General features: G+C 35.9%; 2 protein-coding genes across 2 annotated transcripts; both read right to left on the bottom strand.

Annotated features, from left to right (window-relative positions):
* Positions 1 to 18,944: 18,944 nt before the first annotated feature.
* On the bottom strand, positions 18,945 to 36,109 carry LOC107795122 (putative phospholipid hydroperoxide glutathione peroxidase). The gene is made up of 6 exons (XM_075253413.1): positions 35,735 to 36,109; positions 34,621 to 34,694; positions 33,647 to 33,720; positions 26,650 to 26,759; positions 19,956 to 20,231; positions 18,945 to 19,145 (listed from the first exon to the last, which is right to left on the bottom strand). The coding sequence occupies exons 1-6, from the start codon at positions 36,041 to 36,043 to the stop codon at positions 19,119 to 19,121; spliced, it is 870 nt and encodes a 289-aa protein (XP_075109514.1). The 5' UTR covers positions 36,044 to 36,109; the 3' UTR covers positions 18,945 to 19,118.
* A 6,837-nt stretch (positions 36,110 to 42,946) lies between these two features.
* On the bottom strand, positions 42,947 to 54,009 carry LOC107795121 (putative phospholipid hydroperoxide glutathione peroxidase). Its single transcript, XM_016617706.2, has 6 exons — positions 53,697 to 54,009; positions 50,864 to 50,940; positions 50,705 to 50,766; positions 49,397 to 49,515; positions 49,147 to 49,314; positions 42,947 to 43,134 (listed from the first exon to the last, which is right to left on the bottom strand). The coding sequence occupies exons 1-6, from the start codon at positions 53,943 to 53,945 to the stop codon at positions 43,105 to 43,107; spliced, it is 705 nt and encodes a 234-aa protein (XP_016473192.1). The 5' UTR covers positions 53,946 to 54,009; the 3' UTR covers positions 42,947 to 43,104.
* Positions 54,010 to 72,089: the final 18,080 nt, after the last annotated feature.

Consider the following 72,089-nt stretch of genomic DNA (forward strand, 5'->3'; position numbering starts at 1 on the left):
TTTTGATATAATTTCTATTGCATATTTTCTCTGATTGATTAATATGTCTCTGTTGGACTCCATTCCAAGGAAGAATTTCAATTTCCCTAAGCCTTTAATTTTGAATGCTTGATGTAAGGTTGCTTTAGTAAAATCAATGAGTTGCAAATTATTTCCTATTACCAACATGTCATCCACATATATAAGTATCACTACAATGTCAGTGCCATATTGTTGATGAATAATGAATGGTCTAGGTTGCTTTGTTGAAAGTGAGACTGCAACAAAGCTTCTTTCAGCTTTAAGTTCCATTACCTGCTTGCCTGCTTGAGACCATAAAATAATTTTACATGTCTGCATACCACACCAAACCCCCTGGCTTGTAAAATCCTGAGACAACTCCATGTAGACCTGATCATGCAAATCTCTTTTGATAAATGCATTATGAATCCAATTGATATTATGGACTACCCAACTATGTACTGCAGCAAGAGAAAAAATAGTTATGACTGTAGAAATCTTAACCACTGGAGAGAAAGTCTTTCTCTCATGGTAATCAAGACCTCTTTGGTTATAACCCATAGCAACAAGTCAGTGCCTCAAACCTTTCTACTTCACCATCAGCTTTAACTTTACCTTGTATACCTTGTCATATTTCCTTTTTTACTATCCCGGAAGGGAGTATAAGGGAGTTTTTTCCAATTTAAGTGACAATCAAAACGAGATTATTTATTTAAAATTCAAAGTCGCCACTTGTGATAATTTATAGTGTCCCAAGTCACCGGTTTAAATCCCGAATCGAGGAAAGATTGACTCTGTTTTACAGTCCGCGAATACAGAAATCCGGATAAGAAATTCTGTTAACCCGGGAGAAGGTGTTAGGCACTCTCGAGTTCTGTGGTTCTAGCACGGTCGCTCAACTATTATTATTGGCCTATTATCTGATTTTAACACATGTTTAGAACCTATTGTGCCCTTTTTAACCTTTTAGCCACTTTTATTTATTTAAAGAATTAATTCAAGGTTATCTAAAACATATCACAAGCCACGCTACATGAAATGCACCCGTGATTCACGACACGTTCTATTTAACCTTATTGGAAATTAGGACCGGGTCATATGAAATGCACACCCGAATTGAGAATTAGATATCGTAACTATGTCACAGGAACCGTACCCATGGCCACGATGATTTATTAATCGCGTCTAAAGCAAACTAGGTGTTCATAAGTTGTATCTACTGCTCTAAATCCACATGACAATATTACCTCAAGTACTTTACCTCACTTTTATTGCATTAATTGAACTTTCATATGATTGTATCAAGTATGAATTTTTACTTCAATTATGCAATCTAGAAATATGAAAATGTGAACCCTAAGATGCCACATATCCGAATATGGAAATTCCTTGTTCAAGCCAATACACATGCCAAAGGTCGTTGAAACCATGCTAACAACAAAATGCAGATGGACATATAATGGCTGAAAATTTAATATTGGAGAATCCAGCCAAAAAAAAAACAATGAATCAACAAAACCAATGCGTAAAATGATCAAATCAAAAAGAACAGCGATCTTAAGGGTGCATATAGAAAGATATACAAATAATAGATACTTAAATCAACTGACACGTCAACAAATTGTCCAAACTAGCAATTACCATTTTTGCTTTTCCAAAGTTTATACTAAGCATAATATAAACACAGACACATTTTGATCTCAACTCCAAATAACACGGTTACAGCTACAGCGCTCAAATGAAAACGAGTGAAGAAATATTAATAATATTAGCAATATGGCACAAAAAAACACTAAAGATTCATGATACAATTTATATTAAAACAGAGATTACACCGGATCTAGGAAGAAAACGTACCTTAACTGCAAATAAGGACCAAAACAAGTTCTGAAGTTAGAAATTAGGCCAACTGATTCAGATATTAACTTCCAAATTCAAGGGAAAAAACAGCAGTAAAGTCGATCAAGAATCGCAAGCAAAATCAAAACCTCGAACCGAAAACCTCGTCAAATTCGGAACAAAATACCTTCAACCAAGCTTAATATTGAATTCGAAACTCGCACACTTGGACTGCTTTGAAACTCCTAGCAACAAGATTAGCAAAACCTCTAATCGACAACATTGGTAGCCCAAAATATTCTCAGTAATGAAGAAAAAATCAAAAGGTACAGCAACTTCGACTCCAAAATTCGACTGAAATAGTCTTTCAATTGATGAGTACTCCCAACAATTACAAGGATTTCAGCTCTGAAATACAATTGAATGAACAATAGGAAACTTGTTCCCCAAAAAAACGAAACGCCAAACAACAACAACACTCGAACAGTGCCGCAAACATCAAACTCAACTCGAACCTAACTGTACTCCATATTTGGGACCGAAGATCGGAATCTAAGAAAGAGGCAGATGTGTATTTCGGGGGCTGGGTTGTTTCTAATTGGAAGAAGCAGAAGCACGATGGCTATAGTGCTCGCCGGTTCTCTGTCCAGCAGCGACTGTGTGTGTTTATCAACGAGCTCGTCGCTGGCTTGGTGGGCCGGCGAGTCCCGGTGGTAATGGCTGGAAACAAGCTGGGTGTTCTGTGTGCTGTCTTGATTTTAGGGGTGTGGTGAAGAAGATAAGTTCAGTGGGGTGGGGTTACTCGGAGAAGACGACGCGCAGGGGGGGTTTCTGTATTGTTCTGCGGCGCTCAGAGCTTTTTCAGTGTATATGTTTTTAGGCGTTACTCCTATATCTCCCTGCAGCTCTGTATATGTACGTCCTAGAGTCTAAGTTTATATTTTGTGTATTTGCTCTTAGGTTTTTAGGGTCTTTTTATTTATTTTTTGTTCTAAAGAAGAGTCTAGAAGGGTCCTTATCAGCTTAATGGGTATTGGGTATTGGGCTTAAGGAATGAGCTAGAAACTTGGGCATAAGGAATGAGCTAGAAACTTGGGCCTTTATGACTAGCTATGCTTAAAATTAGCTTAATTAACTAAAAATCTATCCATATAGAAATATTATCAAAAATATTAATTAGCCCTATTTAAGTAAAAATAATTATTAAAATAAGACTGACTGTTAAAACAAAACTATTTTTTGGTATTTTTCAAGAATAAAAATAACTACAAAACATTAATGAAACTAATTTTTTTGTAATTTTCGTTTTCTTGTAATAAAATAAAAGTAAAAGAGTAAAAATGAATTGAAATAGCTATATTAGGCCTAAATTAAATATTTACATGTTAAAATATATAAAATCTTGGAGAGGGTCAAAATCACATGTCTACATACCTATTTACGTTCCCAAGGTCTTATTATCTTACAGTGCTTGAATTTCTTCTTGCATGGCTTCAACACATCTCCTATCCTTAGAGGCTTCCTGAAAAGACTTAGGTTCCACTATAGAAGAGAACACGCTCAGATAAGCTTGATAGCAAATTGACAATCTAGCACAAGAAACATAGTCACCAATAGAATATAAGACATGGTTCCCAGAAGTTTTGTTAGTGACATAATTTGTCATCCAAGTTGGTTCTTTAGATTCCCTTTGTGACCTCCTTAGAGGAATGGTTGTAGTGTCTGTTGCAAAAGGAAGAGTAGTATCCTCAACAGCTTTATCAGGATTTGAAATTGTCGGTGGAGTATGTTCCGTAGTAGGAGTAGGAGTAGAATGAGAGACACACCAACATTAGTTGAGTGAATAACTTCTGCAGGATCAGAAGTTGGCGTGATGACATGAATAGAAGTTGTATCATTAGGCATATCTTTTATCATACTATCAGTAGTAGGAAATTCATCTAGAAAGGATCCCAAGGATGGGTGTATTGAAGGATACATGTTAAGTTGTAATGGAAATACAGTCTCTGTGAAAATCACATCGTCTCTATTGACCAAAAATTTGTGCCTTTCCAAATCATACGTCACATAACCTTTGGTGATACTAGAATATCCCATGAAAACAGCGTTTACTGCCCTGCTTGCAAACTTGTCAGTTCTTAGCATAACAAAGGCATCTAATTGTCCTTAAATAAGTGGCAGATGGTTTCTTCCCAAATAGCAACTCATAAGGTGACTTTCCAGCAAGTGTTTGTGATGGCAATCTGTTGATCATATATGTTGTAGCTAAAACACAATGTCCTCAGAAATGTAGTAGAATATGGCCTTGAAAACTAATTGCCCTTGCAACCTCTAGAAGGTGTATGTGCTTTCTCTCAGCTACACCATTTTGCTGAGGTGTATAAGCATATATTCTTTGATGAACTATACCTTATGACGTAAACAAATCTTATATTGATAAGATGACAAACTCAGCATAATTTTTAGATTTAATAGTCTGTACTAATCCATTAAATTGAGTTTGTATCAACTTGAAGAAAGATTTAAGACTAGTTATCACATCATCTTTTAGTTTTAAAAAGAATATCCAGGTCACACGAGAAAAGTCATCCACAATTGTAAGAAAAAATTTATTTCCATCAAATATTGGTGTGTTATAAGGTCTCCATACATCTAGGTGTAACAACTGAAAGGCTATAATAGACTTTCTACTGCTCATAGAAAATATTACATGTCTAGCTAGTGGACAAACATTATAATTTTATATAATGAATTTACAATCCTCTAACTTGTACCCAAGTAATTTTTTCATAGACCCTTCAGATGCATGTGCCAAGCTTTTATCCTGAAGTAGTAGATCCTCCTTGGTTGCTTGCACACTGAGTCCTTGTGCAGCTAGTTGCTCATTATGTCCAGAACTAGTAGAAGCTTTAGGAACTAGTAGGTAAAGGCCATCCTTTTCTCTACAAATCCCCTTCACTGTCCCAGGACATCTCCTGTAACAGGCAAAAATCATGGTAGAAAGAAACAAAACAGTGGAGATCCCTGGTTACCTTAGAAACAGATAACAAGTTATACTCAAAATCAGGGACATATAATACATCTTGCACTTCCTCCGCTTCTGTGAGTTTGCAGCTACCAATATGTATCACAATTGTGACATCTCCACTAGGTAGATGTGCTTTTCTACCTTTCATTGAACTAACTATCTTAATGTTAGTTAACATGTCTAAGCTGGCTACCATATGATTGGTTGCTCATGTGTCAATTATCCACTTTTCCTTTTCTATCCTAGTCATGAAAGAGTGAGATGTACATGCCATGTTGGCCATAGTCTCCTTAGGTAGATCTTTGTTGAGCATCTTCATGATGTGATCATATTGATCAGCAGTAACTTAAGGTTCCCTTGGCAGATCCCCTGCAGTCATCTTATTTGGAATCTCATTCCTGTCAGTACCACCAGCTGGTATGTTTGGGTTACAATTCTCAACATGAACATTATAGGCTGTATTGGCATTCCCTTTCTTCTTGTGTTTAAAATGTGCAGGATAACTAATTAGTTTGTAGCAACCTTTCATTGTGTGGCCTTTCATCTTGCAGTAATCACATTGCAAATTCCAATTTCTTTTAGGCTTCTAGTAATTCCCTCCTCTTCCAGCCAATAAGGCTGTTAAATCAGTTCTTTCTCCAATCATTAAAGCATTAGCTACTAATCTCTGGCTCTCCCTCTCAACGAGCGTAGAGTAAGCTTTGTTTTGGTGTTGGCCTAGTTATGAGAATCTCGCTTTGCGCTTGTTCATAACTCTCATTATGTACCATTAGAAACTGTGAAATGAATTCAACAAATGTCTTAGATCTAGAACAACCACATGGTGGAGGAACCATACTATCAAATTCATCCCACAGATTTCTATGTTTCGGAAAATAGACTGACACACTGTTAGTTCCTTGGGTAATAGTTGCAATTGCCATGTATAATTGATACACACGCGAAGTATTAACTATATCAAGTCGTTCCCTCAAATCTTCCCAGATTGTTCTTGCATCTTTCGCATAAAAAATCCCCGTGATTAACTCCATTTACACAAAGCTCATTATCCACGCTAGGACTATAGCATTGCACTGATCCCGCTGATGGCCTACCTCTTTGTCAAAATTCTCATTTTTAGAGTTCCGTCAACTAGCCCTAGCTAGTTCCGCCCTAGAAGCTGGATTTGCATTGGTCAACTCCAGGTAGAGTAATTTTTGAGTTTATTCACTGAATTGATATGATCAGAGCTTCGGTCATGTCTGATGGGTGAAGAAATATGGCGCGATTATGATCTAGGTCAGTTTTTGTCACCATTGTAGAATCATTTACATCAACAGATTATCAACCTCTGAAATGTAGTGAATTCAACACAAATCGACTTCGATCGATGAATCGGACTCGCAATTGCAGTCAAAGCTCTGATACCATGATGATTTCTACAGATTAGAGGCAATGCCAAGCCCTAACTCTATCGTGTAGCTCATGCAAAGAAGTAGATAACATAAATGTAGAGAGAGAATCTTTGTATTGAGAATGAATTATAGGTTACACTATAAAATGAGAACACAACTATATAAAGAAAGATATGATACACTTCTAACCGCCTAACTAACTATAGAAGTGTGGTTTAGCTTGCTCGAGGACGAGCAAAGGTTTAAGTGTAGGGTGTTGATAATAGGTGAATTTAACTATATTCAGGCCCTAAATAACCGCCTTCTTGCATAGTTTTGATAATAAAAGTGATAACAAAATGCTCTTATTAGTGCTTTTCATGACTTGCAGGTTATATATGACTAGGAAAGGCTAGGGAGTACTTTTGGAGTCAAAAATTGAAGAAAGAGAGGCCATCCGTGAAATATCCCAAGTGAACCATGCAAAAACAGGCTGAAGAATCAGAGAAATGATTCTGCCGCGGTTCCACCGCGACCGCGGCAGAACCGTGGTGAAGACTGCTCGCGGACAGAAGGAGATTCAAAGGAGCTGTTTGGCCGCGGTTCCACCGCGACCGCGGCAGAACCGCGGCAGGCGCGAGAAAGTACAGGGACTAAAGTGCAAAAGACGGAATTTTTAGCCCAAAACCCTATTTTAAACATTAGACTTCGCCAAAAGGAGGCATGTATTGATTTTTAGAGTTTCTTAGGAAGGAAAACCATTGTGAGAGATCACCCAAAACATCTTTCTTCTTTTCTTTGATTTTTATTGCTAGTTTATGATGAATCTTATCTTAGTTTGTTTACCCATAGTTATGAGTAGCTAAATCCTTTGTCTAAGGTTTTGATGGAACCTATTGGGGGATGAACTTCTTGTTTATGTGAATACAAATTGCTAGTTTCAATCTTTATTTGTTCAACTATGTTCTTGTTGTAGTTAATTGACAGGATCCTCAATTAGCTGTGCCTATTTAGTGTGCATAACTCGGGAGAGAGTGCATATTTAGGTTATTGTTGAACAACACTACTCCCAAAGTATAAGAGGGATCTATAACTGCGGGTTTAAAGGCAGGATTAGGGATAACGAAGCCTTGAGTGCAATCTGAAGTGAACTGTGTTAATTAAAGTTAGCTAGTGTATCTCGGGAGAGTGCATTGAGTATATTACTGTGATTACTCGGGAGAGATTTGCGGTAAGATGAGCGTTCATGATTGATAGAGGTGTGTTGGTAAATTTATATGAAGCATAAACAGAAGGGATTCCATTATTAGGGGAAGTCATTACTTTAGCGTTTTCTCATTATTGTTTACAACCTTAGCATCCTTAAATTGCAGTTGTTTATTTACTTGCAATTTTGGTTATTAAAGACACCATCAACTGTGATTCAACGTTTGAGAAATTGGTTCTCAAGAGTTTAGTGGGTTTAAAGATAGTGATTGATAGGTTAACTCTCTGTGGATTCGACCCTGGGCGTAATACTCGGGTTATATTTGCAACGTCCGCAGAGTCTTTTTTAGAGGGCATAGTTGGACGTGATCAAATTTTCGCGCCGTTGCTGGGGACTTAACAGAATTATCAATTACCATCGATAGAAATACAAAAATTCTTAGGGAAGTCAGTTTACTTTACACCAAATTTTTGATTGAAATTTTTGACGGTTGTTGACGGGGTTGCTCAGGTGTATGCCGAGAAACTCTACGAGGACTGGAGAACTACTTGAAGGACTCTCAGACTCCGAGAAAACATTCCGGATATTGAACCGTACCAATAAAAGACTTCAACAACCTCATCAAACACACAAACTCGAAATTGACATGGGTGACGCAGACAACGCCAACGGAAACGTCATAGATATGGCACCTCCTGTGCCTGAGGCTGCACTATATGACTGGGCACAACCCACAACTAACAATCTGGCCACTGCCATTATTGTGCCCGCGATACAAGCTTAATCTTTCCAGATCACGAACAACATGCTGCACTTGTTGCAAAACAAGGGACTATTTTCTGGGACACCAGCCGAAGATCCTCAGCAGCACTTGAAGAACTTCCTGTCGATTTGCAAAACTCAAAGGTAACCCAACGTAACTCCGGAAGCAATCAGGTTGCTATTATTTCCATTCTCGGTGACAGGAGCTGCTCAAGTCTGGCTAAACTCACTCCCCATAAACTTTATAGAAACTTGGGATGAGTTAGTCAAGCAATTTCACATCAAGTTCCACCCGTCCAACAAAACAGCTCAACAAATTGATGAGATCGTGAGTTTTAAACAGAAACCAATGGAGACACTGCATGAGACATGGAGCCAATTTAAAGGAATGTTGGTTATATGTCCACACCATGGTATTCCAGATCAGATGTTGGGACAACGGTTTTACATGGGACTGTCAGATAGCATGAAGAATATTGTAGATGCCTCAGCTGGTGGGGAATTTTTGAGCAAAACTTGGAGAGAAGGTCAGAGTCTGCTTGACAAAATGGCTCAAAATTCGGGGTGGATGACGAGGAATGCACCCATCACTCCAGTAGTGCACTCAGTGCCTTTTGACCCATCAAATTCTATGGCTGAAAATGTGGCGACGCTCTTGACACAGATGAGCATACTCACCAAAAAGGTGGAGGAATCAGGGCAGAAACAGCAAGTGCACATTGTAGATACTACCAATGGGGGCTTGTGCACATCTTGCATCAGTCAGCCAATGGGTAATCCTTGGAATGCAGAACATGATCATCATCAGCAGCACCCTGAAGACATGAACTATGTGTCAAACTATGGAGGCCATAGACAGGGCAATCAGAACTGGGGTCAGCAAACTCAGCAGCCATACAGACCACCTCAGCCACAGTACAATGCTGGAAACATGGGAGGTATGAAACCCCCCAACAATATGGCACCTTATCCAAGGTTACAGGGGTACAACAATCAACAGTAAGGGTACCCCCCACCTCAGCAACAGCAGGGTGGAAGGCAAGAAGAAGGGTTCACTAGACTTGAAGCAATGATGCAGCAGGTTATTGGATCCAATGCAAAAGTAAATGAAAGAGCATATGCACATGACGCATCGATTAAAAATATTGAAGTGCAATTGGGCCAAATTTCAATGTCTCTGAACATTCATCCTCAGGGGACGCTACCTGCAGATACCCAAATTAATCCTAAAGATTAGGGCCTGAAGCAGCTGATGGCGGTGAGTCTCCATAATGGCAGGGATCTTGATGTAGAGCAGGAGAGAGCTCGTGACAATATACAGGCTGAGACACTCATTCAGGTACTCATTGAGCTAGATGATTCCACAAGGCTGACAGATGTGACAATCCATCCTGCTCAGGAAGAAAATAATACTCAGCAGGAGACCGAGAAAGTTGCTGAAGCAGTTGAAGAGCCGGTAGTAGAGATAGTAGCTAAAAAAGAAAAGTCCCAAGTGATTGGGAAGAAAAGACCTCCTGCTCCATTTCCATAGAGGTTGGCCAAGCATCAAAAGGAGAAGCAGTACAAAAAGTTCTTTGAGATGCTCAAGCAAATTCAGGTTAATATTCCATTGATTGAAGCTTTAAAGGAGATGCCTGGATACGCAAAAATGATGAAAGACTTAATGTCCCGGAAATTTGACTTCCAAGACTTGGCCACAGGGAGAGCTCTTATTGATTGTGAGACCGGGGAACTTAAGATGAGGCTCAATGATGAAGAGATTATATTCAATATGCAGAAATCTATGAGGCGATCAAGTGAGTTCGCCAATTACTCTCTCATTGATGTCGTGGATGTAATCGTACAGTCTGATGATGAAGTGTTGACGGTTGAGGATCCCCTCGTTGCATGTTTGACGAATTTAGAGGAAGTGAATGGTGAGGACTTGGCGGAATGGGTGTTGGCACTGGAAGGTAGAGGGTCTTGGGAAAGAAATCTAGAGTTTGAGCCCCTACACTTGGAAAAGAGGGAGACTCCTCCAGCTAAGCCATCCATTGAAGAACCACCGAAGTTGGAACTAAAGCCATTGCCAGCCCACCTCAGGTATGAATTTCTGGGACCTGACTCCACTCTACCTGTTATTATCTCATCTGGTTTGTTAGATGTGCAGGTCCAACAGCTTCTACAGGTATTGAAGGAGTGCAAAACTGTCATTGGGTGGACCATGGCAGACATCAAGGGGATCAGCCCCGCTTACTGCATGCATAAGATTTTGCTGGAAGAGGGGCACAAACCTTCCAGGGAACATCAGAGGAGGCTGAACCCAAATATGAAGGAAGTGGTGAAGAAGGAGGTGATAAAGTGGTTACATGCGGGAATTATTTTCCCAATCTCTGACAGCAGTTGGGTTAGCCCAGTTCAATGTGTGCCTAAGAAGGGTGGCATGACGGTTGTGAAGAATGACAACAATGAACTAATCTCAACGAGAACCGTCATAGGCTGGAGAATTTGCATGGATTATCGAAAGTTGAATCTAGCCACCCGGAAAGACCACTTCCCACTTCCCTTCATCGATCAAATGCTAGATAGATTGGCAGGGAGGTCACACTTTTGTTTTCTGGATGGGTACTCAGGGTACAATCAGATTTCCATTGCACCTGAGGACCGAGAGAAGACCTCCTTCACATAACCTTATGGCATTTATGCCTTTAGGAGGATGCCCTTTGGCCTATGCAATGCACCCGCCACATTCCAACGGTGCATGATGGCCATATTCACTGACATGGTTTAGGATATAATGGAGGTGTTCATGGATGACTTCTCAGTGGTGGGAAGTTCATTTGATGAGTGCCTGGTGAATCTGACGCATGTGCTGAAACGGTGCATCGAGACTAATCTAGTGCTGAACTGGGAGAAGTGCCATTTCATGGTACAAGAAGGCATAGTCTTGGGGCACCGGGTGTCAAGCAAGGGATAAAAGTAGATCGAGCAAAGGTTGATGTAATAGCAAAGCTGCCTCCACCAACTTCAGTCAAAACAATCAGAAATTTTCTTGGACATACCAGTTTCTACCGGCGGTTCATAAAAGACTTCTCCAAAATCACCAAACCTCTCTGTAAGTTATTAGAGAAAGATCACCCGTTTGTATTTTTTGATGATTGCAGGGTAGTGTTTGAGGAGTTGAAGCAGAGGCTGGTCACAACACCCATCATTGTTGCCCCCAACTGGGAGCAACCATTCGAACTAATGTGTGACGCTAGTGACTACGCAGTGGGGGCAGTACTAAACCAGCGGAAGGACAAATTGATGCACCCAATCTACTGTGCTAGCAGAATACTGAGTTGAGCCCAGTTGAACTATACGGTGTCTGAAAAGGAGATGCTAGCTGTGGTGTTCACATTCGTCAAGTTCCGATCCTACCTGATAAGATCAAAGGTAATCGTCTACACTGACCATGCTGCTCTCAGGTACTTAATAGAAAAGAAAGACTCTAAGCCACGCCTGATTCGTTGGGTGTTGCTGCTGCAAGAGTTCGATCTTGAAATACATGACTGCAAAGGCACTGAGAATCAAGTCGTTAATCACCTATCACGACTTGAGGGAGCTGAAAATGCAATTGAATTTAAGGAAATTCTGGAAACTTTTCCGGACGAGCAACTGCTCACCACCACTCATCAGGAAGCGCCATGGTATGCAGACTTGGCCAATTACCTGGCCAGTGGTATAGTTCATCACGACCTTTCATCGGTCCAGAGGAAACGATTTTTTCGTGAAAGCCGCTTGTACTATTTGGATGAGCCCTATCTCTTTCGAATATGCCTGGATAACATGATCCGGAGATGCGTCTCCGAGATAGAACAATCTTCTATTTTGCAGGCTTGTCATGCATCGACTTATGGTGGACACTTTGGAGGGATCAGGACAGCATCAAAGGTGCTAGAAGCCGGATTTTTCTGGCCGATTGTGTTTAAAGATGCTCACTCATGGGTGAAGGGTTGTAATGAACGTCAACGTACCGGGAACATTTCCCGGCGCCACAAGATGCCCATGAACCCAATTCAGGAGATAGAAGTGTTCGACGTCTGGGGGATTGATTTCATGGGTCCCTTCGTCAGCTCCTATGGCAATAAGTACATCCTTGTTGCTGTAGACTATGTGTCCAAGTAGGTGGAACCTGTAGCGTTGCCCACCAATGATGCGAAAGTGGTGGTGGGGTTTCTAAAGAAGAACATATTCACCCGCTTTGGGACACCACGTGCGATTATCAGTGACGGAGGCACTCACTTCTGCAATAGAGCCTTCGAGAAGTTGCTTATAAAATACGATGTGCGCCACAAGGTGGCTACTCCATACCACCCGCAGACTAGTGGACAGGTTGAGGTATCCAACAGGGAAATCAAGAGTGTGTTAACGAAAACTGTGAACGCCACAAGAACTGATTGGGTAAGGAAGCTAGATGATGCACTCTGGGCCTACAGAACAGCTTTCAAGACACCAATTGGTATGTCACCATACAAGTTAGTGTTTGGGAAGGCCTGTCACCTACCTGTAGAACTTGAGCATAAAGCATGGTGGGCACTGAAATAACTAAACTTAGACATGGAAGCTGCGGGCACGTCAAGAGTCACAGAATCTCATGAGCTCGAGGAGTTCAGGTATCTTGCTTTTGAGAGCACAAGGTTGTACAAAGAGAGAATGAAGAGGCTACACGATCAGAACATTGTTGAGCGAAATTTCAAACCTGGGGACATGGTATTGCTATACAACTCAAGACTGAGGTTGTTCCCGGGTAAGCTGAAGTCACGATGGTCTGGACCATTTCAAGTAGTTGAAGTTTTCCAGTCAGGAGCGGTTGACGTTGCCACTGAGAATGACTCTCGTACATTTAGAGTCAATGGTCAGAGATTGAACTTGTATGTGGGTATGAGCGAGCCCAAGGAAGGGTCTGAACTGTAGTTGACTGAACCACGGAGGTCGAGCGAGCCTTAACTGCACTCATCTGGGTCGTGCCGCGACGTTAAATCAGGCGCTGCATGGGAGGCAACCCATGAAATTGTTGTAAGTGTAACTCTTCTTAAAAAAAAAGGGCGTCAGAATCAGAGATGGGCTCAGACCGCGGTTCCACCGCGGTCAAACCGCGGTCCTGACCTTTATCTGAACCCAGGCCATCGCGGTTGCACCGCGACCGCGGTAAAACCGCGGTCAAGAGGGCCATCTGAACTTGGTCTACCGCGGTCCTACCGCGACCGCGGCAAAACCGCGGCAGACGCAGACGGGGTCCAGGTAAGTTTGTTTTAATTTTTTTTTCCTTTTCCCCTTTACCCAAAATACCCCCCACCTACCATTAAACCCTCCCCCACCTGCCCAAAACCACCAAAACCCCCCACTCCTTTCTCTCTAATTTCTCTCTAACCTCTCTCTATCTTCTCTCTTCTCCTCTCATCTTTATAAAACTTCATTATCATCCTTCCCTACTTTCCACCTTCACCACCCACTTTCCCTCAACCAAACAAGTAAGTTTCTCTTTCTCTCTCTCTATTTCATCTTCTAACTTAGTGTAAATTTGGTCTAAACTTATTTAGTTAAACCCTAGGTAGGAATAGTATAGATTTCCTTTCAATTTTTGCTTCTTCTCTTTTTTTTATTGTTGTATTTGCTTCTTGTGGATTTATTTGGTGCTAAAATGGTTGGGTCTTTCTTCTACTTCGATTGTGGGGGTTGTTTAGATGCTTTGGAGGCCTAGAAATAATTTTTGCGGTGTAGTTTGGTGGTGGGACCTTTTTGGCCGGAAATTTGGGGCTTGTGGTGCTATTTTGAAGCATTTTGTGCCTACCCTAGGTTGTGGTGGTATTGTATTTGGTGAATGGTGGTGTTATTTTTAACATGACCCACTTGAAGGAGTAAGTGTGGGGTGTTGTATGCTTGTGGGGCCATTGTGGAGATTGTAACTTTGAACACATCACGAGTTGAGGGTTTGGCATAGTGTCTAAATGGAATAAATGGGAGATATTATTTGGTGCCATCGGGTAGTGAAGTCTGAGTAACCATTCGGCTGGCACATGTAGGATATATTTGATGGTTCTTCTGTATTCTTTGCAGGTCATATGGCTCGTAAGAAGCAAAAAAGATCGGCAGGCACGTCCCAACAACCTACTTATGATGCCTCTAGGTTCGAATCCGTAGTGGCAGAGGACGACTTTCATGCCAAGGCCTCAAAGAGCTTCATCCCTGAAATACCGATTGACAGGGCAGCCCTCCGTGTAGAAAAGGAGGAGATGTATGAGGAAATCCGGCGGAGGGAAATGGAGTTCTTATTTGATGAACCTGAAACGGTGAACAAGATTCTTGTACGGGAGTTCTACGCGAACTACCCAGCTCATATGCAGCGGGAGGTGACTGTGTGAGGCACATGGGTAGATGCCTCAGTTGAAACTATTCGACAGGTATTGCGGCTGCCCCGGTTTACTGGTGATGTCGACTATTACCAGGACGCCCCAGGTGTCACTTGGGATACTATGACTGATGTACTCTGCGCAGGGGGCAACCAATATGGATACGTGACCACATCACCCTGAACTCCAATTCGTTCACCCATTTGGCTAAGTATTGGCTCACTGTCATTTGCAGCCGGTTCTTGCCCTCAGGCAATACGACTGATGTGAACTTCCAAAGAGCCCTTTTGCCGCTGTGCTTCGTCACAAAGAAAGATTTTGATGTGGCAAGGCTTATTGGTGACGAAATGATCATACGGTCCCCGCTGAGGTCAAAAGGATTCTACTTTCCCTCCCTGGTGACTACATTGTGCCTACGGAAGAATGTCCCCGCAAATCCTACTGATGGAGAGTTGCTCCCTAAAGCAACATTCAATGTTTCGAGCATTAGAGTGGGCAGGGGTGCACGCACCACTATTGAGATCGATGATGATGATGATGACCCGGTTCCCATGGCACCATCCAGGAGATCCTATGACTGTGCCGGACACTCTCGGCACCCCCATGCTGGGGCTGGCTTATCCAGATCACAGTCCACCCATCCTATGTTGCGTTCTATGGAGGAAGAGGTCGCCGATCTTCGCACCTCGGTGGAGGGCCTACACACGCGTATGGATGCCATGTCTCAGCGTCAGGCCAGGTCTGAGAGCCGATTCATGTCCTGGTTCCGTGCTTTGGGGAGAGCTTGCCATGTGGACCCCAGCACAGTCTCCGACTCTGATTGAGTCTCAGGGAAGTCTTCTTACCCTTCTGCTCTACACCCTCTTGATATGACATGGGGACATGCCATAACTTTAAGTGTGGGGTGGGAGACTTGCTTTAGTGATATGTGTACTGTACATAGACATTGTGTGTGTTGTAGCATGAAATTGATGTTGTTGTATACAATTGACTGTACTTATATGAGGAGTCTGACTTGGCCCAACGACGGACACTTGTCGACGGGTCTCTTGAGGGTCCAAATTGGATATATAAAAAAACAAAGGTAGAGGACTCTTCCTGAGGACGGACCACTTGGACAAGTACTTTTGAGGGAAGTAGTCCATGAAGATTTTTTTTCTTTTTATTTATTTATTTTTTCCTTTTTAGGTAGTGTAGTAAGTCCCCCTTGATTTTTCTTTTGGCCACGGTTCTTTTCCAAGGGTTTTTCTTGAACCGGGTTAGGTAGATTTTCCTTTTGTAGTTAGGACTAAGATGGGTAAAGGCTAGAATGCTACCCTGGATGTACATACCTGCAAACAACTAAAATGAACTTGAGAGTGTGACGTCTAGGCTCAGTTGTGGACTTGTAAATCTATGCCTTAATTTTACACAACTTGCTTTGCTTGAACGCTCATATGAGTGTGTTGATAAACTGATTCAGAACGAGTTACATGCTAAGTGTGTGTGAGATTTTACTTGCATTCTGTGCTTGCATGCGATACCTAGAACTTGCCCTGTGTGTTTGCAAAGCGAAATAAAAGTTGTTTGGTTTTAGAGATGATTGAGGCATTTCTTTGTGTAAGCCTATATATAATGGTGAATCCACCTGTCTATATTGTCATAGTTAACCCTTTTGATCCTGAAACCTGTTCTTTGATAACCCTATAATGACCTATATCCCTGTGTTTGAATAGCTGATTGTTTGAACCTATACCTCCGAGAAGCACTTGAATCACTAAGGAACATACAAAAGTCAAAGTGTGGGGTGGTAGGGAGTTAGCGAAAAAAGGGGAATCGGGAATGAATCATTTGAATAGTGCACTGGCATTTAAAAAAAAAACAAGAAGCCAGTTGCACCTAAAGAAAAGTAGGGGTCACCTGTGAAACAAAAATGTGGAGGAATGATTAGGCTGAGCAGGGAAATTGAGATAAAATGAAGTGTGTATTAAAAGTGCTTAAGGAGGTTAGTCACTACATCCAAATGTATCCTACCCGGCTCTTAGCCTACATTACAACCAAATAAAGACCTCTTGATCTTTGACTAAAACAGCTCGATTAGTAGAGTACTACACTATGGGCAAGCTTATGGTGTGTCTGTGTGGCATGTGAATGTTCTTTGCTGAAAGTGAGGGAATTCTTTCTATCTTCGGTTCCTTGTGTTTGAATTTTATGCATGTGAAACTTCTCTCAGACTTTTGATGTGAGGGAATGTGACTCAGGAAGGAAAAGTAAATCTTCACCTCTGTTAGAGTAACTAGAGTGAGCGCAAGTGTGTCATGACAGTAGAGTCTGCATCTGGGGTATGACCGGCACATTGCTTAGGTTGTTCCGTCAAAATGGCGGGTGTGACATACTTGGGGTAATGCATCAAACGGTTAGGCTTAGAAGTGTGGTTTAGCTTGCTCGAGGACGAGCAAAGGTTTAAGTGTGGGGTGTTGATAATAGGTGAATTTAACTATATTCAGGCCCTAAATAACCGCCTTCTTGCATAGTTTTGATAATAAAAGTGATAACAAAATGCTCTTATTAGTGCTTTTCATGACTTGCAGGTTATATATGACTAGGGAAGGCTAGGGAGTACTTTTGGAGTCAAAAATTGAAGAAAGAGAGGCCATCCGTGAAATATCCCAAGTGAACCACGCAAAAATAGGCTGAAGAAGCAGAGAAATGATTCTGCCGCGGTTCCACCGCGACCGCGGCAGAACCGCGGTGAAGACTGCTCGCGGACATAAGGAGATTCAGAGGAGCTGTTTGGCCGTGGTCCCACCGCGACCGCGGCAGAACCGCGGCAGGCGCGAGAAAGTACATGGACTAAAGTGCAAAACACGGGATTTTTAGCTCAAAACTCTATTTTAAACATTAGACTTCGCCAAAAGGAGGCATGTATTGATTTTTAGAGTTTCTTAGGAAGGAAAACCATTGTGAGAGATCACCCAAAACATCTTTCTTCTTTTCTTTGATTTTTATTGCTAGTTTATGATGAATCTTATCTTAGTTTGTTTACCCATAGTTATGAGTAGCTAAATCCTTTGTCTAAGGTTTTGATGGAACCCATTGGAGGATGAACTTCTTGTTTATGTGAACACAAATTGCTAGTTTCAATCTTTATTTGTTCAACTATGTTCTTGTTGTAGTTAATTTACAGGATCCTCAATTAGCTGTGCCTATTTAGTGTGTATAACTCGGGAGAGAGTGCATATTTAGGTTATTGTTGAACAACACTACTCCCAAAGTATAAGAGGGATCTATAACTGCGGATTTAAAGGCGGGATTAGGGATAACGAAGCCTTGAGTGCAATCTGAAGTGAACTGTGTTAATTAAAGCTAGCTAGTGTATCTCGGGAGAGTGCATTGAGTATATTACTGTGATTACTCAGGAGAGATTTGCAGTAAGATGAGCGTTCATGATTGATAGAAGTGTGTTGGTAAATTTGTATGAAGCATAAACAGAAGGGATTCCATCATTAGGGGAAGTCATTACCTTAGCGTTTTCTCATTATTGTTTACAACCTTAGCATCCTTAAATTGCAGTTGTTTATTTACTTGCAATTTTGGTTATTAAAGACACCATCAACTGTGATTCAACGTTGGGAAATTGGTTCTCAAGAGTTTAGTGGGTTTAAAGATAGTGATTGATAGGTTAACTCTCTGTGGATTCGACCCTGGGCGTAATACTCGGGTTATATTTGCAACGTCCGCAGAGTCCTTTTTAGAGGGCATAGTTGGGCGTGATCATGTATGCATTTCAAGTTATTCCGATTTCATTAGATTAAGGGCTGCACCCCAAAGGGTATAGTGTAGACAGTCTACCCTAATACAAATATTAGTTGCGGTTTCCATGACTCGACCCCTGACCTATAAATATATTCTAAGAGTTGCATACTAAGCACTTGAATTAGTCGAAAGTTGCTTCAAAGATAAGTATTATCAAAAAAGAAAAAAGGAACATGCCCACTTATACGAGTGGATTTATCATCTAGCGTAGTGATTTTGGATAATTCACATAATTAACAGTTTAACACTAATAACTAATTTGGAATCGAGGTAGTGATCACTGGCCGACCGATAATCAGTTTAATTAGTATGAATAAGTCAATAAAGACTAAGATCTTAAATTGGAGTGTCATTGTGCTGCTTCACTTTTACAGATGCAATTCATATGTATTTAAAATTCAATTATAAACTTTAAATAATTACATCTTTAAAATAATATGATTAGCCCCAGAGGGGAGTTAGGTGATTAGAGAATGCGGAGTTTTTGAATAAAGTAATTACAATAAAAATTAAAGGTTTTCGCCCCATTTTTGTAGTTTAGAAGCTAAGATAAAACTATGGAAGAAAAATACATAAAGAGTCACCAACATTAATTATTCATAATTTGTATCTCAATTACATTTACACAATATGAGCAATACATCATTAACTTTGATGCAAATTGTTTAATTAAACACATATTTTCCTACCAATAAAGGTAATGGTATATCAACCTTGCTGATATATAGCCGTTCCATGTACTCTCAGCGAACTAATCTAGCAATGGCATGCTGGAAATAGGTGAAAAAATAAGAGTAAACTTCAAGATATAAAAATAAATGAAATTTAACAAGGAAAATTAAGACTAAGGTGAAAGCAATCAAAGAAAAAAAATGATATAAACTTAAGGGTGTGTTTTGGCAGGACGAAAGTCATTTTTCAGGAAAATGATTTATTATCCAGATGTATTTTTGTTGAATAATAAAAATATTTTCTGAAAAAAAACTATGTACTTATTAAATATTGGTAAAAATATTAGCAAACCCGATAGTGTTTGATAAAATTTTGATATTTAATTTTACGTGATTCTAACCTAGATAATCTCTGTTACTGTATTTTTTATATTTTTCTTTTTGGTTCTTGACAATTAGTATCAATTTATCATAATTAGCATGAGAAGGGGACACCCAATTTCCTAATGAAATTCAAATAAAGTAATCAATTAATATATATATATATATATATATATATATATATATAGCTTATATACTATATACTGAAGACCTCAGAAGCCCTATGTATCCAGACCCAAGCAGGTACGAGATACTGGGTGAGAAGCTAAAAAACAGTAATGATTTTAGTGTCCGAATTGAGATTACAAATTAAATAAATTTTGTATATTCTAATGAATTTTAATTATAAAAAATGGAATAAAATTTATTATACTAGTACTATTTATGCAATTTTTAATTATCTAAATTTCATGTTAAAATGTTTAAGAAATTAATGTCTGTATTCACGAGATAAAAAGTTTAAAAAAAATTAACTTTCTTATTCTGAACTCATATATTTTTTTTGAAACAGACTAAATAAGTACGTACCTCAAGAACAAAGCGGGGATCGTCTCGTTGTCCTGCTGTAGTACCCGGGTTCTCGCCCGATTTCCCAGTTTCGGATTTTTTAGTTTCATCATCTAATATTGGGAAGGGATCATAGCGTTGTTTGGCAGGAACTCCGGTCCAATCTACTAAAATTTTAACGAATTCCTCTGTAATATCTCCTCCTTTTGTTTCTTCTTTGAGAAAATAATAAAGATCTGCATCTCTTTCCTTTTCGTTAATGCCATAAATATGTTTATGTTTATCATTCAATTTAACCTGTTAATTCAAGTAGAACATCACATTAGTGTTCAGACAAAAAACAATCCACTTTTAGTCCCAGTAATATCGATAAAGTATCATTTTTGGTCCTTGTGATGTCTAGTAAATTAAGCATATCTAACATTTAATTAATTGAATTGTGCACTGTTGATCCGTATGCTTGTGAATCTTCACAAACTTAACGAATTATTAACTTTGAAATCAATTCATTATAAATGTGTTATGTTAAATTTATATTGCTAATTCATATTTAATAATTGGAGGGTAATATAGTCCTAAAAGTAATCTAAATATAACAATTTTTTTTTAATGTAAAACGGACTAAAAGCACACATTTTAACTAATCAAAGATTAAATGTGTTAAATCATATATCAAATGACCAAAACGAAATTACAACTAAGGGGGCAAAAGTGCTATTATCCATATATTATACTTCACGGATGGCAAGAGATCCAAACTTACAAATTAGAGATAATAACACTTTTGGTCCCTTGGTTATTCGTAAATTTTGATTTTGGTCGGGTCACATATGAGTCAACATATTTAACTTTTAATTAGTTAAAATATATATTTGTTAACCTTTATATAGGAAATATGTTATATGTAAATTATTTTTAAAATTGTATTACCCTCAAGTATGAAGTAATGTATGATTACACGAGTTCCAGACTTACAAATTAATCAAAACCAAGACATATTCAAGCTAATCCTGTCATTGTTAATTTTTGTAATGGAGGCAATATAAGATTTTGATATGGTGTCCATCTCATTCAAATGATTTGGTAGCCAATTTTGTTGACTTGGTTTGTTTTGATAGCCAACCTTGTTGAATTAGTATAATTTGGTAGCCAATTTTATTGACTTGGTTTAGTTTGGTAACGTAGCCAACCTTGTTGAAATTGTGAAAAGGATGTGCAAATTGTCAAATATTGTAGGCTTTAGAGAGTGAGGTTTTGGCTATAAAAGGAGAGTTTTAACTCTCATTTCTACACACCAAAATCTCAGACAATACATTTGAGTGAGAGAGAGAGCAAGGTATTCCACAGACTATAAGAAAATAGTCTGTGAAGAAAAATAGAGTGTGAGAGATATTGTAGTGAGGTGGAAAAAACAAAAGAGTGTTCTTTCTTTTGAGGGTGTAGTGGTCTTAGGAGTATTTGTACTCGTTACTACACAGTGTAAAATTTCTCGCTATAGTGATATCAATTGCTCTTCTTGGTCGTGGGTTTTTCCCTTATTCAGAAGAGTTTTCACGTAAAATCTTGGTGTCATTATTGCTGCATTTCTATTCTTGTTGATTTAACTATAACTTAGTGTTCTGTGTTTATCACTAATACCGTGAATATTATTTTTACGAGGTTTATTCCCAACAAGTGGTATAAGAGCCAAGGTTCTGTCTGAGTATGCTCTGTGGTTGCAGCACAGTCTGAACTTCCACATCAGAAAAGAATTACTTTGGTCTCATAATAAATTGTATTTGTATTTGTGATAAACGATGGAAGCCAACACTAGTAGAATAGTTACTTTGAATGACACAAACTATGCCATTTTGGAAGGGCAAAATGGAAGATTTGCTCTATGTCAAAAAATTTCATCAACTTGTCTTCGCCACTATAAAGCTTGATAATAAATCAGATGAAGGGTGAAAGCTTGATAATAATCTCATATTGTTTTGAACCATATTTTTGGGGAGACACATGCTCGGACCCTATGGGAGCACCTTGAAAGTTTGTATGCTCGGAAAACTGAAAACAACAAGATGTTTCTAATAAAACAGATGTTGGGTTTAAAATACCATGATGGTTCTGCGATAACAGATCATCTGAATAATTTATAGGGGATCATGAACCAGTTATCTGCTATGAGCATTAAATTTGATGAAGAAATTCAAGGCTTGTTTCTACTTGGTTCCCTACCAGATTCTTGGGAAATTCTTAGAACTTCATTATCAAATTCTTCTCCGGATGGTGTGATCTCTATGGATCTTGCCAAGAGCAGCCTTTTAAATGAAGAGATGAGAAGAAAATCTCAAGGTTCCTCCTCATCAGATGTCTTGGTGATTGATTCTAGGGGGAGAAGTAAGAATCAGGGTTCTCAAAATAGAGAACATAATAGAAGCAAATCCAGAAGCAGACTCAAAGATATTGAATGCTATCATTGCGGGAAGAAAGAGCACACAAAGAAGTTCTACCGGATTTTGAAAAAGGATAATAAAGACAAGGAAGAACAGAAAGAAGATGACAATCGTGTGGCCACCGTCACTATAGAAGATCTTGTTACCGTCCTTGATATGGATCTGATAAATATTGCTTGTGATGAGTCAAGCTGGGTTGTAGACAGTGGTGCCGCATCTCATGTAACATCAAGGAAGGAATTTTTTCCATCCTATACTCAGGGTGACTTTGGAACTTTGAGTATGGATAATGAGACTGTATCTAGGGTGGCTGGTGTTGGAACGATTTGTTTAGAAACTAGTATTGGAACTAAACTAGTTTTAAACAATGTAAAGCATGCACCTGATGTTTGTTTGCACTTAATCTCTGTTGGTATTTTGGATGATGAGGGATATGTCAGTACCAATGGTGCTGGAAAGTGGAAGCTCATTAAAGGTTCCATGATTGTGGCTCGTGGGGAAAAGCGTCATGGTCTATACTGGACTACGGTCTCTACCTATGTTGATATGGTGAATGTCGTTGAGAGCAATAACTCTTCAAAGTTATGGCATAAGAGGCTTAACCACATTAGCGAGAAATGACTAAATGTTCTGGCCGAGAAGAAATTGTTGTCAAATTTTGAAAGTGCAAAATTAGAAAAATGTGAGCACTGCTTGGCTGGAAAACAAAAGAGAGTTTCTTTTTAGTCTCATCCTCCTTCAAGAAAGACAGAGCTGCTTGAGTTGGTGCATTCAGATTTATGTGGTCCAATGAAGACAAAGACTTTAGATGGTGCACTTTATTTTGCTACCTTTATTGATAATTGCTCAAGGAAACTTTGGGTCTACATCTTGAAGACTAAAGACCAAGTGTTGGGTGTCTTTAAGCATTTTCAGGCTTTAGTTGAAAGAGAAACTGGAAAGAAGCTGAAGTGTATTCGTACTGATAACGGTGGTAAATATTGTGGACCGTTTGATGAATACTGCAAGCAACAGGGTATCAGACACCAGAAGACTCCTCCTAAGACTCCTCAGCTTAATGGTTTAGCAGAAATGATGAACAGGACCTTGATGGAAAAAGTCAGATGTTTGCTTTCTGAAGCAAAGTTGCCTAATTCCTTTTGGGGTGAGGCTTTGTTGACCGCTGCACATGTTATTAATCTATCCTCTGCAGTTGCTTTGTAAAGCGATGTTCCAAATAGAGTTTGGTATGGCAAGGATTTTTCTTATGACCACTTGAAAGTGTTTGGTTGCAAAGCTGTTGTACATGTGCCTAAAGATGAGAGGTCAAAATTAACTGCTAAGATAAGGCAGTGCATCTTCATTGGTTATGGCCTTGATGAGTTCGGTTACAAGCTATATGATCCAATTGAGAAGAAGGTCGTGAGAAGTCGTGATGTTATTTTTGTGGAGGATCAAACCATTGAAGATATTAACAAAGTGGAGAAGCTAAAATCTCCAAGTTCTGAAGGTTTAGGCAATCTTGATCAACTTCCTCATACAAATGCGGATGACGTTGGTGGGCTCAATGATGATGGTGATGCCCAGAACCATAATCCAGATCAGCATATTGATGGTGATGGTGATAACAATGCTAATGTTGATGAGGTAAATGTTCCTACTCACGAAGTTGTGGACGAGCTAGATATTCCACTCAGGAGGTCCTCTAGACCTCGTACTCCTTCCTCCCGTTATTTATCTAGTGAGTATGTATTACTCACTGATGGGGGAGAACCTGAATGTTATGCAGAGGCTATAGAAGATGAGCACAAGGATCAATAAATTGAAGCCATGCAAGATGAGATGAAATCTCTGCATGAGAACCATACTTATGAGTTGGTGAAATTGCCTAAGGGCATGAGGGCTTTGAAGAACAAGTGGGTGTTCAAAGTTAAAGCTGAAGAACATAGTTTGAAGCCCAGATACAAAGATAGATTGGTTGTCAAGGGATTTGGTCAAAGGAAACCTATTGACTTTGACGAAATATTTTCTCCTATCGTGAAAATGTCCTCCATTCGGACAGTTCTTGGTTTGACTGCCAGTTTTGATTTGGAGATTGAGCGGATTCTTCACGGTGACTTAGAAAAGGAGATTTATATGGAACAACCTGAAGGCTTCAAGGCAAAAGGTAAAGAAAATCTTGTATGCAAACTTAAGAAGAGTCTATATGGATTGAAGTAAGCTCCCAGACAGTGGTACAAGATGTTTGAGTCTGTTATGGGGGAGCCAGGCTACAAGAAGACTTCTTCAGATCATTGTGTGTCTGTACAAAGATTTTCTGATGATGATTTTATCATCCTCTTGCTATATGTGGATGATATGTTGATTGTGGGCAGGAATGCTTCCAAGATTGACGAGTTGAAGAAACAGTTGAATAAGTCTTTTGTAATGAAAGACTTGGGTCATACTAAGCAGATTTTGGGCATGAGAATTACTCATTCGAGAAAAGAAAGAAAGCTTTACTTGTCACATGAGAAGTACATAGAACGTGTACTGGAGCGCTTCAATATGAAAAGTGCTAAGTTGGTTCGCACACCCCTTCCTGATCACCTGAAGTTGAGCAAGAAGATGTGTCCTACAACAATGGAGGAAAAAGAGAGAATGGCCAAGATTCCTTATTCCTCTGCCGTCGGAAGTTTGATGTATGCAATGGTATGCACTCGACCAGATATTGCTCATGCAGTTGGTGTTGTTAGCAGATTCCTTGAAAATCTTAGAAAGGAACATTGGGAAGCATTCAAGTGGATACTCAGGTACCTAAGAGGTACTGTAGGAGATTGCTTGTGTTTTGGAGGATCTGATTCAATCTTGAAGGGCTACACGGATGCTGATATGGCAGGTGATCTTAATAATCGTAAATCTACTATGGGATACATGTTCACATTTTTAGGGGGAGCTATCTCATGGCAGTCGAAGTTGCAGAAGTGTGTCGTACTGTCTACAACTAAAGCGGAGTATATTGCGGCTACTGAAGCAGGCAAAGAGATGCTATGGCTCAAGAGATTTCTTCAAGAACTTGGATTGCAACAGATGAAGTATGTTGTCTATTGCGGTAGTCATAGTGCAATAGACCTAAGGAAAAACTCCATGTACCATGCGAGAACAAAACACATCGACGTCAAATATCATTGGATTCGTGAGCAAGTGGAGAACGAATCACTTCAGGTCAAAAATATTCACGCAAGTGAAAATCCTACTGATATGTTGACCAAGGTGGTACCAAGAGACAAGTTCGAGCTATGCAAAGAACTTGTCGGCATGCACTCAGACTAGAAGACAGTGCTACCTCCTCTAGATGAATGAGACTGGAGGGGGAGATTGATATGGTGTCCATCTCATTCAAATGATTTGGTAGCCAATTTTGTTGACTTGGTTTGGTTTGGTAGCCAACCTTGTTGAATTAGTATAATTTGGTAGCCAATTTTATTAACTTGGTTTGGTTTGGTAGCCAACCTTGTTGAAATTGTAAAAAGGGTGTGCAAATTGTCAAATATTGTAGGCATTAGAAAGCGAAGTTTTGGCTATAAAAGGAGAGTTTTAACTCTCATTTCTACACACGAAAATCTCAGACAATACATCTGAGTGAGAGAGAGCAAGATATTCCATAGACTATAAGAAAATAGTCTGTGAAGAAAAACAGAGTGTGAGAGATATTGTAGTGAGGTGGAAAAAGCAAAAGAGTGTTCTTTCTTTTGAGGGTGTAGTGGTCTTAGGAGTATTTGTACTCGTTACTACACAGTGTAAAATTTCTCGCTATAGTGATATCAGTTGCTCTTCTTGGCCGTGGTTTTTTCCTTTATTCAGAAGAGTTTCCATGTAAAATCTTGGTGTCATTATTGCTGCATTTCTATTCTTGCTGATTTAACTATAATTTAGTGTTCCGCGTTTATCACTAATACCGTGAATATTATTTTTACGGGATTTATTCCCAACAGATTTTTCATTATTCAAACTACATGAAACACGTAGTAGTTTGTGTTAAGTTATATACATAGTCAGTGTAACCAAAGGATATTTACAAGTAAACTTCTTTGAAGTGTAAAATTTATAATCTTGAAAATAAGATAGATTACTTGTTATAACATGTAAATATAACCCGATAATGTAATTTTCTTTACACTAACATTGTGTATAACCTAAACTCAATTAATTTTAAATAGACCTTTGTATTTAACGTCATTTAAACCTTCAACAAAAGTCAAGAAATTAACAAAAGCGTCCTTCGAATTAAATAACTTCATGAATATGAAAGTAGAGTTTACCTTGTCGAAAAGTGGAAATTCAGCAGTATTAAGAATTTCTTGTTTTCCCCCTCCATATCCTGATTTGCCTGTTTCTTTCTTATCATAAAGAAACCCTAGAACCGCAAAACCTACAAAAAGGATGACAAACATATTTCAGACCACAATAGAAATAGAAAATTATTAGGAAAAATTTTCAAAAAGGTATTTCTTGCAGTAGAATATAGTTGTGTTTTGTATTGAAAGTTAGTTTAGCTTTTTGGAGCTTTTTAAGAAAAGGATAGGTTTTTCATTGGAAAAAATTTTCTTACATGGTATGGTCGTCATTGAAAAATCAAAATCAAAATCAAAATAAATTTAAGCAAATAATAATTATAATTACGTCTCAATCTCAAACTAGCCCGTGAAAACATCCTCTTGCAGAAATGCAGGGTAAGACTACGTACGGTAGACCTTTGTGGTCCGGTCCTTCCCCGGACCCCACGCATAACGGGAGCTTAGTGCACCCGGCTGCCCTTTTCATTCCAATACTTAATAACTTGTTATTCTTTGATATTAAAGGTTCCTTTCTAAAATAAAACTTCTAAGAATACTAAAAAGATTCTTCATAAATAATGAACTTAATATAAGTGTCCGCTGTGATCAAATCTTAATCCTAATTAGTTGGTATCATTAAATAATTTTCTGCACCCAAATTACACCAAATAATATGAATTTATCATTGTTTAAGTGGTCTAATAGGCTGAGAATATGTACTAATTAATTATGACTAAGTTTTAAAAGTATATGTGCAATCACATATCATGAATCTATTGATTTGATGTAAACATTGAACACAAGCAAAAATTTTACCAGACGACCTACATAAAAATTTTGCTTTCATCAACTGTGTTAAAGACAACTTTACTTCGTTCCTTTTAAAAAATTCAATCATCAAGATTCTGTTATGTTGAGGAAGAGGAAACCCCGAAAATAAAGAAGATAAAGAACATCAAATTTTAACGTGGAAACCCTTCAAATCGAAGATAAAAATCACGGGATCACAAAGATCCAAAAAGCTCCACTATAACAATAACAGGGTTACAAAAGTTCTATGAATTGGCTAAACAACAAGTGCCAAACACGGAGCAACAATAGCAACAATTAATCAATTGAAGAAAGAGGAGAATCCACAAAAATGAAGTTGTTGTTCGAGGCTTGAAATTAGATGCTACGGGCCTCATATCCAATCTTCACCGTTCAAATCAAAGACAAAGATGTTACGAATACCCAGTCAAAATATAAACTTGATCCAACGACTAACGAATTAGAAAAAGTAATTTGAAGTTGGCTGGTCGGAATAAAAATCTTCAGCAAAACAAGCACTTTTCTTCTGTCCTCTCTTGATGAAAGTTCTCTCAAAAACCACTCTTATGTGCTTAAATATTTCAGAGACTTGTACCGATGAGCATGAAATGATTCTCCAAGGTTGTCCTATTCATAGATCATGAGTGGTGCTTTCTCTTAAAGCCAAAACCCACTCAAAATAGGAATAAACATTGGATCCAATTCCGAATAGGCATGGAAACCAAAAGAGAACATGATTAGGCCATTGGGTGTCTGGACAATACGGGCATGTGCCCAATAAACTCCCCCTTCTGCCAAGAGGCCAAATATGTCTTCAAGTAGAGGAACTATTGACATGCTCCATGCCTGCCAATTTTCTGAAAAATTCATGTTTATCTGCAAGCTTAACGACGAAGTCCTCAGGCTGCTCCATATAAATCTCCTCATCTAAATTACCATGAAGAAAAGCAGTCTTGACATCCATCTACTCAACCTCTAAATCTAGACTTGCGACTACGTCTAGAACCATAAGAATAGAAAATATCTCCACAACAAGGGAGAAAATTTCATCAAAGTTAACTCATTTCTTCTGGCCAAAACCTTTAACAACTAACCTCGCCTTGTATCTAGGTGCAGAGGTATGGTTATTTTGCTTTATTCTGAATATCCATTTGTTAAATAAAGCTCTCTTACTTTTCGGCAATTTCACTAACTCATATGTGTTATTCTCATGGAGTGACTTCATCTCATCTTTCATGGCTTCGATCTACTGATATTTGTGAGTATCTTGCATGGCTTCATCATAGCTCTCAGGTTCTCTCATGTCAGTCAAAAGTAGATACTCATCAGGAGGATAACACATGGATTTTTGTTTCTCCCTTGTATATCTTCTAAGAGAGGATTCAGGAGCATTTGAAGTAGTTACCTGAGCAGGAATTGGTTGTTGATCAACCACAACTTCATCAACTGGAGCATCTATAATATCTACACCATGATGATCATTTTGATCTCGATCACTATCTTCATTATTGTCTTGGGTTTCTTCATGTGCAATAGGCGCCTTAGCAATAGAAACTAGATCAATATCAACTAAGCTCTCATTACTCTGAGAATCTATCTTCTCAGCTTTGTCAATATCTTTAATAGTCTGGTTTTCAAAGAATATTGCATCACGATTTCTAATACGTTTATTGTCAACTAGATCGTGAAAACGATATCCAAACTCATCTTGACCATAACCGATAAAGATGCACTGCTTAGTTTGACATCCAGTTTTGATCTCTCATCTTTAGGAACATGCACACAAGCTTTATACCCAAAAACTTTCAGGTGATCATAAGAAACATCTTTGGCAAACCAAACTCTGTCTGGGATATCATCATCCAAAGAAACAACAGGAGATAAATTGATAACATAGGCAACGTTTTGACTTTACTTTAAAAGGACCACACAAATCAGAGTGTACTAGCTTTAATAAATCAAACTTTCTTGAGGGAGATGGCTATGAAAGAAAACCCTTTTCTATATGCCAGCTAAACAATGGATACACCTTTTCAGCTTTGCTTGTTTCAATCCAGAAAGCAAACTTTTCTTAGCCAAACACATAATTCCCCTCTCGTTCATATGACTCAATCTTCTGTGCCACACTTCTGATAAAGTTTCACTTTCCACCAGATTTATGGAGTCATTAAGAATAGAGCCCTGTGTCACATATAAATGACCAGACTTGACTCCTCGAGCCACTACTAACGAGCCCTTGGTGAGCTTCCATTGGCCATTAAAGAGGGCATTATGGTAACCTTCATCGTCTAATCTTCCTGTCGAGATCAAATTGAAAGGAAAGTCTGGAGCATGCTTGGCATCTTGAAGAACTAACATTGAACCATTATTAGTTTTCAAACAAATTGTGCTAACATCAAACACCTTAACTTCACTGGCATTGCCCATCTTTAACACTCCAGAATCAACAGAAGTATAAGATGAGAAAAAGTCTTTTCTTGGTGTGACACGTGAGGTAGATGCATAATCTACTATCCAGCTTGTCTCATAGGATACCAAATTGATGATGTTTTATCATAAGCAAAAAGAAGATCATCTCGAACAATAGCAGCAACATTGTTCTCGCTATTTTCAACTTTATTTCCTTCTCCAATATCTTGCAACCACTTGTGGCAAAACCTTTTGATGTGTCTTTTCTTGACACAATGGTTGCATGTAATATTATGGTATTTGGACCTTGACTTACTTCTACTATTAAATCTATTCTTCGAGCCTCTTGTTCTATTTCTCCCCCGGTCGTTTGTAACCATGATATCTGCTTGTGAGGACGAACCCTGAGATTTTCTCTTTACTTCCTCGTTCAACACACCAGTTTTGGCATATTCCATGGTCACCTTACCTCCAGGAGATGAATTTTTCAAAGAAACAGGAAGAGTTTCCCAAGAGTCTGGCAGAGTATTAAGAAGCCAAAGTCCTTGTATCTCATCATCAAAATTAACTTCCATTCTAGAAAGTTGATCAAGGACGCCCTGAAAATCATTTATGTGATCAAGGATTGGGTTGCCTTCCTTGTATTTAAAGGTCATCAATTGCTTTAGAAGGAACAACTTGTTGTTCCCAGTTTTTGAAGCATAAAGAGTCTCTAGCTTTTCCCACAATGATCTCGCATATGTCTCGTTCACAATATGGTTGCGAACATTATCTTCAACCCATTGTCATATATATCCACATACTTGTTAGTGCTCGAACTCCCAATCTTCATCAGATATACTCTCGGGTTTATGAGTTGCAAAAATGGGAGATGCATCTTCTTCACGAATAACAAATCTTTCATCTTGATTCTCCAAACATTATAATTTATCACATTTAAACATTCCATCTTGCTCATAATCACCTCCATTCCGTAACAACCCAGATAAATAACCAAGGTTGTGATACCACTGTTATGTCGAGGAAGAGGAAAATCCGAAAATAAATAAGATAAAGAATACCAAATTTTAACGTGGAAATCCCTTCAACCACGGGATCACAAAGATCCAAAAAGATCCACTATAGCAATAAGAGGGTTACAAAAGTTTTTCAAATTGGCTATACAACAAGTGTCAAACGCAGAGCAATAATAGCAATAAGAGCAACAACTAATCAATTGAAGAAAGAGGAGAATTCACAAAAATGAAGCTTCTGTTCGAGGCTCGAAATCAGATGCTACAAACACCCAAATCTGATCTCCACCATTCAAATCAAAGAACAAGATGTTACAAATATTTATTCAAAATATCAGCCCGATCCAACGGCTAACAAATTAGAAAATGTGATTTAAAGTTGGTTGGTCGGAATAAAAATCTGCAACAAAACAAACACTTTTCTTATCTCTTCTCTCTTGATGAAAACTCTCTCAAAAACCACTCTTATGTGCTTAAGTCTTTCAGAGACTTGTACCAATGAGCATGGAATAATTCTCCAAGGTTGTCTTATTTATAGATCATGAGTGGTGTTTTCTCTTAAAGCCAAAACTCACTCAAAATAGGAATAAATACCGAATCCAATTCCGAATAGGAATGAAAACCAAAAGAGAATAGGATTAGGCCATTGGGCCTTTTGCTGGACAACATGGGCATGTGCCCCACAGATTCTACATGCAGGGGTGGGTCTACAGTGTAAATTGGGGTTCACGTGAACCCATGGTCTTCCCAGCAAATCAGTTTTTCCATGTATATAATTTAAAGAAAGGGTCTAATATTAACTTTGGGAACCCATGCTCTATAAAGCTAAGTGGTTCACTGGTTGTCCGGTTGTTTTACTTTCCCAACAACAAGGGATCGAATCCCTCTTGGGATTTTCTCATCCTGCTGTTCTCTATTTGTTTTTTTGTTTGTTTTTTTCATTTGTTTCCCCCCCCCCTAAAATCTATTAGTCTTCCTACTCCCAGTTTATGCTAACCTCGATCTTAATTGTAATCTCTCAATTAATTTTCTCTTTACCCTTTTTGCTTTTTACTGAATATTAAATTACACAATAACTTGTTTGAATATTTTTGTTTCAATAAAATTATTGGACTTTTGTCTATAATATTTTATTACAACATATAGTTTATTTTGTAAGTAGTTCACATATATAGAATTAGTCATATGTTAAGATTTTTTTGTGTTTCTTTTTGCACTTAAATTTGCACAAGTTTTAAATTTTACGGTATTAAATTGTTATTAGCATTTTGTTTTGAATTTTTATAGTAAGAACTGAATGGTTTAAGAAGTGTATAAGTTATCTTTTTAAATAATATTTTAAATTGACAATAAGTCATAAAACACTAAATGTTCCGATATCAATTGACATTGTTGACCAAAAAGAAAAAGGAAAAAAAAATTAACACTATTTACAAGTATCAAATTTGGTTAATGCCGGTAGTGCACCCACGAACTTAAAAATCTGGATCCCCTCTGTCCACATGTCTATGTTTTGTGATTCCATCTATTCTCAGAAACGATTTTACTCTTCTTTGGCGAGCTCAATTTGCATGCATATATTCTGTCTTACTTTTACTTATACTAAAACTTTTTATTTTCTAGAGTGTTTTCATATAATTTATGTTTTTGGATGACACCTTCACTAGTTTCATTAATCGACACCATATCATCTCAAATAAGCATATATACACCACGAGACCTCATTACACATATACTATTGATTAACACATTCATAACTAACGTAAACAAATACCAACACTCAATGCAGATCCTTGGTGTAACTCTTCTATGTCTCCTATCGTCGTTTTCACACTTGCGAAACTCCTATGTGCATATCTTTTCTGATATTTATATTAATCGTTGATTTAATACACTTTTAATATAGTATAGTTGGTTTTGAATCAACACAAATATTAGATGTGTTAGGTTGAAGTTCTAACGATGACAATAAAAAGGTTATATGAATTGACTAACCTCTAAATCTGCTTTATGACAGGAATAAGAAAATGCATCCTCAAAGATTGATAAAGCATGGAGTCAGATATGGGTGGCAATTTAAGTCCAAACCGATTAACCCGCCCAATGTTGAACTTAGTCCATTCTGACCCAGCACATCTCGACTCATTCAAAATTGGGCTGATTTTGTAACCCAAATTGATACATGAGTAACTTTTCTAATTAAAATATCTTTAAAATAATTCTTTTTGTTTGATATGTTATATATGACCATAAAAAAAGAAAAAGAAGTCTTATTTAATAATTAAATAATTCATAAGAAAACAACACACATTAAGTAAAGCTTGGTAAGAGTTGCACGAGTTGGGTATGAGATAAATTTTAACCATCTTGACCCAGCATATCTCTGTCAAAATAACTTTTGGACGGGTGATAGACCGGTCCATTTATTGATTCAACCCTTTTTGATCCGACCAAAATCAGCCCAACTCACCCATTTGACACCCCTAGAGTTAGCCACTAAAAGGAACAAAAACCAATGGAAATATGAAGAGCATATACCAAAACTATGAAGGAAGCAAGCCAAATATTATAGAATTTTCTCATTATTTCCAGAGCTTTATATAGAGAAGAGGAAGATACGGAGTACATATAAAAGTAATAGTAAGAATAACATTGTAAAGGGTCGATTAGTTAATTTGTAAGTAATTGAGAAAAGTACAAATTTGACAAAGAATATAAGTTTGTAAATTAAAATAAAATAGACGACTAACCTTTAGGTTTGTTGTCTTTGTACCGGTTATGTAGATTATTGAGAAGCTTGATCTCCGACTTTGCATCATCAGAACTGAAATCAGTATATACAAAATATCAATTAAAAGGAATAATGGGAGCATAACACATGAATGCATCAATATTACACACACACCCTTATTATTGTTAATATTAACTTAAGGCCTAAGAAAATAGAATAGATAGGCTTTTTTCGCTTGTTCGTCAAGCTTTCGAGCAGCTCTTTCAACTGCCGCCTAATCCCCCAACATGCTCAAGTACCGAGAGCCGTCCAGGGACTGGACGGCCGGAGGGAGCTTGCTTATAGAAAGAAGATAGGCCGGTCAAAGAAAAACAAGGTACTGTAGGACCCCATAAACTTTAAATTCTGGATCTATCTCGCTATGCATAAAATAAATAATGAGAGAACAAATATATGCACTGTTTTACTTCTTATTTATTTTGAAAATTGAAGATCGGTGATTTAATTTCCGGGACTATGATAAAAACTAGACAGATATCCATTATGGTTCAAAAAGGGTTAATTTCACTCGGTTTTTATATTTTTGCACCAAAGTCACTAAATAATTTTTTGTAATAAAAATATCACTCAACTTTACCTAAATATCATAGAAAATCACAAGGAAGAAACAAAGGAGAATATCCTATATGTTAATTGGGCAAAGTTGAGTGAATTATTGGTTACAAGAAAAATTAGTTCAATGACTTTCCTGATTTCTAATCCTCAAACACCATTTTAGAGAATTTATTTTTCATTTAAAGGCCAATGAAAGCTCGTGAAATAGACAAAAACCTGAGAAAATAGAAAATATTTTGCAGTGGTCAGTTATTTTAAAGGAATTTACAAAAAGAATAGTTACAGGGGCCAAAATGTACTGTTACTTACTTCAAGGGTGAAATTCACATAATGCAGAAAATTATACATAGTTATTTGATAGAGAAGAAGAAGATATACCCTTGCTCAGGAATATTAACAATTAGCAGAACCTTCCCACTGTATTTGCGGAGGGAGATATATTTCTTTTCTCTCTGAAAAAGATTACAAACAATAAATCACTTGTTTACTCAAAAGGTACAAAAGGGAGAGGATATTTGTTAGATTATTACAATATAAATATAATTCTGAAATAATTTCAACTATTTTGGCTCAAAATTTACAGCTTGTTTGGATGTTTGTTATGTATCATTTCATAATGTATCATATAGTGTTGTATTGTACTGTATCGTTTTGATGTATACAATGTTTACATGATGTCACATACCAACAATATAAAAAATAAACTTGTAATATTATAAAGAAAAAAATAAGGTACAAGGTAGAATTATTATATGAAAAGGTAGGTACATAGGGTAAAGGATATAATAACATTGTTTAATAATAAGGAAGAGCAAGATGAGAAAAAAAATAAGGTAACAATGCGACCACACCAAATCAGTCATTCCTCAAAACAAATATTGTATTTAAAATAACAATACGATACAATACAATTGGTAACAACCATCCAAACAAGCTGTTAGCGGATATGCAAATCTTGAATTTATTTGAAATAACAAAAGGATTTAAGAGAATAAAGAGATAACTAATGTATTAAAAAGAAGAAAAAAAAGAAGGAGATCAAGAAAGCAAAGAGAGTAAAACAGAAAATATTACAACAATAATAATTGTGTCCCGATCGTAAACAAGTTATGTTCGGCTATATGAATCATCACTAATCATATTTCTCCATCAAAAATAATTTCAGGACAAAATTATTAGAAGATTATAGCACAAAAAATTCGGATAAAGAACTCTTAAAAAGCATAGGACCTAAAGTAAACATACTAACATGATTAAAACATATGTCCAATTAATTGGTATCGCCTGTATAAATAAAAAATGTTAGAACTGGAAAATAAAATACGATATAAAATTTGATAAAGAGGATAATGTTAAATGAGGGGTATAGTATGACATTGATTTAGTTTAGGTTGAAAGAGAAAACATATAAGAAGAACAAATGAGAAAGAAACAAGAATTATATTGTAAATTCAAATTCATTAACAACAATGAAAGAAATTCAAGTTCTTACGATGTCATGTGCTTCGAAACGATATACATTTTTTTCTCCACCAGCTTGAGCCTTAATTGTATTCAAAGATGGAGAAAATGAATTAGCAACTCTTGAAAATTTTGGTAATGAAAAATTAGAGAAACCATCACCCTGAAAATATGAAGATTTGGAAAACTTAACATGAGAAATATTGTATGATAAATGTAAATAAGAATCCCTAGAGGATGAAGAAACAATCAGTGAAGAAGGAGAGTATTTTGAGTTTGTTCTTAGTTTGACAAATGATTTAGTACTCAAAGGTGTTGATGCAAAAACCATAGAAGCCATTTTTATTTTGTTTTTGAGAGGGGTTTTGGTTGGATGAAGGGAGGGGAAGAAAGGGGTTTCTAGATCTCTAGATATATGGATTTCAACAATGAGTTTTATACGTACATACATGCATAGGGTGCTAAAGCCTTCGTGGACAGCGTTATACGGTACTTATGTCGACCAGGGACGGAGCTAGCTAGCCCTTCGAATACGGGTTCGGTTGAACCCGATAACTCTTGTCCAAATTCCATATTTGTCTTAAAAAATTATTGAATTATGCACAAATTATTAATTTAGAACTCAGTAACTTAAAAGAATTAGAATACTGAACCCATAAGTTTTAAATTCTGATTTTCCCTCTGATATTGACGAGAGATAACATATACTCGATTAAATATTCGAGTTGTAGGAGAGCTGGTTTGGACACTACCGTTTTAAAATAGTAAAGTTACATGAATACGTAGGATGCCCAAATCGTGATAGGCAGAGCCTGGGGCGAAGCTATGTGTGATCAAGAGTAGTCAACTGAATACTCTTTGCCAAAAAATTATATTATATATTGGATAAAATATTACTTGTTATTAATAAAAAAAATAAACTTTAAATACCCTTGCATAGCCCGCGATTAAATTTGAACATCCTTATTGAATTTTTTGGCTTCGCCGCTAGACGGAATCATCGGTACTCGAATTGATAAAAGGTAACAAATACTCAATTGAATAATTAAGGTGCGACCTAAGCTGATCTAGACACCACTTTAATATATACAAAAAGTAAAAAAAAAAAAAAAAAAAAAAAAAAAAACTACATGAATATGTAGGGTACAAGTGATTCTCATTGATTGTGAGCTGGCTTTATTTATTCTTGACTTGGTATAAACAAGAATTTTTCTGATGTAAGGGACCGAGGAGCAATGTGTTTCTTGTGATCCAAAAGTCTAATTTACGTACAGAATTGTAAAAGTTTGACAAAAAGAAATACTTAAATAATTGCTATACAAGGAAACATTAAGCTCCCAGGTTCGAGGGCACAATCCTTTTTATTTAATTAAAACAACATTCTTTTTTTCCTCAATCTAATAGTAGAAGCCATTAGAAGTGAAAGGAAATATGAGAAAGGTGCTGTAGTATGTGGGGTAATTCTGAATAAATATTCCTCTTTTAGAAAAGACATACCTTCGTCTTTTAATAAATTGGAGGCTAACTTTAGACTGAAGAACCCAAAAACGTTAATTGTGTCTTCAACCTTTTCTCCCTTTTTTGTTCTATATTAATAGCTGGCTAAATTTATGATTTACTTTTTCTAAGTTCTAACTACTATATATCGGTTGTGTATTACTTATACATAATTATACATATTATATAAATAAATTATACATATATTATATATCTATATACTTTTTTTTAGGTTAATTCTTTTTTTCTTTTTTTTCCACCTTTAGAAAGTAGGTTAAAGGATTTTTTTTAGTTGTGTTCCAGGATTTACTGATGCTTTTATGCCTTACGTGTTGTAAGGGTGGGTTTCACATTCTGTGGAAAATGAAGAGTCAAAATCAGTGTAGAGGCCCACTTGTAGGAGAAAAAAGGGGCATTTGCATCTATAATTATTTTTTGGGTCACGTTTTAACGTGTGCCCGTTTTGTAAAAAGAAATTGTAAGCGTACCCACTTTTTCGCGTAATTTCAGCATACGGGGCTGAAGTAGCAAAGGCAATCACGCAAAACTTCAGCATTCTAGTAGACGGCTTGAAGTAGCAAGTGTGCTGAAGTTTTTGTTTTAATTGCTGAACTTAAGCATAGTAGCTGAAGTTTTGTTCTCTATTTGCTGAAAGTTTTGTTTGTAATTGCAGAACTTAAACATAGTAGCTGAAGTTTTATTCTCTATTTGCTGAAGTTTTTGTTTGTAATTGCTGAACTTAAGTATAGTAGCTGAAGTTTTGTTCTCTATTTGCTGAAGTTTTTATTTGTAATTGCTGAACTTAAGCATAGTAGCTGAAGTTTTGTTCTCTATTTGCTGAAGTTTTTGTTTGTAATTGTTGAACTTAAGCATAGTAGCTGAAGTTTTGTTCTCTATTTGCTGAAGTTTTTATTTGTAATTGTTGAACTTAAGCATAATAGCTGAAGTTTTGTTCTCTATTTGCTAAAGTTTTTGTTTGTAATTGCACTAAATAAGGTGAAGTTTTTTTGTCCTGGATTCATTAGTTTTGTCATAAAGCTTGTTCAAAAATTTCAGCAAAAGATGTTGAAGTTTTTTTCTCCTGGATTCATTAGTTTTGTTATAATCAGACTACTATAAAATAATCAGATTGCCAACAGTATCTAAATCATAAAATTTTGGAAACAATAAACGTAAAAAGAACAGAATTATCATGAGAAGAATCACTAAGTGTGACCTAAAACTTCCCGTACGTAGAAATATTCACAAATTATTGTCTACTAACTTACGTAATTATTTATAATTTATTTTTAAATAATCTGATAAACATACTTATGGCAATCATCCCATGAACTGAAGTTTCATAGCAGCACCAATAGCAGCAGAAGGAAGAAGAAGAAGAGGAAGAAGAAGAAGAAGAAGAAGGAGAAGGAGGAGGAGGAGGATAAAGGGAGCTGAAGCTGTTTAAAAAGTGGGTACAAATTAAAACTTTTTTAAAAAATGGGTATAGGTTAAATGGGGGCGACCAAATAGGGCGCCCCATGCAATTTTTATCATTTTAGTTAAATGAAATTAAAAAATTTAATCAATGTTTCTCATAATAAATATTTCACATTATTTATAATTTCAATCAATGATGATTGTAAAGTAATCTTCACATGTCCTTTTTTTTTATTGGTGCTAAAAAGCACTTTCCGGAAAGCATGGTCATAATTTATTTTTTCTACTAATGCAGAAGTATTTTTTTTTTAAGAAATTTCATATGACATAAAATACTTTTCAAAGTAAACAGACTTAAGATATTGGCCAAACATGACCTACACTGAACTGAAAAATAGAGCCAGCATTGAGGCACAAGGATAATCCTTTTTTACCTATCCTGGGATGAAGGCATATGTTCTCCAGTAAGCTCCAAAAATTATTAGTATATAATTAGAGACTTGAAAAATGGAAAAATGATTTTTCTTTTCTTTTTTTGCATAAAATACATAAAATTGAAGAATGTTATTTTTATCTTCTGTCTTTTTATTCATCTTTTAAAAGAAAAATTAACAGCAAATTAAAATGGATTATAATGTGACTGCTCTAACAAGACTCAAATTAGAAAAAGCAAATAAATCTTAGTGAAATAAAGCGACTCTTAATTAAAAATCTAAAGATATTTTAAAAAAATATATAAGTAGTTACTATCTGTTAAGTACAGTTATACACAAATAGCAGGCCCATAACCAAAAATAAACTCTAATCATTTGTTTTTGGGGTATTATTATTTTTAACCTACGCCAAAAATTATTTACATTTCAAAGTCAAAAAAGTATATAAGATTTGTATAATTTTTGTATATAACGTATAGAATGTATATATATATAAAAGATATATATTATTTTGAGAGTGGCTATACAGTATCATTTTCTGTCATTTTTTACAAAATTTATCCAATATAATCTTTGTATAATCAATGCATATATTAACACACTAGTACGGTTATGCCCGGGCTAAGGCGGAGCCCAACAACTATGTGAGCAATAATGTGTAAATGTATACCTTGGCTTAACTTTTTCTCTGAGGATTCTTAATGTAACACTATATTCAGAAATTTTCTAAGCGTTTTAAAAGGATGACATAGTTGGCTATATTCATCGATCACCAAATAGAATGAGGCGAACATTTTTAGTTCAGATTGACAGTCCTCTATATTATTTACTTTTCAAAATTTATGCGCTAAGACTTGTACCATGCATTATATTAAATATTGTTTGGTTGTATATTGGTCCACTTTTCTTGTAATAGACAAATTAGTTAATGTACACCTTTAAAAATTTAGCCAATTTTTTTTTTCCTGCCTATTATCGTAAATGATCTATTATATGTAGTGCAAAAAATGTTCTCAGCCTTGCGGCCATTATTGTTGTTAAGCAAATGGTTGCATCTTTGGTGGTTCTTTTAAGAATTCACTTGTTTTCCTTTTGATTTTTTAAGTAAGGTTATGGAGTTAGCGACATGATCTGATAAACGAATTAGAACTGACGAAAGATATTTTCTAATAATTAAGTGTAACCAACTTCCTTCTGTAAATATTTATTGAATTCTTTTTTATATTAATTTAGATTAAACGTAATGTGTTATAGTTTGTTCAATTCTCTTTTACTACTATTTGCCTCTCTAAGTTGCACCTCTATAAATAGACATTAATAAATGAAGATAGCTTTTAAGAGTAAAGATGTTACATTCTCTGTTTGGTAAACTGCAGACCTTTTCCAAAAAAATAAATAAATTAACTTTACACTTGGAATTAAGCAACAACATTAATCTGGTGCAAATATCGTATGAAGGTAAACGAATTTCTAAATCTACTCATAGTTGCTACTAACCCAACTGAAATTCCAAATGCAAAAGGTGAAAATCAGTTTTTGATGGTGATGAATATTGAGCTAAGAGTGAATTACATGGCGACTCATCTCATTCATTATTAGTCTTAATTAATTTGTTGCATCTCATCTTTCCAACTCCAGTGTAATGTGTGACATATTCAAAACCCGAATTTGATGCATTTAATTAATTTGAAGTAATTACTTATAGCATATATTTTTATATTAGTCATGTAATAAAGATATGTTTTATCAACATAACACGAAGTTGCCATCATATAGTGTCTTCTAGAAAAATCTACGCCTTATCAACTTGTTTTTCAAGTTTACCATAGTAAAGACAACTGAATTTATTCTTACCAGGTAACAAATTAAATACGATTGTAGAGATTAAGTAAAAGAATAAAAAAGACAATTTAAGTTCTACAAAAAGTATTTGAACTAAATCCTGAGGAAAAAGTTATTTCCCTTCAAAATAATTTAATGCAATTCTCAATTTATAAGAGTTTAAACTTTCATGCAATCTAATATAGCCCTAAAAAAGATGTCTTTTTATATTTAAAATAATTTAATTATAGAATTTTTCTTTACTCTTATTGAGATGATTTATAACCACAAAAATAGCTTAGGGTTGTTTTAGACCATAAATTTTAAAAGTCTTCTTTTCTTTCTGGGTGAAAATAATTTACATCCTGCTAACTCTGCTTTAAAATTCAAATCCCCCCCCCCCCAACATTGAGCAATTGTCATTCTCCTCCTCATTTTCTAATTAATTTTTTAAATGCCTATTTTAAACTATATATAATCAATTTTTATATTTCTTTTAAAATTTTCTTAATATCATTATATTTTTTAACATTTTTCTAATATCTATATTATGAACTTGCCTATATAATAACTAAATTGCATTTTTAAAATAAAAAAATGTAAACAATCATACGATTTAATGATATTGAATAATAAAATGATGAGCTGAATAAAACAAATTACTCATATGAATAATTTAATTAATAGTACTTAAATTTCCCAAGCGCAAGATGGAGACTTTCATTAAAAGCATGTGCCTAAACTAACTTAGTAAAATTTGACAATGGCAATACTGACCGAAAGAGTATTTACTTTTATATCGAGCTATTCTAAATGACATTCAAGAGAAAAATAGTATGTTTAAGCATGTACCGAGTTAATTTGATTCATTTGATAAAAAATTTATGCGTCCTTTGAAGTTATTGCAATAGTCTAATCAATAATCATGTATGTCATTTAGAATTGTTATTTCCTAAACGAAAAATTATTTTTATGCCTTCTTGAATAATATACTAACCTAGTATGTAGGATTTAGTTTTATTGTTTAAGTGAGCATATCTCTCCTTTTGAATTTAAATTATAATCTTGGCGACATTTGAAAAATATCATAGAAGTAATGGGTTTGTTTAGCATCTCAATTTGGGGCATGCACCACTTTACTCTTGTATAGACAGTTAGACATTTAGAAGAACATAACTATTCAATCATATAATCAATTGGAACTCTCAAAAGACTTTTCGTTTTTCCCCTTAAAATTATTGACTTCCATAACCACAAATATATACACATGGATGTTTAAATCAAGCTAAGTGGTATCATGGTGTTTCTACCGATGTTATATTGGGAACTAACTAATAATGAAATGAACACTGAGGATAAATAGGGACTTTATATATTATAACTCCAAACATTGAAACATATATATTTTCCTATTCATACGTTATTTTAGAACATATGATGAATTTTAATGAAAAATGTACTATTTTTTGTTGCAATTATGAGCGGATACACAAAAGTTGCTTATTTTAACCATAAGGTTCGCAAGTCGTAATGTTCAAATTATCACTATTTTAAAGTTATTATATTAAGTATTTTATTTTGTGTAATATTATTCCCCTTTTGTTAATATCATTAATTATATTACTTACAGTATATTGGGAGGAAGAAAGCCTATCAACAATCTAAAGATAAAAAAAGGTTATTTCTCCAAAGTGAAACTTCAATGAGTATCTACCTCATTCTTGTGGGGCCACAGTAATGAGATAACTTGGCAGGCAAAATGACACGTTAATGAGATATCAAAGATGAGCAAATTGGTCTTCACAACTAAAAATAAAAAAAGGGCTACAATAGTAATACACACTGGTCCAATCAAAATAAACACAGAAGAAGGTGAAAATTCAATTTTGTCCCTGTTGGACAACAAACACACAGCACGACCCGAAGCTCCTTAACTGTCCCTTATATATAATGTTCACTTATACACACAGCACGTAGTATATTAATGTTCACAGTGAACCCTATTATACATGAAGTATTATTAAGCCAAAACTCATTTCTTGTTAATTTAAGTTCAAACACAAAACCACAACTTAATCAGCAAAACCATCCTTGAGATATATCAACTTTTCATATCATTTTAAAGCAAAAGTTGAGAGTGGATACATATAATTGTGAACATCTAAGAGGTGGCATTATACCATTTTCCTCCCTCATATGTACATAAAGCAGGAATCAGTCTCCATACAAGTTATGCCGCCAAAAGTTTCTGAATATCCTTCTGCAACAGATTAAAACACATTACTCCACTTTGCAACAACAAAACCAGCAGAATCTATGAATGCAGTTGATTAAAAAAAATAGAAACAGCCATGTGATGTCCGAGCCAAGTAGCGCGAACCTCAGATTATTTTACTAGGTACCTGCTACTTCTCACCAGCACAAATATCGAATAACTCTGCTCAACATGGCTTTTATAGATGGAAACTTTCCTAATATTTTCTGCCCATCTAAACATCTAAGGGGTCATTTGGTTGGGAAACAAGTTATCCCAGGATTAATTATCCTAGAATTGTTATCCAATCCCACCCCTTCAATAGGGATAAAAATAACACTACAATCCCGGGATTAGTTATACCGCGATTTTATCCCAATTAAACGTAGGATAAATTCATCTCAAATTTAATCCCGGGATTAATTATCCCTTATTGCTTGTACCAACGACCCCTAAAAGTGCAATCAACAAGTGTCTTGTGTTTAATGACAAACTCTGAAAGCAGTTTCATGTCAGTATTCCTTTGTGAATCAGGGATTCCCAGAAGCTAGGTAGTTACTGCAACTTCATTCAGTCAAGTTGTAAGTGCACTCATACTGGAGTATTTAGATACAAACTCACACGCCATGGCTTATGATCATTTACCGGGCTACTTACAGGTGAGATTAGTTTCTAGTTAAGATTCTGGGGCAGAGTTCTACCGCGCACTAGGTTAAGTACAAATACTTTTTTTTTTTTTTGATGAAGTAATAATAGATTTCATTGTTGGCATCACGAAGATGCATAATAATACAAAAGTTATGGAAGCAAAAAAGACATTGTTAACTCAATTACAAAAAGACTATTCTAGTACCAGGGAGCTAACGAAGTTCAACAAGTTGTCAGGAGAATCTAAGGGGGAAAGATAATGCCAACTATAAAGATACAAAAGACATCTAGCCTTGAGGGAATGATTTGGAGTTGATAAACCTTCAAAACATCTGTTGTAGGTCGAAAGTCCATTTTGTTTACGAAGTTAAAAAACATGAATTTATTCGATACTAAAATATTCTATCTCGCTTTCCCTTTCTTGTATTATTTTCTCCCGCTCCCTTGCTCTTCTCTCACCTCCTTTCTCTTTTTCAGTTTTCTCTCATCTTGGTGCTATATCAATTTCGTACCAAGTATGGGATCCGATTTTTATGCTGATTTGCTATGATGGTCGCCCATCGACGAAAATGACGACACCCCCTCCCCCTTTCTTTTTTTAAGGCTTTGCACAAGTAATTCTCCAACGGCAGGTTAACTACGGCATTATGTTAATTTGTTAGAAATGAGTTTTTTTTACCAGAGAAGATTGACGTAGAACATGAAGATATTATACACTATCCTGTTTAATATATTACTTTCATCTATATTTATCTTTCACCTTGAAATGAAGTTTTATCCATTAGTTAGAGATGATCTCATCTATTAATTGGGAATAAGGTTATAAATTGTCTTATCTTCTTTAAGTTGATAGTAGATTCTCAGTGTTATCAAAGGCGAAAAGCACAAAAAAACTCTAAAGTCTATTAGGCCTTTAAGCGCAAATAAAGCATGGGCTTTAACGAAGAAAGACGCAAATGGAGAAAGACTACAAATATGTATGTGTAGTCCAAGGCTAATATCAATACGCATGAATACCAAATATAAGGACAAAGAAATTGAAGAAAATTTAAGATAAAGCAAAATATCAATGGCTTAGTGTCACCTCTTTAGGATTACGCTCATTGACAAGAAAAGTATGCCTTCTTGATGACAACACTGAAGCGCTCAACATATTTTGAGCCTCGCTTTAGGGCTTAAGCGCATTTTAAGAGCGCCTTTGATAACACTTCATTCTCTTAATCTTTTTGCTAGGGATAAAGTTCCAATTGGTCCTAGAGCTTTGAGTTGTTCTACACTCCCTATCCTGTAACAGAGCTCCAGCGAATTTTGTTGGAGAAACTTTAATAACAGTTAATATTAATAAATTGATTTGACATCACAAGGGGTCTTTATCTCCTTTCTCATGAGTTCTCTTTCTCCTAGCTTCCTCTGCCAAATTCTCTTCCTCAGTTTTTTATTTTTTTGCTAAAAGTAAAATCAAGTTCTCTCTTAGTCTTCTCCCTTCCTCTAATTCTCTCTATATTTAAGTCTCTTTTTCTTCTCTATCTCATTCTCCTCTGTTCTTCTCCTACTCTCCTCTTCGTCATTTCTTTCTGTGCATCGTCTATTCTCCCTTTCTTTATGTTACCTCAATTTGGTATCAGAGCTAATGCTTGAATACATTACAACGCTTCTAGCACCCAATTAATTATAAAATACTCACCAACACACCTGCTGCAAGGAACCCAATCTACGGCATTCAACAAATGTTTCTTCATTATTCAAGTCGAAGACGCAATAAGACAGCTATATCTCTTAGTTTTATTATCTTTGAAAGTTGGAAACTGTAATTATGGTTTTGTGGAACACCACTGCAAGTGAAAACTCGATCTACCCCAAGTCAATGGCCAACAAAAAATCTCATCAGTGAAGAGATTGTCACATGCTACTATGGGATCAACAAGACGAGTTATGTTCCATAAGTCCACATTTTCTTATGCTACACCAACAGTCTCATTTGTTGAGGTTGAAATTTCACAAGGAGAAAGTTCTAGATAAAAGGTTGCAGTATCATTATTTTTCTTAGATAAATGCAAACGATTGAAGATGTTACACATATACCTAGGCTGGATGCTTTCGGAGAATGATATGATAGATGAAGATGGTAACGTCGAATCAAAATAGGATGGTTGAAACGGAGAAGTGCTAAGGTGGTATTATGTGATACAAGATACCTATGAAAGTGAAAGGCAAGTTGTACAAAACGGCTGTAAGACCATCAATGATATAGAGTTAATGTTGGGCATTTTTCTCAACATATCCACAAGATAGTGTTGCAGAAATGCAAATGTAAGATGGATATCCAGTCATATGAGATTAGATAATATTAAAAAGGACCACATTTGACAGAAGGTGCAAGTAGCACACACAGAGAACAAAAGAGGGAGATTGCTTGGTATGGTTTGGTCATGTCCTACGGGTGTTTATCAGATGCATCGGTCAGTAGGTGTGGAACGATGCTAAGTGAATGTGTTAAAAAGAGATGAGATAGACCTAAAAATCACACGGAATGAAGTTTTCTCGAAAACTCCACTTGGAATCCATGTAGACCTAGACCTAGCGAGAAATAGGGCACAATGGAAGATCTATATAGGAGATACCAATTACTTAGGATTAAGTTTTAGCAAGGTAGTACGTTTACTATAAGTCTAACGTTTGCTTAGGAGTCTACTATTCTTGTTTGAGATTTATATGCCGATAGAAAATGTAGAGACTCTTAGGCCTCATTTCTTTTTTTTTAAGATTAAAACGTTTGAATCTGAATATATATCTGAATAATAAGATGTGTATTAAGATTAAGACATCTGAATATCATGATGTGTATTAAGATCTGAATACTAAATGATTAAGACTGTTTGTTTTTTTAACATCTGAATATATAAATTTATCTTTATTTAAAAATTGATAAACATAAAATTCAAATAAAATACTAATTAATCTAATATTCTATATATATATATATATATGGTAATTGATGGTGGTGATAGCTAATGGAGGTGCCTGTGAGTGCCGACTAGAGGCAGTGGTTGGTGGTGATTTTGGTTGAAGGTGGTGGTTTCAGGTAGTAGCTAGTGGTGAATGGTAGCGATAGGGTGATTATGGTTGAGGATGGTAGTCGTGAGTGGTGATAGTTAATGATGGTAGGTAGTGGTGGTGGTGATTAAGGAAGGTGATGGTAGTTTATAATGGTGGGCGATGTCGGCTATGGTTGTTGATGGTTATGGGATGGTTGGTGATGGTAGTTGAGGTGAGTGAGTGTGTGATTGTGGTTGGGTGAGTGTGTGGTTATAGTTGAGAATGATGGTAGTGGAGGCGACTATGGTTGAAGGTGGTTGTGGTGGTAGTTGATAATGGTAGGCGGTGGCGGCAGTTAGTAATAATTGTGGATGATAGAATCTTAATTAAATCAAGTCTTGGTTATAGATCTTAATCATACAGACCTATTCAGACTCATTAATTGGTTGTGAGGTAAAAAAAAACACTTAATGATTAAGATATTATTAAGATTCAGACTTTAAAATCAAACGCACTTAATGTTTGAGATCTGAATGATTAAGATTTAGACCTCCATTAAGTGCAAACAAATGAGGCCTTAGTGTAGGAAAAACTAATCTATAAATGTAGAGACTCTTAGTGTAGGAAAAACTAATCTATCTATCTATTTATATATAATTCTGGTCTTAGAAGATTTGATGTGGCAGGTAAAAATGTCCTAAATCAGCACAAGGTAGTGCAATCCATTTTACTTACCCATTCGATGGGTTGAGGGAAATTTTGCATATCCATAACATATAAAAGATATTACTTTCTATTCAGTGAGGATTCATATAGTCGACCCCTACTTGTTTGCGACTGAAGAATAGTAGTAGTTATTATTATAATAACATATAAAAAATGGTAAAGTTCTCTCATTGCAAATTTTTCCTAAGCATATATATTAGAATATTAAATAACTTAGACTGGTAATACAGTACTCCTTGCCTCATTGCTAGTCTTATTTTCAGTTTTATATCATATCTCTCTACACTTCTTTTACACTTATATCAACTGGGAAGAGAATGTTTTGGATCTCTATTCAAAACTGTCCAAAATGGGCAATGACCAAATTGTTTGAGATACAAAAACAAAAATTTCTTCAAACTACTGAATAAATCCCAAATACACGCAAACCTTTACCTTATCAAAAAAAAAAAAAATCCCAAATACATGTAATGTGGTTATAATAATTCGCGCATTGCTCCTAAGGTAAGACTTGAAGCACATTTAGTGCTTGCATCGTAGCTAAGCCAATCATGACCATCCTTAACCATCAATATCAGACTAGGTGCTTAACATATAGTTCCCAAATCTCAAAGAGGATGAATTATATACGAGAATTTCGGTTTACCACTAGGAAGAAGACTAACCATCAATGTCAGACTAGGTGCTTAACATACAGTTCCCAAATCTCAAAGAGGATGAATTATATAGGAGAATTTCGGTTTACCACTAGGAAGAAGACTGACCTCTTTTCTCTCTTGTGATCCTAATTCCTAAAAAATTTCATTTCCAAATAAGATCCTATGAAAAAGGGAAGTAAGAGAGATCCACCACTTAGCATGATAAAGTTATTATCATTAGCACAAGCCTATGATCACTAGACCAGGGAATGCAATCTTTTGACTTAGAAGCTCTTAATGGGGATCAGTAGCGTCTTCCTCGGTTGGTAGGGTGGCATGAATGGAGCTTCCAGGAGTTAGTGCATTGGATTCCTTGGAAACTGCATCTAGTAGAGTTGACTGAAGACCAAAGCAATCTCCTTTCTAGTCTAGTCTAGGCTACACCAAAAAAACCGGGCCGAACTTCTAAACCGCCTGCTTCCATAGAACAATATCGTGGCAACATAGACCAAAGTGATCATACTGGATGCAAGCTGATCATTGGATTCCTGGGCAACTGCATCTAGTAGAGCTGACTGAAGACCAAAGCAATCTCCTTTCTAGTCTAGTCTGGGCTACACCAAAAAAACCTGGCCGAACTTCTAGACCGCCCGTTTCCATAGAACAATATCATGGCAACATAGACCAAAGTGGTCATACTGGATGCAAGCTGAGGTTGCTGAATCATGTGGCTCGTTTACACAAAATTACCAGATTTATCAAAGTCTATTCTAATTCTTCTTTTTCCTTTTAATATCCATCTATTCTTTCCCTCGAGTTATAAAATGAACTATGAGTTAGTGCGAGACAAATTCTATCACACCGCTGTGTGAAATAGCTAATAATTAGCAAACTTTAAACCAATTAATATGAAGCTTTCATGATTCCAAACACTGTATATATACATCAGACAATGTAAAAGGATGAGTACCTCTATTTGGATAGGTGACGTTGTTGGTGGGTACCTCTCAACAACTTTACCATTTTTGTCCACAAGAAACTTCTCAAAATTCCACTTAACCAGATCACCTAAAAATCCTCCTGCACTTGATTTTAGGAACTGGTAAACTGGTGCCGTGTTAGGACCGTTCACATCGACCTGTTTCATATCATTTTTAGTCCTTTGTTTATACCAGTATGGCACCCCATAAACTTTATGTGCAGGGAAAGTTAACGCAAACCTTGTCAAATATTGGGAATTCAGCTTTAAACCGAGTGCAGGCAAACTGTTTAATCTCTGGATTAGATCCTGGCTCTTGAGCCCCAAATTGATTACATGGAAAAGCAAGAATCTCAAGTCCTGCAAGGAATGTGATCAACTAAGTTGGAAAGATCTGAACAGGTTTAAACTATATGCTTTTAACAAGACACTGAACAGTGAAAAATAAAACGTTGACATTGAAATTGTTAAAACAGTACATATTCAATAGCTATGCAATAAAAGAAATAGTGATAAAAAATTTAATATGTATTTTAAGCCTGTGGTGCAATGAAAATATAACATGGATGTGGTAATAGCATGCCTCATTAATCATTAGGCAGGGGACTAGAGAGGCATCAGATGTCTTTTTGGTTGAACTAAGTAAACAAATTTGCATGACCTATGAGATAGCAGTGAATAGGAGTTCTTGCAGTTTCTGCTCTCGGGAAATGGAAAACTACAGAATTTTTCGAAGAAGATTAGACTGTTGCCGCACAATACTACCTCACAGTATAGCCATTGTAAAACGTACAGTTTCATGACTTCTATTGACTTGCTCATACACCTGAAAATGTAGATACTATAGCTCAATGAAGATATGCACCTCTTATTCCATAAATGTTTACACCCGGATTAGTAATTATTTGTTTCAAAGTAATTATGAAACATCACTGTTGCTCAAGCAGACTAAGGGGCATAGACCATCAACTCAAGAGAGCATCTTAAATAAGAGAAGCTGACATGATAAGACTCCTTTTGTCCCCTAATATATCACCGCGACGAACTCTATGATCATGCCATTCAGGTTTCATTTAGTTGTCGTGCAAATGTTAGTACGGTTAGCTTAGACCTTTAATATGAGTAAACTATAACATTACTTTTTTCCCTTGTACTGTATCTGTTATACATTAAGGCACTTCATGGGCAATGGTGGAACCAGAATTTTTACTAAGCATGTCAACATATAAAAAATTGGGCACATGAAGAAGCCAAGGGTTTTCAACATTGAGTATATATACATAATTTTTTTTTATCTAACTACACAGTGTAATTTTCCGGCGAATTGACACCTCTTTCTTAAAGGTGGCTCCGCCACTGTTCATGAGGAACTAAAAGCAGCACCACGAAGTATACATGTTCAAGAGAAGTACTCTCATTTCTACAGAGATTCAACATATTTAATGGACACACAAAATTAAAAAAAATTAAAAAAAAAAGGTTAACCGGAAAAGGGGTGGGAGAGAGAAAAGAAGGGAAACCAATTTCAATCCTAAAGCATGTAGGTTACCTTTAGTTTTATACTTCTCATACACCTGAGAGAGCTCTGTGTAATTTGATGTCGTCAAGCCACTGAATCAAAAATCAGTTCTCCAGTCAGATCACTTATATTGCTGTAAAATTATCCTGAATCTTAAACATTCAGGTACAAATTGAGGAGAGAGAGTACCATCTGGAAGCAACATTGACAATTAGAAGAACCTTTCCCTTAAATTTGCTAAGTGGGACATCTTTCCCATCAATATCCTGCATCAAAACATAAACATCAACAAGGAACATACTTATCAATATTCGGCATAGCAAAATCCAAAATAAAGCATCAGGTACAATCTTATCTCTTTAGCTGAGGACATATTTTTGCTAGCATCTCTTTCAGCACAAAAAAAAATTATTAAGTGATATCAAGATGTATTAAGGATGTTTCGTGATATTGTTATAGTAGGGATTCGAATGGATAAACGAAGAAACCGAGAAATCTTTGATTCCTTTCGTGATAATAACTTACGTCAAGAATTATGAGTTTATTTAGACAATCAACCATATCGATAATCAATCATGTCATATTTTTTATTGAAGATCAATCTAGTTATAGTAGAATCCATAACCGCAGGGTAACAATTTACGGGATTATTAATTTTTGAAAGCTAAAAGTGTGTCATTAGTACACCAAGTTGGTGTTTATTTTACACAGAGCATACTGTGGAAAAATACATCATGCTTCTGATATTGCCATTAGGTAATTAGAACAAGCGAAGGAAATCATCCATCAGACTTCAGAGTATTAGTATTGCACCATACACTCGCCCAAAATCATATTTTACTTCCATTTAACAGTGCACTTGATGAATGTTACCTCCTTTGTGTACCAACCATACTATTTGATACCACAACCTTCCTCCACATGGCACCCTTTACTCTAGCATATATACATGGCATTTTTTCTTGGTTAAAGAACTTCAGTCCGAATGACCAAGCTGCTAGCCTCAAGTGAGGCAGTAACTCTTTCCTAATGCATGTGGTGGAAATCTTTAACTCAATTTGCTCCATCCGACAGAAAGACCCTCATTAAATGCTTCAGTTTTTTGCAAAATTGCTGTTGGGATAGAAAACAAGGGCATAAATACATGGGATACTTGACAGGCTGCGGTATTCAAGTGGTCACCCTCCTTTAGAAAAATATTATCTAGTCCAACCTTTTTTCAAATTTATAGTGTAACATATGGGTTCAAGGGAATCCAATAGCTTTTGCCTAGACCCGGTATATGTATTAAAAGTCCACTATGATCCCACTTATTATTGTATATTAACATGAAGTTGTTGTAGAAACCCATAAACTTCAAATCCTGAATCACCTCGTACTAAGCATATGCCCTCTGTACATGAGTATATGTAAAGCTTATCATTTACTAATTACAGAATGAGTAGGCACTAGACAAGGTTTATTTTTCTCAACTATGAAAATTCACACTATCAAGTAAACATAACCACCAATATAATCACCTTAAATTGGACAAAATGCAATCTTCTAAACCGCATTGGAACAGTATACATACTTGAAATATCATGGTCATCAAAGATAAATTCTAATAACAACTGAAACTCTATAATAAATACTACATGTTTCTGAGTCTTAAGAGAAAAAAATTACTCCTTCTAAGATGATTTATAGCTACGGGAACGTTAATGACTTATTTTAGACCAGGAGTTTCAAACAATTTTTCTCTCTTAAATTTCGTACTCAGTCAAACAACATCACACAAAATGGGAACGGAGGGAGTACATGTTTCTTACTCTAAGGGGTCGTTTGGTTGGGAAACAAGTTATTCCACTATTAATTATCCCGGTATTAGTTATCTCTGGATTGTTATTCCATCCTAATCCCGGGATTAGTTATACCACAATTTTATCCCAACCAAAGTAGAATAAACTCATCTCAAATTTAATCCGGGATTAATTATCCTTATTCCTTGTACCAAACGAGCTTAGAAAAAAAAAAGAAATTACTCCCTCTGTTCTAATTTATATGGCATAATTTCCGTTTTAATCTATTTAAAAAGAAAGACATATTTCTATACTTTAAACAATTTAAGACATATTTCTATACTTTAAACAATTTAACTATAAAATATCTATTTACCTTAATGAGATTTTATAGCCACAAAAATATCTATGGCTTGTTTTACACCAAAAGTTTCAAAAGTTGATCTTACTTTGTTAAACTATGTAACGGTGGGTGGAGCTAGAATGTGTCTACAAGTTCGGCCAAACCCAATAGTTTTTGTTCAAACCTTGTATTTGTCTTAAAAATAACATTAAGTATGTACAAAATATTAATTTTGAACCCAGTAACTTAAAAGAATTAGAATCTTGAAACCAGAAGCTTAAAATTCTGGCTCCACCTGTGATGGGCCAGAGGGAGTAACATATTTTGTATAGTCTTAGCTAGCGTTTGGCCATAGATTCCAAATTTGTTTTGAAAAATCTGATTTGGGTGAAGTTTAGTTCAAAGATGAAAATGTATTTTGGACATCAGATTTCAAAACATATTTCAAAAAAAAATAAATGAAATGACTTATACCACAAGTTCTAAAAAGTATCACAAATACCCAACAGTAACTTCATCAATAACATTCATTATCATTATCACAAACCATAGTCCTGAACATAAATAAATTTGGTACAAAATTATCACTTTTATGATAAACAACGTAATAGACTATGAGATGATCAAGAATGCGGAGCAACATTGTTACAAAATAATAAATAGTGGGCTCTTTTATAAAAGACAAAAGCTTGGGGCAATTTCTAAAAAAATGTAATTGTAATCTTTTGGGGCAAAACTAACTTTTGAGCTGGTTTTGGTATTTGTATTTTGGTATTTGGGAATTTGCCAAAATATAAATAAAATTTATAAACAAATATGTATTTGCCACAAAAAAAAAAAAAAAAAATTGGCAAAATCTATGGCCAAGAAATTGAATTCACATGAGAGAATATAATACCTTAACAGTGAAGTCATGAATAGTTTTCTCAGTAGCAGCTCTAGCAGAGATTGTGCCCATAACCTTGGACTTTAATGAAGACCCAGAAAAATTAGAGATTGGTAAACTGAAACCATATTGTAAAAATGAAGATTTAGTAGAGCTTAAAGTCGGTTTATAAGAAGAAAAAAGAGAAGATTTATAGTTAAGGTTCAGTTTGGCTTGAGAAAAAACAGGGCATATTGGTGAAAATACTGCAAAAGAAGCCATTTGGGTGTGGATTTCAGATTTCCAAAAACCTCAAATGAAAGTGAGAAGTTTGAAGAATTTGTTATTTTGATTTTTTTAAAACTAATTTCTTAGGAGTGGAATGTAATTATCCACGTGGTTGTTTCATTGCCTTTTGGTTCGATTTTCTTTTTCTTTTTTTGCTTTTTCAGTTATTCAAACTATTTGACCAATTTTCTTTGAGAGTCTGATCAATTTTTGATATAAAATTAAACAAAATTAATCTATAATTTTATAATTTAAAATGACGGATCCAAGATTTGACCATTATGTGTTTGCGTTTGGAATTTTATCATAAATCATTTGATTTATTGAGCTTAAAATTTATTATATACACTTATTTAGTGAATTTTTAACATATATATAAAGTTCAAGGCGTGATTGAATTAAAGTGAACACATACATTATATACGGATCCACCATGATCGGAGGAGATTTGACTATTAGCCTGTTTTTGCTAAGTTGTAAAAATTAGCTTATTTTGAGAAGTATTTTTTCAAAAATATTTTTCAAAAACGTACTTACTTACAACAATAGTTGTATTTAGCTAATCAATTTGAAAAGTACATTTAAGCAACAGTTTGTGACTGACCAAGCTTTTCAAAAAGTATTTTAAATATCAAATTACGAATAAGGACAAAAAGAGATTTACTTAGCAGTTAATATTATATAAGTAGATCAATAAATTACAAATATTTATTATTAAGAATAATAATTATGTTTATTTATTTTATTTAAGTAAAATATGAAAATAAATTTGAAAAGTACTTTATTCATTCAAGATGATTTAAATATATAAAAAAATTATTCAACAAATATGAAAGTTCACTCCAAAAGTTATTATATATTTATATCTATATATTAACATAAAATAGGGCCTTAGAAAGTGATGTGGCATCTCTTATTGATGAGGAAATGTATTTATCTATTTTCTTAGAATTTTAGGGCTTTTTCTTCTATTTTTCACACAATAAACTCAATTAATAAATTTAAAAGATTAATTCCATGAAATGGTGCATTAGTTTTCTTAATTTACACCTATTATGTCTCATCTCTTTCGTCATTACTATGTGTTGTTATCTAGTGTAATTTTTTGGTAAGGGGATTCAGGTAAACCTCTTCCGCCCCCTAAGTCCTTCCTGATTTTTTTTTTGTGCTCAAATATTTCTAATTAGTTTGGTTATTTTCACATTCCCTTACCTAAATACCCCTATTCAAAGTCACTTATGAGAGGCTTTGAATCTGTAAATGCCGTTTGATATTTATCATCAACGAATTACACGGCTTTTGGGGATGCTTGCTTATACACCATGAGAAAATGCGTAGTGTTCTTTTATTGATCATGTAGGTTAGTGGCAGCAAAATGATTAAAAGAAAATAGTTAACGACTCATATTATCAATTAAAAAATAGGTTGGATAATGAGTTTTTAAAAACGGGTCAAATATGAATAAGAACCATATTATCCATTTAGAAAATGGATAACCAATGAGTTTAACTTTTACATTTGTAAAGCATCAAATTGGAGGTTCCTCAAGTTTGGGAGACTAGGAATCCTCCCAAAAGTGATCATATTCAAGAAGTCATGGATAATATGGTTACTCATATTATCTGCCGGTTAACCCGTTTTTTATCCGTATTAAATATGGGTCGGGTCGGATAATTTATCCGTTTTTCATTATCCATTTTCGACCCGAACTATATCCGACCCGACCGCTTGCCACTCGTGTTATAGGTAATAGTGCTTGACTTTGGGAAGTATACTCTTTCTAATAAAAAATGAAGTAGAAAGGGAGTGTTTTAGTTGATTTAGAAGCCAACTATAGTTGAAGATTTAATAATATGATATGATGAAGTGGAAATAAATAAAGAAAGAGGGTAAAGAAAAAGGTAAAGAAAATAATGATAGAAATTGTAACTTGATTCCATAATTGAAAATTAGAGGCTGAAACTGGTTTCATGCTCTCCCTCTCTGTGTTATCCGTTTGAATTTTTAATTACCTAATGAATTTAATACTGTATCAAATATAAACATAGAATAAGTCCAAGTAAACCACCTAGATATATTATAAATATAAGCGAAATGAACTTTCTTAAAAAGTTTTTTCTCTTCTTTCATTTTAAGAAAATCAAAGAAATGATAGAATTAGTTACACGGGTTCAGATTGACCTAAAGAGTTAACATAATTATTTAATTCAGTTTATAATTTCTAATCGAGGAAAAAATAAAATATATCTAAACTTGAGCAGGGGTAAAAAAATATGTCTAAAAGAGCTGTGTGACTGAAAAAGCATAGAGTTTTTCAAGAAAAAAAATAATAATAAAGACCATTACTTGAAAATGTCGATCCCCAGATTGCCTTAATATATCTTCTATTATTATTGGATTGTCTTTAAATCCTCGAATCACACACACATGCAGTAAAGAGTGAATAAAATATAATTTCCTTTTTCCCTTTTAGTGATGGAGAAGTAAAAGAAATTTTTTGTTGGAGAAGTATAATGACACAGTGAATATAGAAATTTCTATATTGGTTTAGAGATTACTTAATTTAGGGAAAAAAATCATAATTTTGCTGACTATATAATGACAACACCATTTTATTAAAGATGAATGACGAAAAAGTTAAACCATATGTGTTTTTATTACTAATTGTTGTTTCGTTTACCTCAAAAAGATTTGTTATCAAATGGTTGTATATGTGAAGTTATTAAACATATATCGTTGTAGTTTTAATATCATTCTTTTTTTGGCCTTCAAATTATTTTTTGTGAAACTGAACTAATTCACGTAGACCGCGGAAAATTCACTAGTTATTTATTGTTATGACCACGTAGACCGCGGAAAATTCACTAGTTAATTAATAGTTTAAACTGAGTAATGTTATTTTAGTATATTCACTATTTCGCTAAGGGTATCTTTGATAAAAAGAAAATTCAAAACTCTGTTTTTCAAAAATCGCTTCTGCTTCTATCTAGAAGCACTTTTTCTTCTCCGAAAAGTTTGGTCCAACATCTCAAGTGGAAAAAAAAATACTTTAATTTGGCCCAAAGAAAACTTGACCAAACAGGTTATATACTAATATGATCATGAATAACTTTAGATGTTGTCCTGTAATTCCGTTTGCATGCATACAACCCAAAACTAAAGTAGGATTGAGTTGAAAAAAATACTACAAGTAATAATTTTGCTAAAGTTTTAAGAAATATCTCGAGATCAGTCACCACAAAACATTCATTTTAGAGGCGAGGAAGATTGTTTACTAAGTTTAAGTAAAGGATATGTTATCGTAATGACATTAAATTTTTGAAATTATAGGTTTAAAATTATATCTTTTTGTAATTTTAATGATTTGCGTATATGTGTTTATACTCCATACCAAAAATAAAGTTGTCCGAAGCAGGATTTGAACCGATAATTTCATTTGTAAAAGTGCACTCGGAAATTATTGCACCATTAAAGTATTTGTGCATGAGTGCACACTTATAAATATTTAAGTAATTTGAAGAAATATGATATTATTATACATTGTCTAGAAAAAAAGCATAGGTTCACGTGAACCTATACCAAATTAAACTAGAGGTTGTAGTTAAATTAAGGAGAAATAAATATTTTTATTTGGATAATTTTATCCTGAAAAATTAACTTTTGCTTCTGCCGTCAAAAAGAATTTACAAATTTCTTCTTACTTATCACATTAGAAAAACTACTTCGTTACTAGTCAGAATCACTAATTCTTTTCCCAAAGTTCAGGCAAATACATTAAACATCCAAGAAAAACATTTTTCTGGATAAGTACTCCTAAATTCGGTGGACATTAGCCTAATATTCCTTCCTCCTAGCCTTCTCAATATTGCTTAATTGACTGTTAGAACTTTTATTTTGTTGGCAAGAGTTTTATTTTCAGCTTTTTTATAAATCGTTCCTCCATCTCCCCTTCTATTCAAAAAATGTAAATCCTAATTGATACATCAGCAACTCTAAATTAGTGGCGGATCCAAACTTTTATACAAATAGGTTCAAACATACACTGAAGTCCTAAAAAATAATCAACTTGTAAAAGTGATATTAAGTTAACAAACAAACAGGGTTTACCTAATGCTCTTTATTTTGGTTCTAACAAAACATTGAAATTTTTTTGCCCTATTTTATTTGCAAGCCATACTATTTTCAAACACACACACATATATATATATATATACCTTTACAATTGAACAAGTTATTGAACTTCAGAAAATTTTACAAATTTCACTGTAACAAACATAAGTTTGATCTATATTAAAATACTAAACTCTATTTATTTATTAATTCTAATTTATTTTGCACTTACTACTAACCCAAAAAAAAAAAGAGCTAAGATAAATTAATAATATCATATAGAAAGTTCCATGTAACAAATGCTATAATCTCAAAGTATATTGATAAGAACTAAAGATTTGTTACAATTACTAGTAGACGAACCAACACTCAAATTGCAGGCTAATACTGAAAATACTGAAATTAAGAATATATGAGAAGATACACAGATAGATGAAGAAAGATGGGAAGCTTAGACTCAGAAAGGAGAAGAGAGGAACATACTTTTCTTCAACAATTCGCATAATCTCTTCTCTTTAACTGCTAGTCATTTTTAACCATTTTCTAAATGGGCATGGATTCCAAAAACTCTCCAATATTTTAGTCAGCCCAATAATCCCTACTTACTCAGTCTCATTCACCACTTCTAGCCTATAGGCCCTCATTGAGTGAACCTGATTCACAACAATACTCCCGTCCTAAAAAAAAAACTTATCCTCAAGGTTCGACTCAAGAAATGAAAAAGAGTTATGAACATCAAGCCACAGAGTGAGACCAAACCAACAGGTGATGCCATGTATCCATAAGTTACCCATTTCCTCATGTTGCAACAACTCTTTATCAAGTAACTCAAGGAAAATGTCGCTCTGTAAAGCTCTATGTTCTTTGGTATGGATCTTTGACAATATGAAAATGAAAAGCTTGTGAGCATCGTGTTGCACGTAGACGATAAGTCCTAGATGAGGCCACCAATTGTATCGGAGCAAAACTTTGTAGTTATGGTCAACTTTTATGAACTGTTTCGTCAAAATGGAAGCATGAGGCAAAGGATTCATGAAGTAAGGATCCTTTGAATCAGTCAATCTTCCCAATATCAACAACCAAATTAATTTCCAATAAATAACAATAATCTTGGAGTCCCTCAAATTGCTAAAATTACCATCATACTGTAGAGTCAATGCCAGTGCTTCAATTTTGAGCTCCTGTAGAACTACATCCAGGCATGTGCTTGTGCTAACTCTCCTGGAACAACTCATTTGTAGATTAATGACTAATTGTAGACTAAAAATGCAACTACATTCTCCAAGTTTCAGATAGAAGAAAAATTCATAAACTGTTGCAGGTATATTTCTAATTCCAGCAGCTCTCTTAGATGCTTCATCTAAACAATCTGGAATACCACGTTTGAGAGGTATGCTGCAAATTATGATACCAATACGTACGTCGTATGTAATCTGAGTATTGATAGAATATCCATATAGCAGCTTCTCTAACTTGGAGCCAGACAACAATGAGCAAGCACTGACCTTCACGTCGATTACAGAATTGGTGAGAAACACACCAACTATCATCAGTTGGTGAAAGAGTCTAGTAGCATCCTCTTCTTGTGCTTTTGGATCAAAATCAAATATTAAGAATTTCAAACTAATAGGAATTCTTCTCGGCAAGTCATAGCAAACTGTTTGAGCGTGAGCCATAGCCTCAAGATTGGTGTACATATCAACTAGTAATACCATGAAGGACGTGACTTGAACCAATGTTAGATCCTTAATTATGGCAACACCATAATATTTCAATATCCCCTGTAAAGATATTGTTATCTTTTTGCCGATAAATTTACCACTATCTTTCTCTTCACTCGTCACAACAGGTGTAGAGTGTGGCAAAGCCCTTGAAAAAATTGTCCTTGACCTCGTTATCAGATCCAACAAAGTGACACTTTCAAGAGAAAAAGCCAGAATGTTGCATTTTCTGTAAGCACCTATAGCAGATTGTAGCACTGGTGCATTTAATTGCTCCACAATATGAGCAGTAACACCACCAAAATGCTACATCAATGAATTCTCTATAGACTCCCCTAGTAGCTTGTAAGTTGCACAAGAAGATTTGAGAGTAACACAGCTTGCAACACCTAGTTCAACTCCACCTAAATCATCATGCCCTTGACCAATAGGAAACTTCTGAGCTGGAAGTTCAATTCGTATGTTCACAGTGCCCTCCACACATTTTCCATCTTCAAAAGTAGATCCTACTACATAGGGTGCGACTTACTCAAGATAAGGACCAGGAGCAAAAGCAATATACTGCTTGGAGTAACTTTCAGCTAATGCCTGTAGCACTCCCTGTACTTTGTCCTCCCTAGCACGCTCTCTTGATGTAGACAACACGAATCCAGGAAGATTGCGCTCTTGCCCCGTATCAACCCAATTGCACTTGTGTACGCCAAAGACAAAGTAAAGCGACAGTCTACTTTGTTTACCCCTATGAATTCCTTCAAGAGAATTAAGCAAACATGAAATAGTGCAAGGCCATAAGGCACCATCAAATGGATATGCAATTTCAGCAACTCTTGCACTCGCATTTGAGATCACAATTCCTTGGCTAGCAAAAGAAACCAGAAAACCTGATAAATCCTTTGAGGAGAATTTTTAAACAAAGCTACATTATGTTGTGAATTTGCCTCCTCCTTAGTATTAGATCCCCTCGTATCATCTAACACCTCAGTAGGTACCATGGTTTGCATGCTCACATTAGTGTGTGAAATTTCGTCGAACACCTGATCTTCGATAATGGCAGAAGGTTACTGTGCCATATCTGCTACCTCTACTGATTTTGCATGCCTAACTTAAGGTGCCTCCATGTCTTCAATAGGTTGAATTATAGTATTACTTTTAGTAATCAATGCCAAGGAATATACATTTTCATACTTCTATGACAATTCATCGAACACATGATCTGCCTTTGAGTTTCCAAATACATCAGCAGATTCAAAGGCAAATGAAAAATGGCTCAGAGTAGGAAAGGGAGACACTAGAACTAATTGTGAAACTGTAGGGATATAAATGACGTAATTAAAACGAACCTGTGAGGAATAAGCTAGACTCCCTACAGGATGTATGGTGGGTTGTTGTAGAAAATACTGAGCAAATTTTGCCTTGAAATGTTTCCAATCGAAAATTTGGGTGTTCCGAAACAACCAATTGAACCAATTAAGAGATTCACCATCAAGGTAAAAGGAAGGAAGAGATAACCAATCCTTCTCGGCGAAGCCAAGGTAAGTGAAGTACCGCTCGGCCCGAAAGCCAACTCTCTAGGTTGCCGCTGCCACTGAATCGATTATCTCTATTGGAGTCCGATATGAAAGCACCAATGTAACAAATGCTATAATCTCAAAGTATATTGATAAGAACTAAAGATCTATTACAATTACTAGTAGCCGAACCAACACTTAAATTGCAGGCTAATACTGGAAATACTGAAATTAAGATTATAAGAGAAGATACACAGATAGATGAAGAGAGATGGGAAGCTTAGACTAAGAAAGGAGAAGAGAGGAACATACTTTTCTTTAACAATTCCATAATCCCTTCTCTGTAACTGCTAGTCCCTTTTAACCATTTCTAAATGGCTTGGATCCCAAATAAAACTATCCAATATGTTATTCAGCCCAATACTAAACTAAAATAAGCAATAAAAGAAAAAGAAGAAGTGCATGGTTATAACGTGGAGGGCCAGCTACTAAGCTGTCAGCATCTTGAATAACTGAATTAAACAAAATAATGCTCTTTCTGGTTCGAACACCCGACCAGTAGCACTAGTTGACCCCGCTTGGACCATCTACCAAGGCACAACTTTGGTTAAGTGGGTTCAATTGCTGATTCTTATACCAAGTTTTACTCTTCAAAAATTAATTTTCAAATAAATATAGTAAAAAATATTTACGAAGTGGGTTCAGTTGAACCCCCTTGAATCAATGTGGGTCCGCCCCTGCTCTAAATGATCCCACTAAAAAGACTTTCACCTCAAGGACTTCTTAATAAAATTTATGGCCTAAAGCTAAATTTTAGTAAGGAGCCTTTTTATTTCTTTCTTTTTATCTATTGTATAATTATTTTACAAAACACAATATTAATATTAACATTTGTTTCTTTTCTTTCTTTCTTTCTATCTGTAGTGTGGTTATCTTACAAAACATAATATGGAGTATTAATATTTACATTGGTAAGAAAATTCAAACTAATAAGATTTTTACCACGTATTTATAATGCGTTACTTTGGATCTTATTGTAAAAAATATTATGTACTAATGTGAAGATTTGAGTAGCTTAATTCAAAGTTTTAAAATATTTTTATTGTTAAAAAATAGATAATTTTTCTTTCTACTTTTATAAGGAGTTTGTACTTTTTTCTTTTTGGGCAAGTTACATATTTGGCCGGTCGGCAAAAAATAATTACATCCTCTGGATAAATATACGAAAAAGTGTATATTGATTATGTATAAAATATATAGATTTATACGTTAATATATAAAATATATATTTTTCCGACTATTATTTTGGGAGCGGCTATACATTGTTGTTTTCCCTTTCTATCTTTCTTTTTATAAACTTCAATATTGTCTAAGCAAAAATAAGATAGAAATCTACATAAAAATATACTGGGGCCCCAAATTTTGATAGCCGAAAGCAAAGGCTTTACTTGGCTCCCCTTGAGCCACCTCTATTTCCCCTACTATCACTTAAATATATTTTAACCATAGTGAACTATCGTTTTTTTTTTCATATGATGATCTTAAATAATATTAAAAAAATACTTAATAATCTTAGCACTGATCATTACGAGCAAGAAATTTTCCAGGCCATGTCACGACCCTAAAATTGACTAGGTCGTGATGGCGCCTAACGTGAAAGTAGGCCAGCAGACAGAAATCCCAAAACCAACTAGAAATTCATAATAAGCCATTTAAAGCCATTAATTATCTAAAATCCCATAATATATGTTAAATTAAACAGTGCGGAAATATAACACAAGCTCGATATCGGGGTGTCACCAGTCATGAGCAACTACAACTCGTCTAGGAATAAGAAAGGACAACATAGTCTGAAAACAAATGCTAATACAAAGTTGAATAAGATAGGAAGGAGAAGCACTGGGCTGCGAACGCCAAGCAGCTACCTAGTCAACTCCGGAGATCTGCTGGAAGACTAATCAGCACTCACTATCGCGCCCCGAGACTCCTGGATCTGCACACAAGGTGCAGGGAATAATGTGAGTACGCCAACTCAGTAAGTAATAAAAGTAAAAGCAGCTGAGCAGTTAGAAAAAGGAAAATTCCACGTCATAGCACTACAACAAAACAGTATATGTGCAGAACAATATAGTAAATCAGTAAAACTCACAAAAATAACTCAATTCAGTAAAAACCCTTTTCAAATCACTTTTCAATGGTTTCAAACGAGTGATGAAAATAGTGAGTAAAAGGATAGAAATGTAAACAACCTCTCGGGCAAAATATGTACCACAATCGCCTCGTGGGCAAATATCAACAGAACTAGCCCCTTGGGCTGCCTCACAATCACTCGTAATCAGCCCCTCGGGCAATATCACATCTCACACACTAGGTACCCGCGCTCACTGGGGGTGTTCAGACTCTGGAGGGGCTCCTACAGCCCAAGCGCTATCACAAGCCATCTCGTGGCATAACAAATCAGGCCCTCGGCCTCTCATATATCACAAATAAGTATACATGTTGCGGCGCATAGCCCGATCCCATAATATTCTCACAATACAGGCCCTCGGCCTCACTCAGTCAGAAATCTCTCAAGCCACGCAGGCAACAGTAAAACATGATGGTCAGCCCAAAATATCATTTAAAAATATCAAAACGAAGTAAATACGGCTGAGTTATGAAAACAGTAGAATATAACATGACTGAGTACAAATATTAAGTCAAAACAGTGATGAATAGCAGTAAAAAACCCCTAAGGGTCCAAAACAGTTGGCACGAGGCCCAAATATGGCATTTAGCCCAAACATAGTAATAATTTCCAAAACACAATGCTATCACCAATTTTTCACCTCTAATCCCATAAATTTCATGCTTAAATAATTGAAAATCAACATAGAATCGAGTTATAGGTTTAAAAACCTTACCTCCACGAAGTTCCCTTGAATTCCCTCTTTAAAATCTCCCAAAAAGCTCTCAATCCGACTTAAAAATGGTGAAACAAAGCTGAAAATCGCGAAGGAAACCTTATATAGGTTCTGGCCTAGGGATTCCGCACCTGCTGCCTAAATCACGCTTCTGCGGACCGCACCTGCGATCTTGACAACCGCATCTACGATTCTTTATTGAATCCCCCAGTGCCGCATCTGCGTCCAGGAATTGCACATGCAGTCCCGCAGATGCACCCAAAGCACCGCATCTGTGACCAAGCTCCCGCTAATACAAATCCGCTTCTGCGGCCTCCTTAAGCATCTACGGCGCGGTCCCCAATCCGCAGGTATAGAAATTACAGAAGCAGAAAATCGGCATCACACTTCAAAAATCCAAACTCTCCGTCAACCATCCAAATCCATCTCGAGGTCCTCGGGACCTCAACCAAACACGCCAACAAGTCACATAACACTATTCAAACTTGTTCCAACCCTCGTAACACTCAAAATAACATCAAAACATCAAAACACCATCGGATTCAAGCCTAAGAATTTCAAAACTTCCAAATTCCGCTTTCAATCAAAAAGTCTATCAAACCTCGTTTGAATGACCTGAAATTTTGCACACACGTCCCAAATGAGACAATATACCTACTCCAATTTCCGGAATTCCATTCTGACCCGTATATCAAAATTTTCACTATCAACCGGAAAGCGCCAAAATTCCAATTTCGCCAATTCAAGCCTAAATCTACTTCGGACCTCCAAAATACATTCCGATCACGCTCTTAAGTCCCAAATCACCTCACGAAGCTATCCGAACCATAAAAACTAAGTTCCAAGATCATTTAATCACAAGTCAACTTTCGGTTGCCTTTTCCAACTAGAAGGCTAAATTAAGAGACTAAGTGTCTCCTTTCCCTACAAAACCACTCCGAAACCAAACTAACCGACACGTTGTGATGAAACACAGCTGAACAATACATAAAAAACAGAAATGGGGGAAATGGAGCGGTAACTCATGAAACGACCGGTTGGGTCGTTACAAGCCATCACTGATATTACGAGCAAGAAACTTTTCCTTTTACTGTTACTACCATACGAATTTCTTTTTACAAAATTATTCTTGGTCCTTTTGCATCTATACCCGGCTTTGGGGTCACAATTGAAACTATAATCACTTTGCCAAAAAGTTTGCAAGCGTACCTACTTTACGATCAACTTCAGACTTATCGGGTCTAAAGTTAAAAAAAATTAGTCTGAAATGAAAAAATTGTACTTCAAATGCCCTTAAGGTCAAATAGGTGTTGATACCCAATTTTTTTCTATATATTTTTATATGCAAAATACTTTCAAAATAGCAGGTATATGCATATATAAGTATGTCCCAAGGTTTTACTATTTTTCTCTTAATTTTTATAAATTTTTAAATCTATTTATTGTCCTATTTTATCAAGAAAAATCCAATAATTATTCCCAAAGTTATTATTTTGGGTGATTCACTTATTGGATTCTCATATTTTTATTAAAATATAGCTGGCATAATTTTTGCATATTTTTACAAATTTGTTTAGTATTTTTAAAGTTAAATTGTATATAATTGCAATTTTAGCCTATTTTAAGATTTAATTGTTTTCATAATTATAAAATTGACTCTGGCATTTTTAATTTGATAATTACGTATTATTAATCATTTTAATACCTTTAATTTATTTCCAAAAATTATTTTACTATGTTTATAAAATAAATAAGGAAAAAGTGGCTATTTAAATACTAGCCCTATTTCATTTCAATTGTAGCCCAAATCAACCCCCAATTGAACCCAATTGTAATTTCAAATTATTCGGCCCTATTTCTAAATTACCCGACCCCTGACCCGTTTAATTCAACCCGCCCGGCTCCCCTTTTGATCCAGGACGTTGATCATTTTTATCAACGGCCACAAACCCTCCTTTCCTTTTTTAATCTACCAACACCCCTTAACCCTAAATCAGTTCACCTAACCAGCCACCTCTGAACTCTCAAACTCTCTCGAACATTCCCAAACCCTAACCGCCTCTTACCACCACCTCCGCCTTGAAACCCACCGGAATCCATGGCTTCTCAGGCTATGGGAGTCTTATACTCACCTTCTCTTGCTCCCACGCGCCTGATACCTGAAGATTCAAGGCCTGACCTCGAAGGTTTGCACCCAGACCTCTGTCGATTCAAGGTTCCATGGCCATCTCCGGCTTTACTCTGGCGTACCATGGTGGTTTGCGCCTGATTCCGACCTCTCCGACTCAGATTGGTGACCTTTCAAAGCCTATCTCACTTCTAAGGTTCTTTTGAAACCCTAACCCTTCGAGGTTTTCTCCGATTTCCTTAGATCCATTGTGTATCTATGCTCTCCTTGAGTTTTCAAATGATTTCCCTAACTTTTCTTTCAAAAATTACTTTCAAAACCGCTTCGTTTCCGATCTAGGGTTTTCTGAAAATGCTTAAGTGTTTCTCTGACTTTCTTTTCCTTTTATTTTGTATGTATTTGCCTCTACTTTGTTCTATGTTTTACTTCTACCTTGTATGTTCTTCTACTAAGTTTTTACACCTCGTTCTTGTATGTGATTTTACTGAGTTTTATATACTCCATGCTTGTATGTTCTTCTACCATGTTTTCCATACTATGCTCTCATATGCTTTTCTACCGTGTTCTTATATTTTTTGTCTTTTACTATGTTCCCTCATGTTTCTCCTACTGTATTTTCTTGCTAAGTTCTTAAGTTTCCTTATTTTCCTTCTATTAAGCCCTGTTTATGTTTCTTCTCAAAAATCTCTTAAGCATGTTTCTTTTCCTGTTCCTATCAGTGTTTTTCTTTTGAGTGCTTCTACTGTGTTCCACATGTTACTTTGTTATCATGTTTTTCTCATGAGTTTCTGTTGATGAAAGAAGCATGAAAGAGGTTTCAACTCTGAAACCTCTAGGCCTGTTTCAACTACTTGCCTCCTCATCTCTGTACTTGATTCAAGGTGGAAACCCTAGAATTTGGGGTTCTGCCGAGGTTTAATTGAACTAGGGTTTTATTTTAGAACCCCTAACTCTTTCAAACTGACTTTGAGTCTCCGAACTGAGTTTGGACATCTTTGTTCTCATACAATGCTGAACTTTTTGCTAAACTCTTCTACACTGGATTTTTTCTACTGATTTACACGATAGTCTTCTTTCATGCTCACATGCTCCTTATATATGATGAATTTTCCTCTAAATGGTTTTCAAATTTGCAATTAGTGCAAACTTCATTTTGAATATAGCTTGATTGATTTCTTTCCATCTTTCACTGATTTCCTCTGTTACTCGACTTAAGTAAAACCCTTTTCATCTTTTCTGACTTGGTTCATTCATACCAAATCTCAGACCTTGTGATTTACTGGTTGTTAATTGATCCTCTTACCTTATTCGCACAAACCGTGTACTATCAAAATCCTGTCCTTACATAACCTTTCTGTATTTGCCCTCAATTGCATGTTTTACACAAAGTGTTTATTCAATTCCTTTCCTTAAATGGTTTTACTCATTTTGAATCTGAATCCCTTAATTAAGGGAAGCCTTGTGTAACTGATTGACAATCAGTTTTCAATCTAGTTTCTTACCTTATTTCTACCTGCTTTCTACACTATAAAAGGCACGACCTTTTTCACAAACACTTCAGACTTCACAACATCAGAATCTCTTCTGAATTCTCACTCTCACATAATAGAACTCTCCCTTCTTGTCTGCACTGAGATTTTTTACCAGACTACTCCATTTTTCTCTACTTGTTTCTTTGAAACTGGTATGTTCTAATTTCAAATTTTAGCATCCCCACAATGTGTTTACTTACAACTTTCTGCATCTATGTCTACTTTACTACTTCTGCAGAGTTAAATACTTAAACTAGCATGTTGATTCCCTTTTGCTTGTTTCTGCTATGAATCCCTATTCCTTATTTCCCTTTATGTGCTTTGAGTTACAGTTTAAAACATGGAAATATATAAGTTATTGTCTATGGATTGAACTTGATCTCTTAGGGGATCCTAACCTCTAAACAATGTGTTCCAGTAGGCTTATGGGTGTGCCAGCATCTCCCATTGTTGGGTTATGCCCACTAGCCTGCTTTTTACCTCTTGGAACTCCCCATTCCCTATATCTCTATGTGTGCTGTTTCCTTTTCCCTTTCCCCCTTTCAGAATTCTGCACTTGCACTCTCTCTTAGTTCCTAAGTTCTACCCCCCCTCTTGTGAGCCTTGCCTTGGGACCTTGAGTTCCCTCTGAAATTGGACACCTGAGGGCTGGCCCTTCTACACTGCACTTTGGCTTAATATGGTGATACATTTGGGTGTAAACACTGCCCGGAGTTCTTATGAAACTCTTAGGGAACTCTGACACACCCAAGTGGGAGAAAGGCTTTGAAGCATGATCTTTGGAGTTGAATTACTTTATACTTCAGACAGAAAGTCTGAATCAAGCTCTTCTTAGTTGTAATTTTCAATTTCTGATGTGTTTTTCTTTATTTTATTTGGACTGTAATAATTTGTAATAACTTTTGGGGATGGTTAGTGAAAAGGGAAGTGTAACCATGTATGTAAAAGGGGTAGATATCCTTCTCATAGGGAATTTCTGATTCCTGCATTTTTCATATAGCTACCATGCCTATAAGATTTCTGCATTTTTCATATAGCTACCATGCCTATAAGATTTCTGCATTCTCATTTAGTCGCCATGTCTATAAGATTTTCTGCATTCTCATTTAGGAACTTCAGCATTCTCATTTAGATACCATGACTATAGGGACCCTGCACTTTCATGTAGATATCGTGACTTCTGCATATGCATGTAGAGAACACGTCTATAGGTTCTGAAAATCAACTACAATTAGTTGCCATGACTATAGAGTTTATGCATTCTTATTATGTCCAAAAGATTTTTTTTTAAAATCAGCAACACATAGAAAGCATGCCTATAGGAACTATCAACCAAGTCTGAAACGTTTTACTCGCTTATAAGTCTAAAACCAGTCACAACAATGTCTAATGTCTGCAAAATTTGTGATCTTTTGTCAAAACTCGTCTTTCCTGAATAACTTACAACCTTTTTCTAAAATCAGTATACTTCATCTTTTCTGAAATCAGTAGATATCATGCCTATAGGTTTTCGTCTAACATTTAGGTAAGCCATAGGACAGTTTATGAACTGAATCAGATTTTATTAACTACAACCAGCAGGCAGGCTTGATTCGGACTTTTTATCTGAAATATACAATAAATTAGTCTGCCCCAACTTTTAAGTTTAATTAGACCCTAATCAGTACGTGTATGACATGCTAAACTATATGGTTTTCTTTGATTTAAGGAGGTCTGTTTGAGCTTTTTTATTTGTTTATATGCTTCCCCAAACTTGTTATATATGTTTTTCTTGTCGCCTTAGTATTTTACCTTTTGAAACCACAAATAAGCCCAATACCTCCACCCTCTAGGATTAGTAGTCCCAAGTGCCTCCGGGGCTGATAGGATTGAGGCGAGTAATAGCATGCAATAAGTAAGCGAGACCATTCCGCATTTTAATACCTTAACGGAGTGGGAAAGGGTAAACATGAATATGATGCCCATGCGATAACATCACGTGTAGCCCCTCACTGAGGAGTGATTACCGGATGTTGTCTGAGGTGATCCATATTATTAATAAACCTAGGACCCCCTTTCCTTTGTCTTCTTTGTTTCTTTTAAATCTCTTTTTAAACCATTTTTAAAATCAACTCTTTTTAGTTCCTTTTTCTTACTTTTGTTTATTTGTAACCATTACATGAAAATACACTCTTATTTGAAGCCTTTATTTGCCTATGTGTTATTTACATTTAAGTCACAATAATAGCTTGGCTGGGAACCACACTTGTGGATCTCGAGGGGTGCCTAACACCTTCCCCTTGAGATAATTTCAAGCCCTTACCCAATCTCTGGTTACTCAAAACAAACCCCTCTTAGTGTCCTAATGTACTTAAATCATTAGGTGGCGACTCTTCAATTCAAACCCAATTCCCGAAAGGGAACGAAGTGTCCTCCTAAATGTCACAAACCTAATTTCGAGAGAAAAAGGGGGCGCAACAGCGTGGCGACTCTACTGGGGACTTTTAGGCTTTTACCATTTCAAGCTATTACTGTGACTTTACATTTCTTATGTGTTTTATTTGTTTAATACCTTTAAGCATTTAATTCCCTCTTCTACTGCAAAAAACTAACTTGTCCCTTGTTTCTTTCAGTGTTTTCCTTTACTACACTCCTTTATTACTATTTTAAATTATTGTAATTATTACTTTATGAACATGCAAATACGTGACAAATTATTTTAATTATTGCATATGCATATTTCCAACATCATATTCCACTCGTGCCAAACAAATACCATAGCAACGCTTATAATGAGTGGTTGCGCTCTTCCGATATTATTCCCCTTTAAATCCGGCAAAGGCGTATTTGCGGTAAAACCACTCGATCAACGGTGTAGTCGACGGTTTCGCGCCTTTCCCTTTTGAGTTGTCTGCTCAAGGGTACCAGTCTAAAACCCCATAGAAACCTTACTCTATTTAAACTGTGCATGCATCATGGTCAAACCTAGCCGAGTCAGTTATGTTGTTCGCATAATGACTCTTTAAGATGGCCATGTCTAAAGTCCACTGGGTTTCCCTAAAACCCAAACGGACACTATCATGTTCTGTGCATTTATTTGGAGAACTAAATGCTTTTATGCCAATTATTGGTATTTAATAGTCGAGCCTGGTGGGGGTAGGGTCCTAACCCTCTTGTTTTTTGCAGAAAATGAAGAACGAGGTCACCAACTTCGGTATGGTTAGCATATCCTCACTCTTGTTAGACTGGTGGAAGAGTCTTCCATCGAATGACCAAATCAACGAGTGGAAAGAGAGGGCCGCCAAAGCTAGCAAAAAGTTGGAGTATCTGGAGTACAGTCTGCTGGAATTGGAAGGGAAAGTGAGGAAGAGAGTCATCAACTGCCAGAATGCTGAGGGAAATGAAGGAGAACACCTGGCAAATGCATTTTTACTGACGAACCTACGCGAACTGGAGGATTTGATCAATGAGAGCATTCAACCTGAGGAAGGTCCTTCTGGGATCAAGTAGATGGGAATTTACTTTTTCGTTTTATGAATGTAATAAGGCCAATGGCCATTAGTGACTTTATTTCATGTTATTTAGTGTCGATTTGGGACTTGTCTACTTTTTATCGATAAAATGAGGCATTTAGCATTCTAAGTTCTCCAAATCAATTTGCCGCTAGGCCTACCTCGGGCACAGCGAGGCTCCCAAATTAGGACACAATTTACATTTTTGCACTATGTGTTTAAATATCGCAACATCATTTCCTTATAATCCTCACTAACTTGTTACCTTTTGTTTTATTTTTCATTTTTATTCCCCTCCCCAAAGGATAGTTCATGCACTCTGGCATTGTCATCATATTTCACAAGAACAAAGGGCCCTCTACCCACTCCTCCTCCTAGTCCTATCAGAAGCAGGAACAAAGGAAAGATGGAAGATTTGAACAACACCAGAAAGGAAAACTCAACTGAACGGGTAGAGGTCACTCATGGTACTCAGGTCTCCAAAGAAAGTGTGTCCCAATTTGAGCAAAAGTTGTTGAAACTTCAAAAGGAACTTGATCAAGTTCGAGATCTGGCAAACTTGTCATTTTCCCTCACCACTCCAGATATCAATTTTCCAAACGCTTAGAACCCCACACCTCCATAAAATACCCCAAAACCACCCTGCTCCTCACCACAACTGCAATACTTGCCACACATCCAACAATACTCCACTGCTCATCCCTGAACCTTTGAACTCCACAAATGACCATTTCCACACACCAGG

This window comes from Nicotiana tabacum, chromosome 5 (assembly GCF_000715075.1).
Source record: "Nicotiana tabacum cultivar K326 chromosome 5, ASM71507v2, whole genome shotgun sequence".
Classification (NCBI taxonomy): Eukaryota; Viridiplantae; Streptophyta; class Magnoliopsida; order Solanales; family Solanaceae; genus Nicotiana; species Nicotiana tabacum.

Excerpts from the sequence above, each read along its gene's own strand:
- LOC107795122 (XM_075253413.1), bottom strand. The coding sequence starts at position 36,043 with ATGGCTTCTATGGTTTTTGCATCAACACCTTTGAGTACTAAATCATTT. Across the intron at positions 33,721-34,620 it reads GTTAATATTCCTGAGCAAGG|TTCTGATGATGCAAAGTCGG; the intron begins GTATATCTTCTT and ends TACTGATTTCAG. Across the intron at positions 26,760-33,646 it reads CAAAGACAACAAACCTAAAG|GTTTTGCGGTTCTAGGGTTT; the intron begins GTTAGTCGTCTA and ends TCCTTTTTGTAG.
- LOC107795121 (XM_016617706.2), bottom strand. The coding sequence starts at position 53,945 with ATGGCTTCTTTTGCAGTATTTTCACCAATATGCCCTGTTTTTTCTCAA. Across the intron at positions 49,516-50,704 it reads TGAGAAGTATAAAACTAAAG|GACTTGAGATTCTTGCTTTT; the intron begins GTAACCTACATG and ends CATTCCTTGCAG. Across the intron at positions 43,135-49,146 it reads CGTCACCTATCCAAATAGAG|AAGGATATTCAGAAACTTTT; the intron begins GTACTCATCCTT and ends AATCTGTTGCAG.